Genomic DNA, 72,089 nt, shown 5'->3' with positions numbered 1-72,089 from the left:
GCGCCAATGTTGTGCCTTTGGCACAAACCAACTCGCACGTACGCGCACATGACGCGTACGCGCCACTCTCGAAATAAGCCATCGACGCGGACGCGCCATGTACGCGTATGCGTCGCGTCCATTGCACCACCCTCCGCGCGCGCACCATGTACGCATACGCGCGGATGTCCTTCTTTCAACACATCTCTTTTCTTCTCCTCTTTCCATTTCTTTCCCTCTCCTTTCTTCTTTCCTTCTTCTACCACTCATCCAACACTCCCAAACACCATTGATAACCATTTATTTTAGTTAGTTAATTTGTTAGTTAGTTAGTTTATTAATTAGTTAGTTAGTTAGTTAATTAGTTAATTAGTTTAATTTTCATTTATTTTTCTCTTTTTCATTGTAAGTGTTGGATTATTAATCTTGTTTACCATTAATTGCTGCTAAGTATTAAAAAGGGATGTTATCTTAACATCATTATGTTTATAATCTTTGTTGGATTCTATTGTTGAGGTTATATTTTGCTACTTGGTTTTAAGTTCTTCATGCCTACCTTTTAAGAATACCAAATGATGAGAATTGCCTTCGAGCTTGTAACTCTTCTTGAATTGCATGATTTGTCCACCATGTGATTTGAACCCTATTCTTTGATTAGGCAATCTCTTGATATTGGATGTTGAGCATTTACTTCAATGCCTTGTGTTTCATGATTATATGCATCCACATGTTTTTAGCTTGAATGCTCTCATACTTCTTTAATGCTTGTTTCACTTTACGAGCTCACTTAAGGCATCTCAAGCATACTAGAATGAGTAAAGTGCATGCTTCTTTAGTGACATCACTTTCTATACTAATGTGTGTTCTAAACCGCACAATTTAGAATTCACACACCTACCCTCCTTAATGTCACACTAACTCACTCACTCAATTCTAGTGATTACCACCTCATTCCAACAATGTATGCTTCCTTGCTTATGTATTTTCTCATCCTATGATGTTATTTTCTATTTTTCATGATTGATGCACCACAAGCAAAAACGGAAGCGGAACAAAGAACACGCAGCACCTGGTTGACCTACCAGCTGAAGGTAGCAATCCGGAGAGTCACCGTACCGCTTTGCTCATCTTTGGATGCACCGAGGACGGTGCAAACTTTTAAGTGTGGGGAGGTCGTCTGACCAATCGGCGATTTTGGGTGACATGTTTCTAATCCCAACACTTTTGCATTTCATTTTAGGCTTTTAGGATTTTTTTTGTTGCATTTTCTTAATTTTGCATATATATATATATATATATATATATATATATATATATATATATATATATATATATATATATATATATATATATATATATATACATAATAAGCTCAGTCAAAATGATGAAATTTTTTGAGAAATTATCTATAGGGCACCAATTGATTTGAGTGAAAACTTTTCATTGAACTTGCTTGAATCATATATATATTGTGGAACATGATTTTTGAGCTAAGAACACACAAGCTTGTGAGATTTGAGCCTAATGGTGTGGTTACATCTTATAACCACTTATTTTCCTTCTTGTGTGCATTATTCTCTTCCTATGATTGTGATCTTTGATTTGTTTAATTCTCTATGTCCATTATTTTGTGTATTTATACATTTATATGATTGAGGTCATCCTTTCATTAGCTCACTTACCTAAATAGCCTTACCTTTTATCTTCCATTGTTAGCCAATTTGAGCCTACGATTAACCCACTTGTTCTTAATTTAGAACATTACAAGCCTTAAAGCGAAAAACAATAAATGTCCTTCATTTGGATCTTTGATTGGCTTAGGCTAGTGAGTGTGAGTAACATTCAAGTGTGGGAACCTTGGGACATTAGGTGAATAAAAGGGTAGTTTTGTATTTTTATTGAAATTATTGGGAATAGGGTACATGCTCATGTATTGATAAAATGTATAGATCTTATGCATTGACGTTCTTGTATATAGTTTGAAAGAAAAAAAATGAGAAAAACAAAAGAAAAAGAAAGAAAAAGAAAAAAAAACAATATAGAAAAGAAAAAAATAGAAAAAGAAAGAAAAAGAAGAAAAACAATAAAAAGGGGACAAAAAAAGTAAAGTTCAATAAAAGAATCAATGCATAAGGGTTGTAATAAAGAAGAATGCGTGAGTATGTGAAAAAGTGGGAAAAATGGGTAGTTAGGTTTGTTTAGAATTGTATAGGATGTCATAGGTTAGGTGGAAAGTTTAAGCTTATCAAAGATTCAAACTTCAAGCTCACTTGACCAAATATGCATCCTACCTTGACCCTAACCCCATTACAACCTATGAGAAAGACCCCATGATACTTGTATGCATGCATTGAATAAATGTTGATTGTTAGAAGAAAAATAAATCTTGGAAAGCATGATTAGAGGAGAATTGAGAGAATCAACCCAAACACTTGAGCAAATAGAGTGCAAACACATATCCGGTGAGGGTTCGATTACTCAATTACATGATTTCACCTATAATCATCTCTTTTCATGCAAGTTTGTAAAAATATTTAATGGCTCAATTCAATTGTGGTTTGACATGGGTGTTAATACCCTTAGCCCTTATGCATATATGATATTATTGGGAATTGATTTATTTTGACCAAGCATTTGCATTCATGTAGATAGTTGCATATAAGTAGATTGTATTTAGTTAGTTTTCATTGAATAAATACCACACCCTTACTTCATTCTTGGTTTAAGCATGAGGACATGCTTGGTTTAAGTGTGGGGAGGTTGATAAATCCCATATTTAGGGTTTATCTTGTATTGATTTTAGGGGATTTTATCACCTTTTAACCCACATTTATTCAATGAAATAGCATGGTTTCATGATTGTTTCCCAATTTGTGCTTAGATATGAAAACATGCTTTCTAAGCCCTAAATTAGATCAATATAATTCACCTTTGATTCCACTAGATGCCTTGATTTATTTGTTAAGTGATTTCAAGTTGAAAAGGCTAGGAATGGATCAAAGGAGTGAAGAGGGAAGCATGCAAAGTGGAGAAATCATGAAAAAGCCAAAGATTTGAGAAACAACATCTACGCGTACGCGCACGGTACGCGCACGCGTGGATCGTGAAATCTTCAGGGACGCACACGCGCATTGTACGCGTACGCATCGGTGGCCGTATATGATTTTTTAATAGAAAACGTGCCCAACGATTTCTGAGAGCTGTAGGGCCCAATTTCAACCAACTTTGGCGCCAAAATGCATATAAGGACCAAGGATTGAAGGGGGAAAGCATCATTCACTCAACTTAGCATCATTCACACACATTAGGATTAGTTTAGAGTTAGTTTCTAGAGAGAGAAGCTCTCACTTCTCTCTAGAATTAGGATTAGGATTAGGTTTTAGATCTAGATTAGAATCTCTTAGATCTAGGTTAATTTCATGCTTTGATTTACTTTTCCTTTTGTAATTCTTCTTCTTCTACATCTCCTCTCTCTAGTTTAGCATTTAATTCTTGTAATTCTCTACTTTTATGTTGATGCACTTTTGTTTCTTCCATTTTACTTTTAATGCAATTTATGATTCATGTTCCTTTATTGTTCATTTGATTTGTTGTTGTTTAATTCCTTGCAATTAAGTAGTGTAGATTTACTTTCCTTGCAATTTCACTATGTTTTCCTTTTATGCCTTCCAAGTGTTTGATGAAATACTTGAAAGGATTTTAGAGTAGAATTTTAGTGCTCTTGGCTTGGGAAGATAACTTATGAACTCTTGAGTTACTAATGTCCAAGTAATTGACGGTTGGGAGCCATTAACTCTAGATCTCACTAATTGATTTGGTGGAGAACTAGGACTTATGGACTTGGATTGACATAGCTCACTTGACTTTCCTCTACTATTAGTTAGGGGTTAACTTAGTGGGGTTGGTTCTTGCCAATTCTCATGTTGTGGTTAGTGATTAGGATAGAGATCCTTGACCACCAAACCTTGCCAAGACCTTTTTAGTTGTTAGTTTATTTTCACTTCCATTTACTTTTCATGTTTCTTATCCAAAAACCCCAAAACACCTCATAACCAATAACAAGACACTTCATTGTAATTCCTAGGGAGACGACCCGAGGTTTAAATACTTCGGTTTATAGATTCTAGGGGTTTGTACTTGTGACAAACAAATTTTTGTATGAAAGGATTATTGTTGGTTTAGAAACTATACTTTACAACGAGATTTCATTTGAAAAATTCTAAACCGTCAAAAGTTCAATCATCATGTAGCCTTATAGACTTTTTCTGTGTCCTTACTCTGTCCCTGCCTCCAAAGGATGCCCTTGGACCTTGGTGTGTATCTTGGGGTTTTTCTTTTACTGTTTGTATTGCTCTTGAGTCATGTTTGTCTAAGCTATTTTGGTTAGTAATCCATTCTCTTTTTCTTTTTTTAGGACTAGTTGGCCATGTCTTCTCGCAAAAATATTGTTGAGACGTCTTCTAAGATTCCTGAGGGGATGTCCGATTGGTTGGACTCCCTTGTGTTGATGTGTGTTTCCGTAGTAAATGCTGAGTTTTGTGCGGAGCTTAGAAAACATCACCGACTCTGTAAGAATAGGGATCAGGAAAAGAACTATGAATTGGTAGCGCCTGATTCTGATGAGAGGGTTTGCTTTCCTGCTCTGAGCCGGGGGGAACGCCCCTTCTTTTATGCTTATGACGATTTTTTTAGTCAGCTGAATATTACTTTTCCTTTTACTTCCTTTGAGACCGACCTGTTGTGGTCATGTAATGTGGCTCCATCCCAGCTTCATCCGAATTTCTGGGGTTTTATTAAGATTTTTCAGTTGTTCTGCCAAGAGTTGGGCGTCACGCCTTCTCAGACTCTCTTTCTTTATCTTTTTGTTTTGGCTAAGCCCGGGATTTCTTCAAAAAAGAAAGCCTCTTGGATTTCTTTTCGTTCTGCCAGGGACACAAAGTGTTTGCTATGTATGATGAGTCTTTTAGGGACTTTAAGAATTATTTTTTTAAGGTCCGAGCTGTTGAGGGAGCTCGACCATTTTTCTTAGAAGTGAATAATGAACCTGCCTTCCCTTTGTGTTGGCAAAAGAACATTGTGGTGTCTCGATACACGTGAGAGATGCTTGGCGAGGTTGAGCAGGCTTTTGTAAATATTTTAGAAGACATCTGAGGGGAACCTCCCCATCTTGACACCAAGAGGTTTTTGGGAGACCCCTCCTTGGTCCGAATTGTGTTGGGTATTGGCCGACTTATTTTGCTTCTGTTTTTACTTTGCTTCCTTCTCTTTCCAGTTTGTAACCTGCTTCTTTATGGTTGTTTTTTGTTTTTCAGAGATGGCCAAGAATAATGACTCCATGAAAGCCTTTAAAAAGGCGAGGAAGGCTACCGCGCCCCAAAACATCTCGGCCAGGGTGATCGGGGAAGGGTCTTCTCAAGTTTCTCAAAAACTACCTGTGTTGAACTCTCCTGGACCGAGGAGGATGATCCCTATCCCTCGGGTTCATGTGCTTGATCCTCCCCAAGCTTCTGCTGTTACCTCTTCTCCTTCAGCCGTTCCTCCTTCAAAAAGACCTCGGGCTGTTGAGCCCTTCAATCTAGATGCTCCTGATTTTGACACTGTTGGGTTTGTCAACCAGCAGATTGCCCCTTATGGTATTATGCCTACTGACGATGTCTCTCTTCTTCGTCATTTGGATTTTATTACTCGGAGCAGTGTCAAGATGGCTCATATGGGAGCAGCATTATATCGGACCACCCAGGATCTTCCTATTCATGCAACAAAGGCTTTTATAGAGGAGGCCAAGTCAGAGTTTGACCAGATCAAGGGTTTGAAGGAGGAGCTCGAGGTGAAAGTGGCCAAGCTGGAAAAGGAGCTGGAGGGTGAAAAAACTAGAGCTATTGCTTTGGCGGCCTCTGTAAAGTTGGCTGAGGATACGACGTTGAAGCATAAGGAGAGCTATATCACCACTTATAGAGAGATGATGGGTCTCAGGGAGAGTTTGGAGTCTGTCCGAGCTGATTATACTGAACTTCAAGGTTATCTTGTAGGCAATGTCAATGCTGCTTATGAGAATTTGAAGGAGCAGGTTTGGGTTCTTGCGCCCGAGCTTGACCTCACTCTTTTCAGCTTGGACAACATTGTAAAAGATGGTAAAATTATCCCTGATGACCCTGATGATGATGACGATGTCGAGCCTCCTCCCGTGCCTGCTGCCAAAGTCTCTGTTACCCCTGCTTCCTCAGCTCCGACAGCTGAAGTTGGTCAGCCTGAGTCTGATCCTGACGTCCAGATCCTGAACCGGGATGATGGGACGGTAGATGATGTACCTCTTCAAACTCGTCCTCTTTCACCCCATGATGCAGCTACTGGGAAGTCTTTGGATCATCTATGATTATTTTTGGTACATTTGTGTATAGCCCGACCTGTGGGATTTAAACTCTTTTCTTTGTAATTTGTAGTCTTGGTTTCTGAATACTTTGGTTGCTTTTCTGTTAGCAACTTTATTTAAAAACAAAGTAATTTCTCAGGCTCTTGGGGTTGATTTCAGGTGGCCTCTTGGGTCTTTGTTTATTATAGCCGTTTTGGTTCCTGCCTGTTGATTGCTTGCTTAGTATTTAGGTTGAGGTGTTGAAACACTGTTTTCTGACCTCTTTTGATTGCCTTTACACTTTCATACTTGTAGCTTTACTTCTTTTGGGTCATAGCCTTCTGGGTCTGACCTGAAGTCCCTTATAGCGCATGCCTTCTGTTTGGCTGACTTCTTCTGAAGTTATTTTAGTAATCCATTTTGTTTGGATCTTTGTCAGATCTCTCCTATGGATTACCTTGTATAACTTTTTGTAGGTTTGTTGGGGCCGACTTCATCGTGTCGGTTTCTTCTAAGTTATTTCCAGTAATCATTCTTGGATCTTTGTCAGATCTCTTTTATGGATTACTTTTATAACTTTGGTTTGTGGGAGGCCGACTTCATCATTTTGGTCCCTTCGAAGTTATTTCTAGTAATCCTTCTTGGATCTTTGTCAGATCTCTTTTATGGATTACTTTTATAACTTTGGTTTGTGGGAGGACGACTTCATCATGTCGGTCCCTTCGAAGTTATTTCTAGTAATCCTTCTTGGATCTTTATCAGATCTCTTTTATGGATTACTTTTATAACTTTAGTTTGTGGGAGGCCGACTTCATCATGTCGGTCCCTTCGAAGTTATTTCTAGTAATCCTTCTTGGATCTTTGTCAGATCTCTTTTATGAATTACTTTTATAACTTTGGTTTGTGGGAGGCCGACTTCATCATGTCGGTCCCTTCGAAGTTATTTCTAGTAATCCTCTTTTTTAGGGCTAGCCAGGCCTCTTTCCAGGGATTTACTTTTTATAACTTTTGTTGTTGTGGTCGACTGGTCCGACTTCTTCATGTCGGTCCGTCTTTTTAAGTTATTTTTTAGCAACCCATTTTTATTAAGACCTTGTCAGGTCCTTTCCTATGGGTCACTTTCGATAACTTCTTGCATTTAATCTGTTTTGTCGCTTTTCATCTTTGCCGATTTTGTAGAAATTGGGTATGATCCTCGCTTGGCCGACCTTTGGTGAATTCAGTTTTCATCCTTGTTGGTCTTTATCGTGATCGGACAGTGAATTTTAGTTTTCACTTTTGCCGATCTGTAGCTTTATAATCGGGCGATGAAATTTTGCATTTCAGATTAATGCGTCTTGATAAAGGATTTGTGGAAAATCTGAAAAAGCTTTATTGAAAAAGAAAATATGCAAATATATACATGTGGGAGTTTTACCCCTCTAAGTTAGGTATTTTATGGATCTTGGTTTGGTGCCTCGTTAAAAAACCTTTTTAAGGAAAAAGAGTGCACCTCGTCCTAAGATCCTTTACCACCTACTAACTGTAGTACCTTCTTAAGTTGCAGGCGTGCCATGACCTTGGGAGTTCTCGCCCCTCGAGTTCGGATAGCTTGTAGTAGCCTCTTCCGAGTACTTCTATGACTTGGTAGGGTCCCTTCCAGTTTGCTGCCAGCTTTCCTTCTCCAGGTCGAGTTGTTCCGATGTCATTTCGGATTAGGACGAGGTCATTCTTGGCAAAACCTCGCGGCACTATCTTTTGATTGTATCTTGAAGCCATTCGACGTTTTAATGCCTCTTCCTTGATCCAAGCTCTTTCTCAGATTTCTGGAAGTAGGTCGAGTTCTTCCCTGTGAAGTTGGGAGTTGGCCTCTTCATTGTAATGGATCACTCTGGGTGATCCTTCTTCGACCTCCACTGGGATCATTGCCTCCGTTTCGTAAGCTAATCGAAAAGGTGATTCCTTTGTGGTGGAGTGTGGAGTCGTCCGATATGGCCATAGGACTTGCGGGAGCTCTTCATCCCAAACACCCTTTGCTTCCTGTAATCTTCGTTTTAACCCGGCTAATATGACTTTGTTAGCAGCTTCTGCTTGTCCGTTGGCCTGGTGGTGTTCTACGGATGTGAATTGGTGTTTTATATTCAGATCGGCCACCAATTTTCTGAAGCCTGCATCTGTAAATTGAGTGCCATTGTCTGTGGTGATGGAATATGGGACCCCAAACCTTGTGACAAAATTTCTATATAGGAATTTTCGACTTCTTTGAGCAGTAGCATTAGCTAGGGGTTCCGCCTCAATCCACTTTGTGAAATAGTCTACCCCCACGATGAGGAATTTGACTTGTCCGGATCCTTGAGGGAAAGGACCGAGAAGGTCGAGTCCCCATTTTGCGAATGGCCAAGGTGAGGTTACACTGATAAGCTCCTCTGGTGGGTTGATGTGAAAGTTGGCATGTTTCTGACATGGTGGACATGTCTTTACGAATTCTGTTGCTTCTTTCTGTAGAGTTGGCCAATAGAATCCTGCCCGGAGTACTTTTTTGGTAAGAGCCTGTGCTCCGAGATGGTTGCCACAGATGCCACTGTGTACTTCTTCTAAAAATTTCTTTGTGTTGGAAGTCAGCACACATTTTAACAGTGGTGTTGAAATCCCTTTTTTGTATAGAGTATTATTTATGATGGTGTAGTATTATGCCTCCCGTATTAACCTCTTTGCCTCCTTCTTATCTGTAAGGAGTATTTCTGTTTTGAGGTAGTTAATTATGGGAGTCATCCATCCTTGATCCAGATCTGTTATGGTTAGGACCTTTTCCTCTTCCGAGATTGACGGATTCTACAACATTTTCTGGATGAGGCTTCTATTGTTGCCCCCTGGTTTGGTGCTGGCTAGTTTTGAGAGTGCATCAGCTCGAGCATTCTGTTCCTGAGGTATATGGCGGACCTCATATTCCCCGAGTTGTCCGAGCTGTTCCCTGATTTTGTCCAGGTACTTTTTCAAGGTGGGATCCTTGGCTTGATAGTTTCCTGTTATTTGTGAGGTGACTACTTGTGAGTCACTGAAGATGGTAAGCTTTTGAGCTCCAACCTCCTTAGCCAGCTTCAAACCAGCTAGTAGCGTCTCATATTCAGCCTGGTTGTTTGAAGCAGGGAACCTGAATTTGAGGGAAAGTTCAATTTGAGTTCCTTGATCGCTCTCTATTATCACGCCTGCGCCACTTCCGGTTTTATTTGACGAACAGTCTACGTAGAGATTCCATTTTGTAGGGATTTCTGGGGTGTCCGTAAACTCTGCAATGAAGTCGGCCAGATACTGTGATTTGATGGCTGTCCGAGCTTCATACTGAAGGTCGAATTCGGACAACTCGACTGCCCATTGCAAGATTTTTTCTGCTAAGTCTGTTTTCTGTAAAATGCTTTTTATGGGCTGGTTGGTCCGAACCTTGATGATGTGAGCTTGGAAATATGGATAGAGTCATCGAGATGTTAGTATGAGAGTAAAGGCGAATTTTTCTATTTTTTGATAGTTCAGTTCGGACCCTTGTAGTGCTTTGCTGATGAAGTATATAGGTTGTTGTCCACTGTCGTCTTCTCGGACCAGTGCTGAGGCTACTGCCCGATTTCCTACTGCGAGGTACAATATAAGTGGTTCTCCTTTTCGTGGCCAGGTTAGAATAGGTGGTTGTCCTAGGAATCTTTTGAAATCTTGGAAGGCCTGCTCGCACTCCATCGTCCATTCAAACCTCTCTCCCTTCCTTAGAGTGGCGTAGAAGGGGAGAGATCTTATTGCCGATCCAGCTAAAAATCTAGACAAGGGTGCCAATCTTCCATTGAGTTGTTGTACCTCTTTGACACAAGTTGGGCTCTTCATGTCGAGTATGGCCCGACATTTATCCGGATTTGCTTCGATTCCTCTTTGTGTGAGCATAAAACCCAAGAATTTTCCAGCTTCTACTGCGAAGGTGCATTTTGCAGGGTTAAGTCGCATGTTGATGAGCGGATAATTTATACGCTTTTTGACATTGTTTTTAGTATGTTTTTAGTAGGATCTAGTTACTTTCAGGGATGTTTTCAATAGATTTTGTGTTAAATTCACATTTCTGGACTTTACTATGAGTTTGTGTGTTTTTCTATGATTTCAGGTATTTTCTGGCTGAAATTGAGGGACTTGAGCAGAAATCAGATTCAGAGGTTGAAAAAGGACTGCTAATGCTGTTGGATTCTGACCTCCCTGCACTCAAAGTGGATTTTCTGGAGCTACAGAACTCGAAATGGCGCGCTTCCAATTGCGTTGAAAAGTAGACATCCAGGGATTTCCCGCAATATATAATAGTTCATACTTTGGCCAAGAATTGACGATGTAAACTGGCGTTCAACGCCAGCCTTCTGCCCAAATCTGGCGTCCAGCGCCAGAAAAGGATCCAAAACCAGAGTTGAACGCCCAAACTGGCACAGGAACTGGCGTTCAACTCCACAAATGGCCTCTGCACGTGTAACACTCAAGCCCAAGCCCAAGCACACACCAAGTGGGCCCCGGAAGTGGATTTGTACATCAATTACTTACTCATGTAAACCCTAGTAGCTAGTTTATTATAAATAGGACCTTTTACTACTGTATTTGACATCTTGGAACGCATTGTTCTTAGACCATAGGGGCTGGCCACACGGCCATGCCTGGACCTTCACTTATGTATTTTCATACGGTAGAGTTTCTACACTCCATAGATTAAGGTGTGGAGCTCTGCTGTTCCTCAAAGATTAATGCAAAGTACTATTGTTTTCTATTCAATTCTTCTTATTTCTCTTCTAAGATATCCATTCGCACCTAAGAACGTGATGAAGGTGATGATTATGAGTGACGCTCATCATCCTTCTCCCTTATGAATGCGTGCCTGACAAACACTTTTGTTCTACATGAATTAAGCTAGAATGAGTATCTCTTAGATCTCCTAACCAGAATCTTCGTGGCGTAAGCTAGAATGATGGCGGCATTCAAGAGAATCCGGAAGGTCTAAACCTTGTCTGTGGTATTCCGAGTAGGATTCAATGATTGAATGACTGTGACGAGCTCTGAACTCGCGATTGCAGGGCGTTAGTGACAGACGCAAAAGGATAGTAAATCCTATTCCCGCATGATCGAGAACCGACAGATGAATAGCCGTGCCGTGACAGGGTGCGTGAGCATATTATTCACTGAGAGGATAAGATGAAGCCATTGACAAGGGTGATGCCTCCAGACGATTAGACGTGCCGTGACAGGGCATTGGATCATTTTCCCGAGAGATGACCGAAAGTAGCCATTGCCAGTGGTGATGTATCACATAAAGCCAGCCATAGAAAGGAGTAAGACGGATTGGATGAAGATAGTAGGAAAGCAGAGGTTCAGAGGAACGAAAAGCATCTCCATTCGCTTATCTGAAATCCCTACCAATGATTTACATAAGTATCTCTATCCCTTTTATTGTTTATTTGAATCTAACAAAATATCATGTTTAAATCTGCCTGACTGAGATTTGCAAGGTGACCATAGCTTGCTTCATACCAACAATCTCCGTGGGATTCGACCCTTACTCACGTAAGGTATTACTTGGACGACCCAGTGCACTTGCTGGTTAGTTGTATCGAAGTACAAAGAACAGGACAACACAATTTCGTGCACCAAGTTTTTGGCGCCGTTGCCGGGGATTGTTTGTGTTTGGACAACTGACGGTTCATCTTGTTGCTCAGATTAGGTACTTTTCTTTTTATTTTCAAAAACTTTTCAAAAATCTTTCAAAAATTTCCTCATCTGTTTTCGAAAAAAAAAAATTTGTTTTCAAAAATATATTTTTCTTCAAAATTTTTCAGAATGAATTCTAGTGTTTCAGATAACATGTTTTAGCTTGGCTGGCTATTAAGCCATGTCTAACTCCCAGGATTTTGATTGAGGACTATGAATTCATTGCTTCCTTTTTCCCAAATATTTTCGAAAAAAAAAGAAAAAAAAAGTTTTCAAAAATAAATTATTCTATGGCTTCAAAATTTTTAAGAATGAATTCTAGTGTTTCATGAAGCATGTTGGAGCCTGGCTGGCTGTAAAGCCATGTCTCAATCCTTATACTCAAGAGAAGAGCTTCTTTGTCTTTCTTAGCCAATTGGCTGTTGAATGCAAGGAATGTCAGGCGTGTCATGTCTGAGTTACATACTAAAGCTTGGCTGGCTATTAAGCCATGCCTGACCCTTTGATTGGAGCTTTAGAGCATAAGATTCCTGGAATTCATATTAAAAATTTTGAATCCTTATTTTTCTTTTTTCTAAATAATTTTCGAAAAATATAAGTTAAAAATCCAAAAAAATCATAAAATCATAAAAATAAAAAATATTTCATGTTTCTTGTTTAAATCTTGAGTCACATTATAAGTTTGGTGTCACTTGCATATGCATCTTGCATATTTCAAAAATTCATGCATTCATAGTGTTCTTCATGATCTTCAAGTTGTTCTTGGTAAGTCTTCTTGTTTGATCTTGATGATTTTTTGTTTTGTGTCTTTTCATGTTTATCATATGCATTCTTGAATTCTTAGTGCGTAAGCATTAAAGAATTCTAAGTTTGGTGTCTTGCATGTTTTCTTTGCATTAAAAATTTTTCAAAAATATGTTTTTGATGTTCATCATGTTCTTCATAGTGTTCTTGGTGTTCATCTTGACATTCATAGCATTCTTGCATGCATTCATTGTTTTGATCTAAAAATTTCATGCATTGCATCCTTTTAGTGTTTTTTTCTCTTGCATCATAAAAATTCAAAAATAAAAAAAAATATCTTTCCCTTTTTCTCTCCTCAAATTCGAAAATTTGGATTGACTTTTTCAAAAATTTTTAAAATCAAATTGTTTCTTATGAGTCAAATCAAATTTTCAATTTGAAAATCTTATCTTTTTCAAAATCTTTTTCAAAATCTTTTTCAAAAATCAAATCTTTTTCAAAATTCTTAGTTATTTTCGAAAATTCCAAAAATATTTTTCAAAAATCTTTTTCTTATTTTTGTATTAAATTTTCAAAAATAACATAAACAATTAATGTTTTGATTCAAAAATTTGAAGTTTGTTACTTGCTTGTTAAGAAAGATTCAAACTTTAAGTTCTAGAATCATATCTTGTGATTTCTTATGAATCAAGTCATTAATTGTGATTTTAAAAATTAAATCTTTTTCAAAAACTAATTTCTATCATATCTTTTTCAAAAAAAAAATATATCTTCTTATCTTATCTTTTTCAAAATTTGATTTCAAAATATCTTCTCTAACTTCCCAACTTCTTATCTTTTCAAAATTTGTTTCAACTAACTAACTAACTTTTTGTTTGTTTCTTAACTTTTTCAAAACCTCCTAACTAACTCTCTCTCTCTCTCATTTTCGAAAATATCTTCCTTCTTTTTCAAAAATATCTTTTCAAAATATCTTTTCTAACTTCCTAACTTCTTATCTTTTCAAAATTTGTTTCAGCTAACTAACTAACTTTTTGTTTGTTTCTTATCTTTTTCAAAACCACCTAACTAACTCTCTCTCTCTCTCAATTTTCGAAAATATCTTCCCTCTTTTTCAAAAATTTCTTTTTAATTAACTAATTATTTTTATTTTTTTTATTTTTGAAAAAAAAAATTTCGAAAAATACTAACAAATTTTCAAAAACCAATTTTCAAAAATCACTAACTCTTTTTTAAAATAATTTTCGAAAATTATTCCTCCCCCATCTCATTCTATTTATTCATTCATATCCTAACATCTCATCTCACATTCCAATCCTCACAGTTGTGTTTCTTCCTTTACATCACATCCTTTATCTCCCCCTCTTCTTCTACTTACAAAGGGATCCCTATACTGTGGTATAAAGGATCTCTATTATTATTATCATTTTTCTGGCCATTCTTCCTTGTCATATGAGCAGGAGCAAGGATAAGAACATTCTTGTGGAAGCAGATCCAAAACCTGAAAGAACTCTAAAGAAAAAATTAAGAGAAGCTAAAATACAACAATCCAGAGATAACCTTTCAGAAATTTTCGAACAGGCAGAGGAGATGGCAGGCGAAAATAATAATAATGAAAGGAGGATGCTTGGTGACTTTACTGCACCTAATTCCAATTTACATGGAAGAAGCATCTCCATTCCTGCCATTGGAGTAAACAACTTTGAGCTGAAACCTCAATTAGTTTCTCTGATGCAGCAGAACTGCAAGTTTCATGGACTTCCATCTGAAGATCCTTTTCAGTTCTTAACTGAATTCTTACAGATATGTGATACTGTTAAGACTAATGGAGTAGATCCTGAAGTCTACAGGCTCATGCTTTTCCCTTTTGCTGTAAGAGACAGAGCTAGATTATGGTTGGATTCTCAACCCAAAGACAGCCTGAACTCTTGGGATAAGCTGGTCACGGCTTTCTTAGCCAAGTACTTTCCTCCTCAAAAGTTGAGCAAGCTTAGAGCGGATGTTCAAACCTTCAGACAAAAAGAAGGTGAATCTCTCTATGAAGCTTGGGAAAGATACAAACAGTTGACCAAAAAGTGTCCTTCTGACATGCTTTCAGAATGGACCATCCTGGATATATTCTATGATGGTTTATCTGAGCTATCAAAGATGTCACTGGACACTTCTGCAGGTGGATCCATTCACCTAAAGAAAACGCCTGCAGAAGCTCAAGAACTCATTGACATGGTTGCTAATAACCAGTTCATGTACACTTCTGAAAGGAATCCTGTGAGTAATGGGACGCCTATGAAGAAGGGAGTTCTTGAGGTTGATACTCTGAATGCCATATTGGCTCAGAATAAAATATTGACTCAGCAAGTCAATATGATCTCTCAGAGTCTGCATGGAATGCAAGCTGCATCCAACAGTACTCAAGAGGCATCTTCTGAAGAAGAAGCCTATGATCCTGAGAACCCTGCAATAGCAGAGGTAAATTACTTAGGTGAACCTTATGGAAACACCTATAACTCAACATGGAGAAATCATCCAAATTTCTCATGGAAGGATCAAAAGCCCCAACAAGGCTTTAATAATGGTGGAAGAAACAGGTTTAGCAATAGCAAGCCTTTTCCATCATCAACTCAGCAACAGACAGAGAACTCTGAACAAAATGCTTCTAATTTAGCAAATCTAGTCTCTGATCTATCTAAGGCCACTGTAAGTTTCATGAATGAAACAAGGTCTTCCATTAGAAATCTGGAAGCACAAGTGGGCCAGCTGAGTAAAAGGATCACTGAAATCCCTCCTAGTACTCTCCCAAGCAATACAGAAGAGAATCCAAAAGGAGAGTGCAAGGCCATTGACATAAGTGCCCTGGCCGAACCTGTGAGGAGAGGAGAGGACGTGAATCCCAAGGAGGAAGACCTCCTGGGACGTTTAGTGACCAATAAGGAGCTTCCCTCTGAGGAACCAAAGGACTCTGAGGCTCATCTAGAGACCATAGAGATTCCATTGAACCTCCTTATGCCCTTCATGAGCTTTGATGAGTATTCCTCTTCTGAAGAGAATGAAGATGTCACTGAAGAGCAAACTGCCAAGTTTCTTGGTGCAATCATGAAGCTGAATGCCAAATTGTTTGGCATTGATGCTTGGGAAGTTGAACCTCCCTTGTTCATCAATGAACTAAGTGATCTGGATCAACTGACATTGCCTCAGAAGAGACAGGATCCTGGAAAGTTCATATTACCTTGTACCATAGGCACCATGATCTTTAAAGCTCTGTGTGACCTTGGTTCAGGTATAAACCTCATGCCCCTCTCTGTAATAGAGAAACTGGGAATCTATGGGGTGCAAGCTGCTAAAATCTCATTAGAGATGGCAGACAGCTCAAGAAAACAGGCTTATGGACAAGTAGAAGATGTATTAGTAAAGGTTGAGGGCCTTTACATACCTACTGATTTCATAGTCCTGGATACTGGAAAGGAAGAGGATGAATCTATCATCCTAGGAAGACCTTTCCTGGCCACAGCAAGAGCTGTGATCGATGTTGATAGAGGTGAAATATTCCTTCAATGGAATGAGAACTCCCTTGTATTCAAAACTCAAGGATCTCCCTCTGCAACCATGGAGAGGAAGCAGCAAAAGCTTCTCTCCAAGCAGAGTCAACCAGAGCCCCCACAGTCAAACTCTAAGTTTGGTGTTGGGAGGCCACAACCAAACTCTAAGTTTGGTGTTGAACTCCCATATCCAAACTCTAAGTTTGGTGTTGGAGAGTCTCAACAAAGCTCTGCACATCTGTGAGGCTCCATGAGAGCCCACTGTCAAGCTATTGACATTAAAGAAGCGCTTGTTGGGAGGCAACCCAATGTTTATCTAATTCTTATTATTATTGTTTTTCATATTTTCTTAGGTTCATGATCATGTGGAGTCACAAAATAAACAAAAAAAAATCAAAAACGGAATAAAAAACAGCAGAAGAAAAATCACACCCTGGAGGAGCATCTGTCTGGCGTTCAAACGCCAGAACAGAGCATAGTTCTGGCGCTGAACGCCCAGAATGGGAGCATCCTGGCACTGAACGCCCAGAACAAGCATGGTTCTGGCGTTCAACGCCAGAAATGGCAGCAAAGGGGCGTTGAACGCCCAAAATGGGCACCAACCTGGCGCTGAACGCCCAGAGTTGTGTGCAAGGGCATTTTGCATGCCTAAATTGGTGCAGGGATGTAAATGCCTTGACACCTCAAGATCTGTGGACCCCATAGGATCCCCACCTACCTTCACTCACTTTCTTCTCTCTTCTCAATCATCCTCTATTCCCAATAAACACCCATCCCTTCTGTCTTCCATTTACCACTCACACCCATACACCCACTTACCTTCAAAAATTCAACATCTCTTCCCCACCCAATCCCACCCATATGGCCGAATACACACAGCCATCCATCTCCTCCATATCCTCTTCTTCTTCTATTCTTTCTTCTTTTGCTCGAGGGCGAGCAACATTCTAAGTTTAGTGTGGTAAAAGCATAGCTTTTTTTGTTTTTTCCATAACCATTGATGGCACCTAAGGCCAGAGAAACCTCTAGAAAGAGGAAAGGGAAGACAAAAGCTTTCATCAAGGGTCTATAGCTCAGTGGTAGAACATTTGACTGCAAATCAAGAGATCCCTGAGATACCTCAGGGGATACATTTTCTTCCACACAATTATTGGAAGCAACTAAGGGTGGAACCTCAAGAGCACTCCATCATCCTTCATGAAATCAGAGAAGATATAAAAGCAATGAAGGAGGAGCAGCAAAGGCAAGAAAGAGACATAGAAGAGCTCAAGGACATCACTAAGGTGGACTCATTCCTTGTTCTTACTTTCTCTGTTTTTCGTTTTCTATGTTATGTGCTTATCTATGTTTGTGTCTTCATTACATGATCATTAGTAGTTAGTAACGTTGTCTTAAAGTTATAAATGTCCTATGAATCCATCACCTCTCTTAAATGAAAAATGTTTTAATTCAAAAGAACAAGAAGTACATGAGTTTCGAATTTATCCTTGAACTTAGTTTAATTATATTGATGTGGTGACAATGCTTCTTGTTTTCTGAATGTATGCTTGAATAGTGCATATGTCTTTTGAAGTTGTTGTTTAAGAATGTTAAATATGTTGGCTCTTGAAAGAATGATGACTAGGAGACATGTTATTTGATAATCTGAAAAATCATAAAAATGATTCTTGAAGCAAGAAAAAGCAGCAAAGAACAAAGCTTGCAGAAAAAAAAAATAGGCGAAAAAAAAATAGAAAGAAAAAGAAAAAGCAAGCAGAAAAAGTCAATAACCCTTAAAACCAAAAGGCAAGGGCAAATAAAAAGGATCCCAAGGCTTTGAGCATCAGTGGATAGGAGGGCCTAAAGGAATAAAATCCTGGTCTAAGCGGCTAAACCAAGCTGTCCCTAACCATGTGCTTGTGGCGTGTAGGTGTCAAGTGAAAACTTGAGACTGAGCGGTTAAAGTCAAGGTCCAAAGCAAAAACAAAGAGTGTGCTTAAGAACCCTGGACACCTCTAATTGGGGACTTTAGCAAAGCTGAGTCACAATCTGAAAAGGTTCACCCAATTATGTGTCTGTGGCATTTATGTATCCGGTGGTAATACTGGAAAACAAAGTGCTTAGGGCCACGGCCAAGACTCATAAAATAGCTGTGTTCAAGAATCATCATACTGAACTAGGAGAATCAATAACACTATATGAACTCTGAGTTCCTATAGATGCCAATCATTCTGAACCCCAATGGATAAAGTGAGATGCCATAACTATTCAAGAGGCAAAAAGCTATAAGTCCCGCTCATATGATTGAAGCTCTGTTTCATTGATAGTTTGGAATTTATAGTATATTCTATTCTTTTTATCCTATTTTGATTTTCAGTTGCTTGGGGACAAGCAACAATTTAAGTGTGGTGTTGTGATGAGCGGATAATTTATACGCTTTTTGACATTGTTTTTAGTATGTTTTTAGTAGGATCTAGTTACTTTTAGGGATGTTTTCAATAGATTTTGTGTTAAATTCACATTTCTGGACTTTACTATGAGTTTGTGTATTTTTCTGTGATTTCAGGTATTTTCTGGCTGAAATTGAGGGACTTGAGCAGAAATCAGATTCAGAGGTTGAAAAAAGACTGCTAATGCTGTTGGATTCTGACCTCCCTGCACTCAAAGTGGATTTTCTGGAGCTACAGAACTCGAAATGGCGCGCTTCCAATTGCGTTGGAAAGTAGACATCCAGGGCTTTCCAGCAATATATAATAGTCCATACTTTGGCCAAGAATTGATGACGTAAACTGGCGTTCAACGCTAGCCTTCTGCCCAAATCTGGCGTCCAGCGCCAGAAAAGGATCCAAAACCAGAGTTGAACGCCCAAACTAGCAAAGAAACTGGCGTTCAACTCCACAAATGGCCTCTGCACGTGTAACACTCAAGCCCAAGCCCAAGCACACACCAAGTGGGCCCCGAAAGTGGATTTGTACATCAATTACTTACTCATGTAAACCCTAGTAGCTAGTTTATTATAAATAGGACCTTTTACTACTGTATTTGACATCTTGGAACGCATTGTTCTTAGACCATAGGGGCTGGCCACACGGCCATGCCTGGACCTTCACTTATGTATTTTCATACGGTAGAGTTTCTACACTCCATAGATTAAGGTGTGGAGCTCTGCTGTTCCTCAAAGATTAATGCAAAGTACTATTGTTTTCTATTCAATTCTTCTTATTTCTCTTCTAAGATATCCATTCGCACCTAAGAACGTGATGAAGGTGATGATTATGTGTGACGCTCATCATCCTTCTCCCTTATGAACGCGTGCCTGACAAACACTTCTGTTCTACATGAATTAAGCTAGAATGAGTATCTCTTAGATCTCCTAACCAGAATCTTCGTGGCGTAAGCTAGAATGATGGCGGCATTCAAGAGAATCCGGAAGGTCTAAACCTTGTCTGTGGTATTCCGAGTAGGATTCAATGATTGAATGACTGTGACGAGCTCCGAACTCGCGATTGCAGGGCGTTAATGACAGACGCAAAAGGATAGTAAATCCTATTCCCGCATGATCGAGAACCGACAGATGAATAGCCGTGCCGTGACAGGGTGCGTGAGCATATTATTCACTGAGAGGATAAGATGAAGCCATTGACAAGGGTGATGCCTCCAGACGATTAGCCGTGCCGTGACAGGGCATTGGATCATTTTCCCGAGAGATGACCGAAAGTAGCCATTGACAGTGGTGATGTATCACATAAAGCCAGCCATAGAAAGGAGTAAGACAGATTGGATGAAGATAGTAGGAAAGCAGAGGTTCAGAGGAACGAAAAGCATCTCCATTCGCTTATCTGAAATCCCTACCAATGATTTACATAAGTATCTCTATCCCTTTTATTGTTTATTTGAATCTAACAAAATATCATGTTTAAATCTGCCTGACTGAGATTTGCAAGGTGACCATAGCTTGCTTCATACCAACAATCTCCGTGGGATTCGACCCTTACTCACGTAAGGTATTACTTGGACGACCCAGTGCACTTGCTGGTTAGTTGTACGGAGTTGTGTCCACACATAGAGCCACAATGATGATTCAATACAATTATATATTGTTAATCTCACACAAGTACAAAGAACAGGACAACACAATTTTGTGCACCACATGTCATGCCTTCTTATAGTGTCGAATACTTGGGTGAGGTCGGACAATAACGACTGTTCACTTTGTGTCTTTATTAACATGTCGTCCACGTAGACTTCCATGACTTTCCCGATGTGGTCTGCGAAGACCTTATTCATTAATCTTTGATAAGTGGCTCCTACGTTTTTGAGTCCGAATGGCATGACAATGTAGCAGTAGTTTGCTTTCGGGGTTAAGAATGAGGTTTTCTCTTAATCAGGTGGGTACATCGGGATTTGATTGTATCCCGAATAGGCGTCCATAAACGAGAGGTATTTGTATCCGGAGGAGGCGTCCACCAGAGCGTCGATACTTGGGAGTGGATAAGGATCTTTTGGGCAGGCTTTGTTGAGATCAGTGTAGTCGGTGCACATGCGCCACTTCCCATTTGATTTTTTCACCAAGACAACGTTAGCTAGCCATTAGTGGGTACTTGATTTCTCTTATGAATCCTGCCTCCAGTAGAGCTTGCACCTACTCTTTCACAGCTTGGAATCATTCTGGTCCGAGCTTTCTACGTCTCTGCTGTACTGGTCGAGATCCTGGGTAGATTGCCAGCTTGTGGCACATTAACTTAGGGTCTATGCGCGGCATGTCTGCGGCCTTCCAAGCAAAGAGGTCGACTTTGCTTCGTAAGAACTGTATGAGGGACTCCTTTTCGTCCCTTTTTAGAATTGTGCCAATATTGGTCGTTTTATTTGGAGTATCTCCGATTTGAACTTTTTCTGTTTCGCCTTCAGGGTGTGGACGAAGTTCTTCCCGTCCTCGAACTCTCCTGAGCTCAATGGTGTGAATTTTTTCTCCTTTGCCTCTGAGGTTCAGACATTCGTTGTAGCAGCGGCACGCTGTCTTCTGGTCTGCTCTTATTGTTGCGATTCCTTCTGTAGTCAGGAACTTCATGGATAGATGTGGAGTTGAGACGACTGCACCAAGCTGATTTAGCGTTGTCCGACCTATCAGGGCATTGTAGGCTGAACCAACGTCGACCACAATGTAGTCTATGTTGAGTGTCCTTGACCGACTTCCTTTTCCAAAGGTGGTGTGCAAGGAGATATATCCAAGTGGTTGGATTAGAGTGTCTCCCAGCCCGAATAGGCTGTTTGGATATGCTTTGAGCTCTTTCTCCTCTAGGCGGAGTTTGTCAAAGGCCATTTTGAACAGAATGTCCGCCGAGCTTCCCTGGTCTACCAACGTGCGGTGGAGATTAGCGTTGGCTAATATGATAGTGATGACCATGGGATCGTCATGTCCTAAGATGACACCAGCTGCGTCTTCTTTAGTGAAGGTGATAGTGGGGAGTTCGGGTGCTCCTTCTCCTTCTTTGACATGATATATCTCCTTCAGATGTCTTTTGCGAGATGATTTGGAGACTTCTCCTCCTGCAAATCCTCTATCTATCATGTAGACGTGTCTCTCCGGAGTGCGAGGTGGTCGTTCAGTTCGTCCAACCTCTTCTTCTCTTATTCTTTTTCTTGGCTCATCTGATTTGTTGGCTAAGTACCGATCTAGTCTTCCCTTTCTTACCAATTTTTCTATGATGTTCTTTAGATCGAAGAATTCGTTGGTGGGATATCCGTAGATTCGATGGTATTCACAGTACTCTGTCTGATCTCCCCCTCCCTTCTTGCTTTTGAGTGGGCGAGGTGGAGGTATCTTTTCTGTGTGGCATACTTCTCGATAGACATCTACGAGAGACACCCGAAGAGGGGTGTAATTGCGATATTTCTTGATCTGTTCGCCATGCTGGTATTCTTTTTTCTTGGACTCTTTATCCTTATCATGGGAAGAAGAGAAGAGTCCGGATTTGGAGGCCTCTCCTAATCGGGAGTTTTCCTCCATGTTGATGTACTTTTCCGCTCGTTCTTGTACCTCATTTAGAGATGTGGGATGTTTTTTTTATATAGAGTGACTGAAAGGTTCCTCTCGTAGGCCATTGATGAGGCCCATAATGGCTGCTTCTGTTGGTAGGTTTTGTATGTCCAAACATGCCTTATTGAATCTTTTCATGTAGCTACGAAGACTTTCCCAATCTCCTTGTTTAATCCCCAGTAGACTTGGAGCGTGTTTAGTTTTGTCCTTCTAGATGGAGAATCTGGCCAGAAACATTTTGGCTAAGTCGTCAAAGCTTGAGATGGACCTGGGGGGCAGATTGTCAAACCATTTGATTGCTGTTTTAGTCAAAGTGGTTGGGAAGGCTTTGCACCGAGTTGCATCTGAGGCGTCGGTGAGATACATTCTACTTCGGAAGTTGCCGAGATTATGGCTGGGATCTGTCGTGCCATCGTACAGGGTCATGTCGAGAGGTTTGAAGTCTTTTGGGATTTTGGCCTTCATGATCTCGTTGGTGAATGGGTCTTGTTCTTTGCGGGAGTTATCCTCGTGGATGGATCGGGTAGTTTTAGCTTCGAGATCGGCTTCGATCTTCAGGAGCTTGTCCTCTAATTCGCGGCGTCGCCTAGCTTCTCTTCGTAAGTCTCTCTCGGCTTCCCGCTGGTACTCAACCTCTTTTTCAAGTTGTTTTAGACGATCTTGAAGTGCCTCCATGGCTCCCGTGCTTAGGGAGTTCTTGTCTTTGTTAGGTTGAGAAGTGTCATTTAGTGTAACCTCCGCGTTCTTGTGTGGCGTTCGGTTCTCTAAATCAGAGTTGTGGTCGTTGTCAAGGTTGTCCGCCATGATGATGGGATGACTTCCAGGTTCTCCGGCAACGGCGCCAATGTTCCGAGGGTTACCTGAAACTGTAGGTCGATCTCGGATGAGATCTTTTGTATTGGTCAGAGCTGTTGTGTCCGACTTGGTGGTGGTGTTGATCCTTCGTCACCGGAGGGTGGTGGTACCTGCAAGGGACTCCGATGCTTAAGTTAGCAAGGATATTAAGTAGGTTTTTAGTAGAATCAGAGTATGAGTTATACCTGGGTGCTCCAGCGTATTTATAATGGCGTAGAGTGACCTTTTCTGGAGATAAGATAGTTATCTTATCTTATCTTTGAGTGGAGTTATCTTATCTTTAAGGGGGACCGCCTTATCTTTCTAGGCCTTTGCTGCCTTTAGATTTGGGCTGTGTCCTTTCGTTTGGGCCTGCTTGGGCCTCTTATGGCGATTTGACCGAGCTCTTTGAGAAGAGGTCGGGTAGTCCTGATCTGAAGAGGTCGGTCGACTTGTCATTTAAACATCCCGGGTCGGTCAGTTCGACCCAGGGTATGAACAGGAACATATGGCGACAAGTACTATGATAAGAGCACAAAAAAAGTCCACAGTTTTAATATTCAGCAGTATGACCACTACTAGCAGTTTATTGACAAAAGGAAACTTGCATCCCATCCATTTGTAAGTTGTAATATTTAAAGTTCTTTGATAATTATCTTGTTTGCTATTGTTTCCACTGAAATATTCTATAATTTTTCGAAACTTAAGCTATTTGTCCCAATTTGCAATGGACGGCATTGGTGGTTGTGGATTGCTGATGTAAACAATAAGAAATTCTATGTCCTTGACCCTATCAACAAGAAGCCAGAAGAAATACCTGATTCGAGAAAGGAAATAAACAAATTTGTTGTAAGTTATTTTCTTGTAAATTATTGAAATTATTCTGTACATGAGAGGAGTTTGGTTCACTGTTGTTGGTTTTGTTTATTTACTTTTTTTGTCTCTTTCAGAGTTTAATAATTTTCCAGATGAGGGTGTGCGCTGGGGCGGAACCCTTAATAGTGGATGCACTGGGAGAGGAAGCAGAGTATATCCCATTGAATGGTCAACGTACAAAGTAAGAATCTTTCTCTTCTATAGTGCTATTTTTAATATGTTTTATTTTATATACTAATGATCGTATTATACTCAATTCTTGCTTAGCTATAATTGTGGAATATTCGTAATGAAATGGCTGGAAACAATAGATCCACAAAAAATAAAGAGCGGCAAGAGATATAAATATAAAGCTTGGACACAAGTAAGTACTTTCTAAATTAATAAACTTCTTTCTTTTCTTATTTCATTCAGTTAAGTTGATATTGTAACTAGAGCTTTGAAGTTGGTTGTTACTCTGTTCAATAGTTATTTTCCATGCAGAAAATACTATTCTTATTGATTGAAAATTGATCACCATTTATTGACCACATATAAAATTTTCGGTTCGGTAGCTCATATAATTTTGATTCACCAAATGAATGCTTTTCAGTTCGGTGGCTCTTATAATTTTGATTAACCAAGTGAATATTTTTCGGTTCGGTGGCCTCCTTTTAATTTGTTTAGGTTTAGGGTTACTGTGATTCCATTTTTACAGTATAACTAGGGCTTTGAATTAAAGTTGTTGTTATTTAATGTGGTTTTGATTTACTTGATATTTAGTGTGTTCAGGATGTAGGGTTATTGTGATTGCATTTTTACAGTAGGATTAGGGCTTTGAATAATATTGTTCTTATTTCATTTGGGTTCATTTCTTATGTAACTAATTCATTTCAATTGAAATGAAGAAGGAAATTAATGACTCCAGATACCAATATGATCCACATTTTCTGTTTCATGAAATGAACAAAATGAGAGACCAAGTAATTTCGGAATCTGAAGCAATAAGACTCACCAAGCCGCCTGCTTTCCTCTCCACCCCTTATTGTAAATACACATCTGGGAATTTAGATAGCAAATAGCATATACTAATTGTAATTAACAATATTTTTTTTAACTTGTTTAAAGAGCAAAAAATGCATACTTCAAATGTATATATGTTAATGTATATATCAAACAATGCAAACAATGCTTCTTTCAAAAGTATATATGTCAATGTTAATGTATATATCTATTCTTAATATCAATGTATGTATCAATTATTAATATTCATATATCTGTTGGAACTGTGTGGCTGCTGTTTTATTCTAGGTTCTCAGTGATTGCAATCACTGTATTTACGAATACATTTATAATCCAAAAGAACATAGTGAACCGAAACTAATACACTGGGCGAACCGAAAAGGTAGAAACACACTGAACCCTTAAACCCTGAACCCTAAACCCTAAACCCTAAACACTAAATCCCTAAACCCTAAAACCTGAAACCTAAACCCTAAACCCTAAAACACTGAACAATGAACCCTGAACCCATAAATCCTAAATCCCTAAAACCCTTAAACCTAAACCCTAAACACAAAACCCTGAACCCTAAACCCTGAACCCGAACCTGAACTCTGAACATAAACCCTGAACAATGAACTCTGAACCCTAAATGCTAAACCCTAAACCTTAAACCCTTAGAACCCTGAACCTTAGACCCCTAAACCCTGAACCCTTAATCTTGAATCCTAAACCCTCAACCATGAAAGAGGTGAACTGAAATTAATACACGGGGCGAACCGAAAAGGTAGAAACACACTGAACCCCTAAACCCTAAACACTAAATCTCTAAACCCTAAAACCTAAATCCTAAACCATAAACCCTAAAACACTGAACAATGAACTCTGAACCCATAAACCCTAAATCCCTAAAACCCTAAAACCTAAACCCTAAACCCTGAACCCTAAACCCTGAACTCTGAACTTGAACCCTGAACACTAAACTCTGAACCCTAAATGCTAAACCCTAAACCCTTAGAACCCTGAACCCTGAACCCTAGACCCCTAAACCCTGAACTCTTAATCCTGAACCCTAAACCCTCAACCATGAAAGCTGTGAACCGAAATTAATACACGGGGCGAACTGAAATTTTGAAACACACTGAACCCCTAAACAATGAACCCTAAACCCATAGCCCCTAAATCTCAAATTGACCCACGCCCAAATAAATTTACCCGCCTCCAACATCACTAAAATAAACGTGACTTCCACGCACTTCATTATAAAAAAACAAAATTCTTCTTCAAAACACACAAAACCTATCCTTCTCTTCAAATCTCTCTCAAAATCACTCAAATTTCAGTCACGTTCTCTGCGAAAACCACTACTGTAGAAGAATAGTGAGAAGATTTGGCAACGAACAACCACAAAAGAACGAAAATAGCAACAGAGACTACCAAAGGTGTGAAAAAACTATTGTTCACTTAAAATCTTGCAATGTCGCATTTCTCCTAGTTGCATTTTATGTTTCCTGGATTGATTTGCTTTGTTTAGAAAGTCAAACTATTGTGAATGTATTTTTACAGTTCAGTGGATAGTGTAACTAGGGCTTTGAAATTGGTTGTTACTCTATTCAGTACTTCTTTTGCATGGAGAAATACTATCATTTATCAACAGTGTTTAAGAATATGAGTCAGGAAAAGAAAGCTATAGTTGAAGAAATGAGATTCAGTGCCTGGCACATGTCCCAGAAATGAAGGTATCTCATGCCCTCTTAAGAGAATTGATTGATTGCTATGATGAGTATCATGGTTGCCTAAAAACTCTCCATGGAAAAATATACATAACACCTGCCAAGGTAGCAGCTGCGCTGGGGATAAGCCACGACGGTAATACACTTTCCACTTCTTGCTTATTTTCGGTTCATTGCTCACTTAAATTTCATTTCATTGCTCCCTTTAAATTCGGTTTATTGCTACCTTTAATTTCGGTTCATTGGTATGTAAAAAATTAAACTGAACCTTTTTGGCTCATTTGTTGCTATTAAAATATTGTAGGGGATCGTTTTCCTAAAAAGGTTGACTATAGCAAACTGAATGAGGAAGACAAGGCAATATTTGACAGCCTCAAATGTGTTATGTTGGCGACTTTGACAAAGTCTATCCTAAATATGAGTGTTGAAGGGGAGGAGAATCGGCAAAAATTCTGCAGGACTTTTGTCGTCTTTATACAGAAGTGCTTCTTATTGCGGACGACGGTAAGCATGGCCTCCGCGATCCATAAGCCGCCTATCTTTTGTGTGGACAACATCCGACAGTAGGATTGGGCATGTCATGTGCTCAGCTTCTTGAGAAAGGGAATCGAAAACAAGAAAAAGGGGAAGAAATAGTCCGTTGAGGGCTGTGTTTTTGTTTTGATGCTGATTTACTTCCATGAAACCAAGTTCCCTCACTTGGATGGACTTGATGCTCCCCCGGCACCGTGGGTGGCCTATTGGACAAAGAAGATGATACTCGACCGGATTTCTAAGGAAGCAACAGACACAATGGTAATGTGTTGATTTGAAGCATTGTGTATGCAGAAATATTTTTCTTGATAATTGAATGTTTATCACGTATTATTCATCACATGAATTGAATTTGGTTGAGTGTTTGTGATCATTTTGATTCACCTGATTGTTTTTGTATTTCCTCGTTTCAAATATTCTACTAACTAAATAATTTTGTGTTTTAGGGACTTCTGTATAGAAAGCAAATAAAGGGGAAAGAGAAAAGAAAAAGGGAGAAAGAAGAAAAGAAAGTTGTTGTTGTGGATTCTTCTTCGGAAGAAGAATCTTTTTTTGGAATCCAAATCAGAATCGGAATTTGACAATATAACACTGGCAGAAAGAACAAGACAAAAGAGGCTCATGAAAAAAGAAAAAATTGTTCCAACAGATTCAGAAACATCAAGTGAATCTCAAAACCAGTTCAGTTTGAATGGTTCTAATTAACAATATTTTGTTCAACTTGTTTAAAAAAGCAAACACTGCTTCTTTTGAATGTATATATGTCAACATTAATGTAAATGTTAATATTAATGTATGGATCTAATGTTAATGTATATACTGATTCAAGATGAATTACTCCTTGTCTTGTTATATATCTGTTGGAACTGCCTGGCTGCTGTTTTGTTGTAGGTTCACAGTGAAAGAAATCAGGGTGATTACCAATACATTATGAACTCCAAAAGAACACAGTGAACCAAAATTACTACACTGGGTGAACCAAAAGGTAGAAACATACTGAATCCCTAAACACTGATCCCTAAACCCTAAACCTAAACACTAAAACCAGAACCCTGAACCCATAAACCCTAAATCCCTAAAACCCTAAAACCTAAACCCTAAACCCTAAACCCGAAAAACATAATGAACCAAAATTAATGCAACTGGTGAACCGAAAAAGTGCATATTGCAACATAACATAGATCAAATTTTAAAAGAATGCTACTATCAAAACTCTGAACTCTGAACCATGAACCAAAAAACAAATTCTTATTATTCAACTTAGAAATTAATACACTAGACGAATCGAAAAACTGCATATATCAATATAGAATTTCATAAAAAAAGTGACTATTCATTAAAGACTATCAACATTCAGAAATTAAACCTGCTATAACTATGGTGAACTGAAATTTGCTCATGGGTGAACAAAAATTTACATTAATAAAAACTAAAACTTGTAAAATCCTGTCTTGGATAATTCATATCTGGTGTATTGTAAAGAGTGGAGCTTGACTGAATCGATGATTCGGAGTCTAAAAGGTTCAACTACAAAAGACATAATTAATTGTATATTAGGAAAATGAACAATTGAATTTTTAACTAATCAAAAGCAAGTCAATTTTACCTCGCTTGGAGCTGTCTTTTTTTTTCTTCATGGCATTTGAGATCTTTTTTTTCAGGTTTGATCCAAGTCTGTTCTTGGGCCGACCTCTTGTTTTGATACGTGGTGGGTTTTGAAGATCATTCACATTGCTTAATGTCGCTTCTTCGTGGGTTAACAAACTTTTTCCTTTCCTTCTCTCTTGATATTCTTCCATCTCCGTCATGATCTTGTCAAATGCTTGGTGCAAAATTCTGGTAAACTCTTCAGACTCGGATGCAAATTCACATATATTGTGTGACCGAAACACCAATTCATCAAATCTCTTACTTCTTGGCTCCAGTACAGGTTCATCTTGGTTGCTCTTGATATGTGTATACCTCCTCTTTATGTTCTTGCTCCAACGTTCCAATATGTATTTAGGTGCCACATTATCCACTCGCTCAAAGCTTAGAACACTTAGGGAATGGCGGCACGATATGCCCCTAGATTCAAACAGCAAGCAATGGCACTTTACATCTCGTGATACTGCGTCGTAGGTGACGACAAACTTGTTGAATGTGGAGTTGAAAACCTGCTCTATGACTTCATATGTTGTGAAACCCAGGGTGGAATGCATTGATCTTGTGATACAATTCACTTTACCTCTAAATTGAGCTTGAACTTCCCTGAACTTCTCATGGGTATATACACACTGAAACTATGCCTCTATTGCTGATTTTTGGCACACGGTATCACAGTGTAAAAATCTGCAGTATTGAATTCTCTCTCTGTTTGTTCTCTGCTTGCGAGGCAATTGTCGTATTGCTTCACAAATTGTCTCAAGGAGCTATTATATGTGATGAACTTGTTGAAAAATGAATGCATGCTCTCACTCCTTTGTGTGCTTCTCATCTCGGCCCAAAAGTGGTGATCCAAGTAAACCAGAATCCATATATGCCGATCCTCGTACAGCTCTGCAAACCGAACCAAATTTATAAGTTGTGGTGAACCGAAAACATGCATTCTTTTGGGAAAAAAATATATAAGCATAAAAATTATTCGAATTGAAATCTCAATTACCTAAAAGCCACTTGTTGCCTTCAAGACCATACTTTCTGAGGAAATCGTTCCAGTTTCTGTCAAAATTGTATTTGTGTACGAGTTCCAAACAACATGGCTCATCTCTTGTTCAATATCAATGTGTCCCTTGTAGCCATTTAGTTTGCTTGGGATCTTCTTCATTATGTGCCAGATACACCAGCGATGAATTGTTGTTGGCATGCATAGCTCAATTGCCCTTTGAATCGATGCACATTGATCGATAAGAATACCTTTTGGTGCCTTCCCTCCCATGCAATGTAGCCAACACTCAAATAGCCATTTGAATGATTGAATGTCCTCATTTTTTACCAGCGCGCATCCAAGAAGTGTGGACTGCCCGTGGTGATTCACACCAATAAAAAAACCTAAAACCAAATTGTACCTGCATAAATAACAAGCACACTATGGTGAACCGAAATATGTACAACCACTGAACATCAAAAGTATCTTTGAGGGAACCGAATACCTATTTGTGTTATATGTGGTATCAAATGAAACCACATCTCCGAAATAATTGAATGCATCCCTGCTTCTTGCATCAGCCCAGAATGCATGTTTAATGCAGTGATCGCCTTCAAGGTTGAGTTCAAAGAAGAAATTTTGGTTCTTTTCTTTCATTCTTACTAGGTACTTTCCAAATTCTTTGGCATCGTCTTTTTCTGAAATATTCCGTACTTCCCTTGTGATGTATTTTCTTACGTCTTTTTCTATAAAACCTAGTTCACGGTGGCTACCAGCTGCTGCCACAAATGATTGGTAGGGTTTGCTCGGTCTGATTCCAGCTTCCTCATGGGTTTCAATGGTGCGACGCACGAACATGCTAAGCTCCCTGTGTTGTTTGAGCATCTCAGCCTGGTTTGGACAACAAGGATGTGAGTGATTCAAAACAATTTTGGAAATTGTCCAAAGATCAACATCCTTCATTATGTGTACATAAATTCTGGCCGGACAATTTAACCCACATGAAGCATTTGTCTTCAAAGTTGGAGATATCTTTGATTTCCACCTCCCCTCTCTAGAGCATACAATTAGTTGATTCTTAATCTTGTCTCCATCCCGAGTCGTGTTGCTTATTTTGGTGGAAAAACCAACAAGTTTGGAATAATATTTGTAAAACTTTCTAGCTCCTTCTAGGGTCTTGAAAATCATTCCCACCTTTGGGACAAATTTTTCGTCCACAACACAGCTAGTCTGCATGATGAACCGAAATCTTAATTATGGTGAACCAAAATCTTAATTATGGTGAAACAATTATATAGTGCTTAGGGAAGAAAACAAAACATGTTGGTCTAATTTTTGTTAGACTGCTTTCTACGTACCGAACCGAAAATATGAAAGTGATGAACCACCTCTTTAGTACTTACCGAACTGAAAAGTTACTCAAATTTACTCAGAGTTACTCACAGTTAATGACACTCACAATTACTCACAGTTACATATTATCAATTGATTTGAATTCAATTCAGATGTGGATCACCTCAGTCCATTCAATTCACTTCAAATAAAATTAGCAATTTCATTCCATTAAATTTGATTCAGAATTCAATAATCCAAACCTCATCAAATTGATGCGTTTCAGAAGAATCATCCAAATCGCAGTCATTCAACTGATTTGAAGATGATTCATTCATTGTTTCAACTCAAAAGTGCAGATCGAAGAAGAAAATGAAGAAAAAGATGAACGACGAAGCTAATTACGTTGAATCAATCCAGATCCATAATGCAGAGAAGAAAAATGCGAAAGAGGAGAACAACGAATTTAATTAGGATAAATAAGAAGAAGAAGAAGAAGAAGAAGAAGAAGAAGAAGAAGAAGAAGAAGAAGAAGAAGAAGAAGAAGAAGAAGAAGAAGAAGAAGAACGTGAAGAAGAATGCGAAAGAGGTTTACGTTATATCAGAAGGTTTACGTTGAGAAATGTTGAAAAAGCAAAATAAAGATTCGTTATATAGGTTATAAGTGGTGCGTGTAAAACAAACAGGGATGTGGGGCATGGAGTGAAAGTTATATGAATACCATCCATGTAATTTTTACATGGATGTAGAGCCTTTCTCTAATTTTAAATATTTAGAATTAAATATTATATTTAATTTAACCGGTGTAATTATGGTTTAATTTTGATCAATGTTCTGAAAATCGGTTCGAACCGGCCGGTTGAACCGGTCGAACCGTGAACCGATAAGAAAAACGGTTCAGACAAATAGCATAATCGCTCATTTAAAAAACCGGAATTGGACCGTTGGACCGGCCGGGAACCGGTCGATCGGACCGAACTGGGACTCGACTGGTTTTCACATTTTAACTCACCGTTTTGAATTTTAAATAAAAAAAGAAAATTGAAAAAAATAAACAGAAAAAACCCTCTCACCAACACCGAGTCACCGTCTACCTCTCTGTCTCCCACTCATCTTCCCTCTGCATCCCTCTCTCAAAAGAAAAAACCCTAGCCTCCATCGCTACTCTCTTCTTCAAGCTATCACTGCCGCCGTCCTACCGCCGCCGTCGAATCTGGTCTAGCTGTCGCCCCACTGCTTTAGCGTGTCTTTGCTTGTCTCAGCCGTCGCGTCGCATCGCATCGCATATGCTCGAAGCCGCCGTCCCACTGCAACTCATCTCGTGTCGTTTCTCCATGGAGCAGCCGCTGTTCCGCCGCATCGGTTTTGGTCCACCGCGCTCCAGCCCTCCTCTGCTCCAGATCTGCCACGCTCCACCCTCCTCTGCTCCAGTTCTGCCGCGCTCCACCTTCCTCTGTTCCAGTTCCGCCGCGTTCCACCCTCCACGGCTCCAGTTACGCGACGGTCCAGCCACCCCTTCTCCAATTTCGCGACGGTCCAACCACTCCTTCTCCAGTTCCTCAACGGTCCAGCCACCTCTTCTCCAGGAACCCTATGTCTATACCTTCATCATATAACTGTTTCAATTTAGAAGATTCATATGCTTCACCCTTTTACTTCTGTTATGTTGTCTGTTTACTTTAATATTTTTGGTTTTATTGTGATTTTTTGTTATTGAACTTGTTAAGTGGATAATTTGCTAAATTATTGGGCTGCTGTTGTCTTAATTTGTTAAATTGTTGGGTTGCTGTGGCTGAATTTGTTGGATTTTTCTATTCAAGTTTTGTTGTTGTTTGTTTCATATACCTATTATTGTTCTTCAGATTATTGGGTTGTTGTGTTTTTTTTAATTGTTAATTTGTTGATTTTTTAATTTGTTATTATGATTCTTGGGATATAGATTGCTTTTGTTTTTTGTTATTAGGTTGTTGGTTTTTCTATTCCAATCTTGCTCTTGTTAATTCATTAAATTATTGTTATTGTGATTCTTGCTGTTGAGATTGTTCTTCCTAGTGAGTATATTAATTTGGATTTGTTGAAATTTGTTAGACTATAACTATATTTGGTGTGTTTATAATAGAGGAATAGAGAAATGGGCAGCTAGCATTGTTTGATTTGTTTCATTGATTGTTGTTTCAATTCTCCCTCTTTTCTGTTGTAAGAAGCTCACCCTCTCACTAATTCGATGTTCCTTCTTAATGGTTGTGAATTTGCTTATTTTATTGATGGTTGAATTATTCACACTATACCTTATACTTTTCCTAATTCAGTATAATTGTTGAGTTTGCCTGCATGGTTATATGATATCAGTTTATTTATATTTATTATTTTATTATAAAACGGTTTTTTCGGTTCAACAACGGTTGAATCGGTTGAACTTATAAACCAGTGAACCAGTAGTTAGAACCAAGGTTTTGAAAACCAGATCGGACCGGCCGGTTTGACCGAATTAACCGGAAACCGGTCATTTGACCGGTCCGGTTAGCCTCTAAAACCGTTCTGCAAAAAATCGGTTTAAAAACCGGCTGAACGGGCGGTTAACCGACAAACCGAGCGAACCGGCCGGGTTTTTTAAAGTCCTGGTTCGCTGATCCAACAATCAAAACGGCGCCGTTTTGATTCCAGATAAAACACAAAAAACCAATGCTGAGTTATCCCCTTTCTTTCGCTAACAAACACACCCTCACCAACCCTAGATTCTCCTAAACGGCGAAACCCTATTAGAGCCACCATCACCATCCCCCCTTTCATTCTGCTCTTCTCCTCGCGTCGCCAGAAGCTAAGGTCGGTTCGGGGCTGTTGTTGGCATCGCCGTTTTTCTGTCCGAGCTCTCTTTGTCGCTACTTCTTTGCTCTTCACCGCTGGTCGTTGTCGCTTCTCCACTCCTCGCCGTAGGTCGTCACTGCTTCTCCCCTCCTTGCCATGTCGTTTCTTCTTCTCACCTCGTCGTTTTTGGCTGTGGCCCCTTCTCGTCTCCCCGCCAGTCTTGTCGTCACTGCCTCTCTGCTCCGCACCGTGTCTCACTGTCGTCGCTTCTCTGTTTCACGTTACCAAAATTCCCAATTTGAATTTCTCTATCTCGCTGGCTCTATGCTGTCTTTTCCTCTCCTTCGCTGGCAATCCAGATAACGTAAAACCTCCCCTTTATCCTCTTCAATAATGTTCAATTTGTTGTAATTGTATTACATTGTTTTCTTCTTTATTTGTTCTGAATATACATATGATAAATTATTGATGATTCTGCTGAGTTTTGAGATATTCATTTTCTGAAGTTTTATTTGAATTTAGTCAGTTGATGTTGAATTAATTCTGCTAAGATTGAGTTATAAATTTACTTTTTTTAAGTTTAATATATTAATTATGCTGAGGTTATATTTGCTGAGATTGATATTGAATTAATTCTACTGAGATTGGGTTATAAATCCAATCTGTTTTTCTTGTTATTTTGGTAAATTGTTATTTTGCTGTCATTGATTCAGAAGAGAAACATTGCTACAATTCTGCATTGGATTTAATATATGGCTTTAAAATAAGGGTTGGATGAAGTTCAGACAAGGTGATAGTTTATTCATGGGAAAAGAGAATGAAGTTAAGAAGTAAAGAACAAAAAGATTACCTAATTTATGAAAATGGAAAATTCAGGAATGGAAACCTAATTTATAAAGGTTATTCATGCTTTTATATTGTGTTTTTTTTGTTTAGTTAATTTAATTGTTCAGTTTTTGTGTATTCTGAGCTTCTTACTGTGCTGTGGAATTGCTTCTTCTTCTTCAAATTGAAGACTATACTGATTTCTTTTTCTCCCTGCACCATGCTAAAATTTGTGGCCTCAAATTTAGGTAGCCTATAATGGATCATTATCTTCTGCTATATCTGGAACTGATATTGTTTGACCAAGCTTAGAAGTTGCTAATGTGTTATATATACATGAAGATTGACAAACTTAAATGAAGGAACCAAGCTTCGACCAATTTTAATTCATACAATGCTTTAATTGCTCTGCACCTTATCTCACAATACATGCCACTTTGAATTTTTAATAATTTTATGTTATATTTAACTAAACCGGTTCAATCATGGTTTGACCTCGGTTGAACCATTGAACCAATGAACCAGTTACTTGACCGGTTCATTGACCGGTCCGGTTCTCGCAACCTTGGCTAGAACGGTTCGATGACCGGTTCGATTTTCAGAACCTTGATTTTGATTGGACCATTTACTTAACCGGTTTGGTTTTTGCAACCTTGATTGATTCAGGCATTCAGCAACTTTCGTAGCTTCGACCCAGAAGATAAAAAAGAAAGAAGAAAATCAACTATAGAAGCGGACAGGGCGCCGGAACCTCTCTCTCTCTCTCCGTAAGTCGTAACCATGGCTATGGCTATGCAAAGCGGGATCGGCTTCTCCAAGATTCTCATCATAGCTGGAGCTGGTATCTCTCTCTCTTCTAAATCGGATATGCACCCAACGCAACCAGTTTGTTCTCTATATACACCTACCTCACGTTATCTGATTCCACTATGTTCTCACTTTCAGGCTACACCAGTACCGTCCTCATCAAGAACGGTAAACTTTCCGATTTAATTGGCGAGCTCCAGGTATTGCTTACATAATCTCACATCCTTCACTTCATTGTCTGTATCAAGTTTTCTATTATTATTATTATTATTATTATTATTATTTTTATTTTTTTTCTCTTTTTCTTTGATTTTGAAATTCAATTGCAAATATGCTTTGATTGCAATCTATTTTTTTCTGGTGATGTATTTAGTGCACTGGTATTGAAATTGAGGAGGTTGTGTTGGAATAGGGAAATTAGGGTTTCGAATGATCGCTCTTTTTTTTTTTTCTAGGTTAGTGGTAGTTGTAACAGAGTATGGCTCCGGTTCCTGCAAATTTGAACTTTGGAGAGTTCTTGTCATACTAGAGCTATATAGTTGTGTACCAGAAAAGGGAAAAAAAAGCTAGTATATATAGTTGTTTTGGTAGTCTCTGTTTTTTGATAAATTAGTTATAGGATTTGCACTTTGTCGTGCATACTGGTATTTGTTTCTGATTCTATAATAATTTTTTTCCTTTCTTTTTCTCCCCACTTCTAAGTTTTTTTTTCTTCTTTTATTGTTTTTATAGTTGTTGGTGAAGGGATGGGAAAAATCTGGCGATCGCAGTGAAGGTGAAGGTGAATATGCTGATGCCATTGCTGCGCAGGTAACAGGCTGGTTGATCATGATATAAATGCCTTTGTTTCCGGAATACACTTGAAAAAATTATTTAACTTATTGCTGGATTTCTACACTAGGTGCGTCGATTGGCAAATGAAGTTCGGCAGTTAACATCAAGCAGGCCAATTACAGTACTCAATGGGGGTTCTGGAGAAAGTAATATATATAGTGGCATCTTTTTTCTTTTTATTTATTTTTTATTTTGCCATGTGGTATTTTTTCAGAGTCTCTTATTTTTTCTGCCCCATTCCTTGTTTTTTAAGGGTTTATCCTTTTCTGCAGGTAACTTATCTTCACTTGTGGTTCCAGCAGCTGCATTGGGTGTTGTGGGTTATGGTTACATGTGGTGGAAGGTATGGAATTGGTTTTGGTTTGTTTTTTTCTTAGTTCCATTGGTATGTTGCTGACTTATGAGCATTTATTGTTTCAAAATCTTTTTTCATTTAAGGTTGCAAATTGTAGCTATTTTAATCACCCAGAATTCTTTTGAATAGATTTTTCCATTTTATCATTGTGGCCTCAATGATTATTTGTGATACTGATTCTTTTTCTTTTCCTTTCCAATTTCAGGGAATCTCATTCTCAGATCTTATGTATGTCACTAAACGTAGTATGGAAAAAGCTGTTTCAAATTTGACAAAAAAGCTGCAGCATGCCTCAGATGTCATTGCTGTAGGTTTCTATTAGCTGCATGTGATTTTATTGTATTTTCATACCATTTAGCACAGCTGAATTGAATACTATGTGTCTTCACTTATGTTTGACTTGATTTCTATTGAAAAATATCATTAATGATTATTATGGTCACAGATAAGATGTAGTATATGTCTATAGGCACAGTGTAGAGTTGGATAGAATATTTAGTCTATGCAAGCTTCAAACTTAGTATAAAATCAAGAGAAAATGTCATCAAGAATTTAATAAGTTTCCATGAGTGTTAGGGTGAAAGTTCCTTAAAAACTTGGATGATTTGAAGTTTATGTTATGTAGGATTCCCAATTCCATGAAAGCTTTTAAATCTTTTATGGCCTGATTTCTGGGCAATGAGCTACCTGGAGGTAGCTATTTTCAAACAATGGTCTAAACCATGTTTAGTCCAAGATCTGTTTGATTCATGAAATACTGGAAAGATAAAAAGGGAGCAGAATAGCTAATTGACCTTAAGGAACAATAGACCATTAAGAAGAAACTGTGTTTCCAGGATAAAGTGTTTTTCCAAATGGCTAGAAATATTTTTGTCACATGTGGCGCCATGACCCAGACATGTTGACATATGTATCAAAGCACCTTTGTTTTAACATGGAAACTAATCTGTGTAAATGTTTTAGAACTCATCTTCTCAATTCTTCTGCTGGCAGGATGCTAAGAAGCATTTGACACAGAGGATCCAACATTTGGATGACAAAATGCTCAAGCAGAATGAATTGGCACGGTCAATTAAGGATGAAGTATGTCTTTCGTTACATGCATATTCTTATATTTTCACATGTTCACAATGCAATCAGTTTTAGATCATAAGTCATAAACATGCTGATTACAATACATGCAGTACATCTTTAATTACATATTTAAATAGGCGCAGGTACTCATAACACTGCAAAACAACAGGATCAGGTTTCCTGTGGAAGGCATTTTGAGAATTCAGTCTATCTGATTTTGAGATGTTACTAGTCTATGTGTGATACATTTTGTCTTTGATTATGAAATATTTTCTCCAAATGATTCACAAGCTCTTTAGGAGCATCGGTTTTGGTTTCTCTTGACGGCCCAAGGATTTCAAATGTAATTGTTAAGATCAAACTATTGTCTTTATCTTAACATCTCCTAACCAAGTCACCATTTGCTCTTTCTACCTTATTCCTTAAGCTCCATTTATATATCGAATCTCTGCAACAAATTCAGTTTGACAATATTTAACCATGCAATTATTATTTTTACGTACTATTTGACCTTTGAATCATAAAAGTTCAAACCAAGTAAACATTCTTTTTTAATTCTTTTTGAACTTTCAAACCTGACAGCATTTGACTTGGTTACTTTAATCAAATCACTGAAAAATTTTCCTGCATTACTCTGAGCATCTAGATATGGTTTAAAATACTTAAAAACAGAATATATTTGTAGATGCATATCATTTCATTTATAACCTACCCTACGATTCTAATGAGCTCATTTAAGTGAGCTGTGTTCCTGTCCCAGACAATGTAGTTTACCAATGCCATACTCATTTGTGTTGTGTATGCTATAGTTTGTAGATTTCACTAGAGAAAGGAAGATAATAGTAAGTTAATAACAATGGTTAACATCGTGATATGCAGGTGGCTGGGGTTCGAAGTACAATTACTAATTTCCATGATGACTTGGGAATCTTGCATTACACAGTGGGATCATTGGTATGTTTGATTTCGTGCATTGGCTTGTTAGTAGTTGTCATTGTCGCCTTGCTAATGTAGAATTTTGAAGTAGATTTTGGAGTTGAGTGCATTTTAATTTTCATTCAAATTAAAATGATGTATTTAGTGTTAAATATTACATTTTATGCGTCTTTATTATATATGTGCTGCCTCTTATCTTATTCATTGTCTGTATTTCAGGATGAAAGATTGGCTACACTAAGTGGCATGCAGGTAAAACATTTTATATGTCCTTGTTAAGTTTTGAAAGCCATTTCTGACCTTTTGTCATAAGCTTTTCCTACGCTTATTTGTATTTAAATGATATGTACATAATTTTTATTCTAAGTTCACCATGTCACCATGACATGGAAAGAAATTTTAGGTTTTCTCTACTAGAAACACTACCATGCGGGCTTAGTATAAGATTTTCACCTAAACAAATACTGATCCAGTATTCTGGTTGCTTCAGGATGATGCAAATCAAGGTTTGGCGTACCTCATCGACTTCGTACATGGGAAAACCCGCAAACCACCTGAATTCTTGCAGGTTGGATTCATTTTTGATAATCATGTTCACCTTTGCTGTTTCTTCCTCTCTAATTATGTTTGGATTTCTGAATATGCAAATTGTATAGAATGTGGACTATCATTGATCATCTGAGTATTAAAGTGACAGTGAGAGACATGGAAAAATTGAAGTACTCATAGTTGACATTTAAAATTACTATTTCTGACACAATTTATCGTTCTGTTGGTGGCTTAATCATTGATTAATCTCTCCATTGTCCTGTTTGGATAATCTGATGATGTAAATTAATGAATAATCTGCAGGAGCGGCTGAGGATTTCTGCAAAATCCCGTAGTGTTCTCACATATCAGGGAGCTCCAAGTCTGATGGTATTTTTTAACTCAGTTTTTTTTACTCTTATTTTCTTCCCAGTGGAACATTGACTTTGTATTACTCTGTTAATATGGTTGTGAATCTGAAATTTAATTGGTTCAATTTATTTATTAATTCCTATTCTCATTGTTAATGGTGAAAATCCTTCACATATTTATTTGCTGAAGTCTCTTCCTGTATGAATTAGATCTTCACAGAAAATTTTTTACTTTTAACTGTTACATTTGTCCAATGAAACAAATAAGCGGTCTGGAGTTATTTCTATTGTGGAAAGTTCTCCAGTTTTTACTTTAGCTGATGCGCCATCATCCATACTTGTCTCCTAATAATCTTCTATGATTAAGACACTAGTTTTTACAGAAGGTTATGGTATTTGTCTACTTGATAAAAACTAAATTTGAAAGCTGCTGCTTAAAGTATGCTCAGTGATCCTGATTTACTTGCAGGGACTCAAAGACATTGCGGAAACAATGCGTAGTGATTTAGACAGGTCAGCCTCTGACGGTATCTTATCAGATGGCATGGATAAGCTAGAGCATCTGCGAAGGCCATTGCTGAGGTTTGTTAATATTGTTCTTTGAATCTTCTTGCCCTTTCTGGGAACCATGTATTGAATGCTTTGAGATTCTAAATCACAATGGTATTTAAGTTTTTTATGGCACCATTCTCCCCGGTTTACCCTAGGTAGGTTAGTAGGTATGAAGAGCACCACCAATTTAAGTTGGCGTTGATATGTTAAAGAACTAGTATTTTTACCCGTAATAATATTACGGGAATATAAATATTTTAAAACTATGTCGGTTTTGTTCTGACATTATAGATTATGGCATATATTTATAGAATTAAACTACTTTTACAAAAATATCGTAGGGGACAAAAGTCTATGTCGGCTAAGAAGACCAGGATCTCCGTAGATAAAAAAAAGTCAAATAATAAGATTTTTAGTTATTATTTTCATGTGAAAGAGTTAAATTTTTTTACTAATAATTAATTTTAACATTCTTTATCTAAAATTTGAAAGAATTTAATGTGTATACTTTTACATTTGATTAGGTGTTAAGTCTATTGCATAAATAAAATAATTAATTTTTATACTTGTTATTTAAAAATAATATTTTTTCTCCCTATGTATATAAAAATATAATTAGATATTAGCATAAAAAAAATTATATTGATAGTTATAAGATTAACTCAAAATTAATTATTTTTAAATAACTTAATGTTGATTCTAAATTCTAATCACATTAGTATTATCTCTAAATTATATATAATAAATATTTGAAGGAAGAGAAGTGAAAGTATAAATTAGAAAGATAAGTAGTAAAAGTTTAAAACTAAATAAAAAAATTTAAAAATATGCATATAATAATAATATTTTTTATTTGAATTATATTATTTTATTAATTTTATTTTTTGTAGAACAGAAAGGTAGAGAAAAATGGAAAATGAAAGAAAAGAGAGAAAAAGATAAAGAAGAATGAGAGAGGAAGTTTGTTAATTTTAAAAGGAAAAATTTTATTTTAATTGTAACGAAAAGATATCTGGTGACATATTTTGATTTATCAAATTATTAGTATAAATTATAAATTATATATAGAGTAAAAAGGATAGCGAGAAATAGAAAAAAGAGAGGTAGATAAGAGAATGTAGGAAGGGAGTTTATTAATTTTGAAGAGAAATATTCTCTCAATTTTAATAAAAAAGTATCTGACACATTTTGGTTATTAAATTAGTTACTAATATATAATATATAATATAGTTATATTTCAATTTCAATATTTTAATTTTAATTTAATTTGAATGCAATTAGAAAATGTCATGTTGCACATTTTAATTGTCAAATTTGTAATTGGTTAAATGAGTTATAGCTCAAATGGCATAGTCTCCCCATACTTAATTAAGAGGTTGCGGGTTTGAGTCTCCTATCTTTGGTAAAAAAAAATTGAGAAAAGGACAAATCCGTCCCTGACCTTTGTTTTAGAAGACATTTTCGTCCTTGATGATTGCAAAATACAATGATGTCCCTGACCCTTCAAATTTTTGGACAAATCTATCCCTCCGTGAATCTCAGCCCGTTAGCCCCGCCGAAAAGTGCTGAGTTGGCTGCCGTGGCTCTGACGTGGATGTAGTGGGGGGACACGTTGGCATGACTTTCTGAAAATGAGACAGATTAGTCCCCAGCCCCCTTAAACGACGCCGTTTCTCCCCCACCCCCAATCCTTCAAAATCTTGAACCCTATTTCCTCGTCTGCACAGAAAGGGCGAAGGTGGTGAACGAAGAAAGGGAGCATGGCATCGGATGGGGTATCATCTTGCTCCCGAAGGAGTGGAGGTGTAGGAAGAGAAGAGCAATTCGCGGAAGGTTCTGGTCCTAAGAGGAAGGATGGCAAAGATAGGGTGTCACCGAAGTGCTTCTGTGGAGAACATGCCATCATGTTCATGTCGAAGACGAGCAGCAACCCTAACAGATTATTTCTCGGATGTCCGTTTTATAAGGTATGTATAACTGTGGGAATCTGTTAGTGTTAGGGGTTTGGGTAACCCAGGTTTTCATGGTGATATGTGTGGAATGAATATGTGCAGGTGAGACAACCCCATTGCAAGTTTTTTTTGTGGTTAGATGAGCACATTGGAAGGCTTGGGTTGAGTGATTCAAGGTTCCAGGCAGAGAAGGAATTAGGTGACGTTGAAGAGGATGAATGGAAGCCTGACATGGAGAAAAAGATCATTTGTTTAGAGAAGAGGATTGTAGCTTTAGAATCCAAAAAAAATCCAGTTAGATGGTGTATGTATGTGATTGTAATTGTCCTTATTGCTGGTATTTTACGTTGTAAGAACTGAGTGATGGTTGAATATGATAAATTTTGTAACGTGTTGCCTGGAAAAATTTGAACATATTCTTTCTAGAAATATATGAATCTTGTACCCTGTATATTGCAATGTAATGCAGAAAATGAAAGATGGCAATATCACAGGTAATTAAACACTGAGTAACTGGCATTAAATATTTGAACCCAAACATTGTTCATTGTAACTGACAATCCAAAAAAAAAAAGAGGAGGACTACTTGGCTAGTAATGTCTTCACAAGTTTTTACTTAACCAGAAACATGTAACCAAAAAAACCGACTAATACCCAACAAAAAGATAGTTATATCTGGGTAAAACAAAAAACGTTTACAGCAGGACATATTTGCCACAAAATAACATAAGACATGAGTTGCTTCATTCGTTGGACTCCTTCGACGCTGAGACAGTTAGTTTATCTGCTTGTGGGGGTGGGGCCTGCTGAGGTTGTGCAGCTGCCTGCGTGTTAGATGGGGCTTGGTGAGTTGCGTGTTGGTGCTGTGTGCTAGAAGGTGGTGGCCCTTGAGCAAGTGGAGCAGGTGGCCTGAATATCTTCTGTTTTGGTCTGAACTTTGGCTGTTTAGGGCGAGCTGTGCTGGTGATCATGGATGGAGCATTTCCTGGGGGCATGAAGGGCTGGTTTAAACTTGGGGTGGATGGCCTAGCAATGGAACCCGTTGGGGCAGGTGGTCCTAATACAATTGTTGATCTTGTAACTCTTGCTGGAGCAGGGGCAACAGTCGTCGCAGTTGGACCAGCTCCGCTCGGAACCTGCCATATAAGATGCCGACATAATCAATCAGTATGTACTCAGGACAATTTAATGTTAGGACATATAGTGCAAAAAGTTAAACAGTTACAGTAGGTTGTTGCTGCTGTGGTGTTGAGCTGGGTGGTTGGCTGTGTGAAAGATCCTGGATATGAAGGGTAAATTAGTTGACAAGTTAATGTTAGGACATATAAGTCCCTCAGGATTCATATACTAATACAAATCAATCCTTCAAGATTCAGCTACTAAGACATAAAAATCCCTGAGGTTTAAAGTACTAAGACAATTTAAAGTCTGAACTACAATCACTAGGGACACAGTATTTGCTGGATCTTATAAGCAAATATAGCATTGTAACCAAATGATTTTACCTCTGGTGGTGGAGCAGACTGTGACAAAGGGAGACATACATGTGCTTGGGATGTGCTCTCTTTCTTCTTCTTAGGCTTTTTGGTCTTCGGTTTCCAATTCGGGTTCGATGGTGCTCCTTTGCAAGTTTTGTAATTATGGCCCTTCTCACCACACTTGCTGCAAGACACAGAGAAGGACTTCTTCAGCTTACCCCCTTGCATCATTGGCTCTGCAGGGTCTTTCTGCCGATTATGCACCTTTGGGCGCCCAATCCCTCTTTTGATGATTGGTGGGTCTGGCTGTGTGAATTCAGTTCTGGCCCAGAACTTTGAACTTGGCACTGGTTTAATGCAATGTGCGTAAGTCCTCCTGATTGACTCCATACACAGCCAAGGGTGCACGTAGTCTTGTGGCTGGTCCCGTCTCTTCCTAATGGCAGCAAGTGCATGTATGCAAGGCATGCCTGAGTTGACAAGGGAAACAGTTTAGAAAATGTGCAAAATAACAAAAGAATCTAACAATCATTCATACTGCACAGAGACATAGGTTACCAGTAAGTTGCCATTTGTTGCACGAGCAAGTGTATTTAATTAGATCCACATCTACCTTGCTTGCCTTCCAGCTCACCTCAAACCTTTTCCTCTCGTTGTCACCAACCCATTCGGCCATCCACTTAGTACTCAGACTGAGTAACCTCTCCATCCTCTTCTGTTGTACTGGTGCTAGCTTTCCAGTGTGGTTAACAAGGACCCGTTTGTGATTCACCATCCTCCTCATCAGATAACATCTGATTTCTTCACACATGGTGAGGATGAGCTTCGTACGGTAAGTAACTATTTTTGCATTGAAAACCTCACACATATTATTTGTGAGGTTATCAACCTTTGAAGCATGAGAGAAATATGCCTTAACCCAACTTTCTGGTGGAAACCTGCTGAGATATTCCCAAGCTCCATGGTTAACTTGCTTCAGCTTATCCATACATTCCTTGAATTCTGCAATGGTTGTGCATCTAGCACACTCCCAGACAACTTCCCTAATGTACAAGTCTTTGAAGCGGTTGATAAAATTCTTCCACATGTGCATCACACAATTGCAGAGTTTTGCATGTGGCATAACCTCCTTAAGCGCAGGCAGTAAACCCTGCACCATAAAAAAGGAGATTAAGGAATGTTAGTTGACTTTAAACCCTAGATATCTGAAACTAAACTAATTGACTAATCATGATTAAAACTTACTTTTTGTTGGTCTGATATGAAGGTCCACCCATGGCTGGCACTGTCACCAATGTCTTCCTGGAGATTAGTCAGGAACCATTTCCAAGCATCTTTGGTCTCACCCCTAACAACTCCATATGCAACAACGTAGAACTGATTGTTGGCATCTTGGACAACTGCTGCTAAAAGCCAGCCCATATAGTAGGTCTTCAAGAAACACCCATCAAGGTGCAACAAAGGTCTGCACCCATCCCTGAAGCCTTTCTTACAGGCATCCAAGCAGATGTATAACTTATCAAATATGGGAGGTGATTCTGGAACTGGCATAAGCTCCAACCTGGCCGTCGAACCTGGATTACTTAACAGAATCTGCTCACAATAGTCTCTGCTCCGTTTGTATTGGTCCCTCTCATTGCCCATGATCTTCTCCCTGGCCTCAACTACTGCTCTGTACACCATCTTAGGGTGGGGACATAATGAAAAATCCTCTCTTAGAAAGTCATTTGCCTCCTTCGTGTTCATGTGGGGTTGGGTTGCCATCCTCTTTTCAATCTTCTTGCTCAGCCAATGCTGGTCAGCTGCATTGCTCCCTAAATCCCTTGCACAAGTATGTTCTTGCACATATGTCTTTACTTGATAGCACTGCAGTGTTTTGTTATAAGACAAATGAACCAGGAATGGACACTCATCATCCTTGCAACCCACCCTTACCCTCTCCTTGTCATTCTTTATCCACTTCAGCTCCCTCCCTTCAGCTATGAAGGAATCCTTCACCACCTCCTTAAACCTTTCAACAGTAGCAAATCTGGTTCCCAACTCAAACCTCCCCTCACCGTGAGCATAGTCATTATCGAATTCAGGAAATTTCCTGCTGCTACCTTCATCATCAGATGAAATGGGTGTATGCAACTCCTCAGATTCATACTCAAATACGATTTCTTCCATTTCTGATGGCAACTCACTAATGTAGAAACCCCCAACCCCTGCATTGTTTGGCTCAACACCAGGATTACCACTGCCTCCTCCTTCATCATTCGGCCGAGCAGCCCCCTGACCACCTTTCTTAACCCCTGAACTATTTTCTCCCCTAACATTCACCTTAGCCCTTTTATGAACCTTCCTTTGTTCAACCTTAGCCTTTCCCTTTGACCCTTGACCCCTTGCAGCTGGCTTCTTGGGGGTGACAATCTTTTTTCTACCCTGTGTTGGTCTTTTTCTCTTGCAACTGGCTTCTTTTTCACTCTCAGAACTAGAGGTTTCCACTCCAGCTGGTGGAGGTTTGTACAGCACATCTTCCGTGCTTTCATACCCTTCATCTGATGAAGAGGATGTCTTCAGTTCCTCTAATATCTCATCCACATCCACCTCCACATCGGCTGCCCCATCAGCATCCCTTCCAGCATCCTCAACAACCTTAGGAACATCTACTCCATGATCAAAGTATATATGAAATTCAGCAGAGTTTTGGTTCTTCGAAATGTTTTCTCGCATTGCATTTATCCCAGCATCCCCAGTTAGCTTGTTCAATCCCGACTCAATGTCGCTACTTGTGGGATCATACCAGTATACTTCCCTGTATGACTGGTATCCCAAGCCCTTGAACAACGTAACAAGGTCTCCAAAGTTCACAAAGTCTAGGTCCATCTCAGGGAACCTCTCTTCCTTCCCATTTTCATAGACCAGGACTCCATCAATCCCTCTGACAAACTTTCCTCCATGATGAAAAACCGGCACCACAAAAACGTCTACCATCTGAAATTAACCAATGATCAACAACGTCTCAGTCCAAAAACAGTTACTAAAATTTTGATAGAAACCCCTTTGCCCGAACAACTTCCCCCCTACTGATCATACACACAACTTTTTCAAAAGAAACAAACCACTACATTATACCCCTGTTTCCCACACTCTCAACATGCACACACACTGCATTCACCCTTTCTTCCCACACAATAACTAAAACTTAAACGAAGAGGGTCACGATCTTACCTTCTGAGAAAGACAACAACTACGCCCTCAACGAAACCCTCCTTGTTGGCCTCCCACAGCAACTCCACGACGGACCGATTGCTCTTCCACGTAGTGCAATTTTTGGAAGGAGAAACAGGGGTGGGGGGAGCTTTGATCGTTGCTCTTCTAGGGTTTTCAGTAATTCAGAGTAGAAAGCATGGGTGTTATGGGTATTGCATATGTGAATTAAAATGTGTTTGGAGGGGTGGGGGAGAAACGGCGTCGTTTAAGGGGGCTGGGGACTAATCTGTCTCATTTTCAGAAAGTCATGCCAACGTGTCCCCCCACTACATCCACGTCAGAGCCACGGCAGCCAACTCAGCACTTTCCGGCGGGGCTAACGGGCTGAGATTCACGGAGGGATAGATTTGTCCAAAAATTTGAAGGGTCAGGGACATCATTGTATTTTACAATCATCAAGGACGAAAATGTCTTCTAAAAAAAAGGTCAGGGACGAATTTGTCCTTTTCTCAAAAAAATTTGTAATTGGTCATTGATATATGTAAGAGAGATAAAATGGGTGAAGGAATGAGATAGATAGAGAAAGGAAGAGGGAAGAGAGGAGAATTTTTAAATTTTGAAGGTAAAGATTTGATTTCAATTGCAATTTTGAGGTGACATGTGGCACATTTTGGTTGTAAAATTAGTAATAGATAATAGAAATGGATATCTTCCCTTTGCTATGTGCTTAATTGTTGCTTGTTTTAGTGCACCTCTGCATGTGACACAACAAATTGCAGTGTAAAACCCAAAGACTAGATAGCCTGAGACATTGGGGGAGAAACAAAATGGTTGAGATCTTGCCCATATTTAGCAGCCGTATATAGGCTATGGATCAAACAATCATGGTGGCTTATCATAGTTCATATCTGTTTGTAGCTCATATACATTAATGTTTTTCCCCCCTGAACGTGCTTATTTGATTTTACAGGGCTGCTTCAACCAGGTGATGATGACAAAGTCTAGGTCACCTAACTTCTAAGCGGGCTTTCTTTCACTGCTTGGGTGTAATCGAGCAGCAACTTAAGCTCACTCGCTGATATATACTCCCTCTGAATCTACATAATATTGATACTAGATTAAGTTTTATATTCAAACTAGCAGATGAAGTAATATATTGTAAATAAAGTTTTCTCTTGAAGCTCATGTATTGGTGCAGCCAAGAGCCTATCGTATTCCAGATGTATGTAATTCGTGTCTTAACATAGTATGTTTTATGTAGGTTGTCATTATGGGTCGCTTTCTTCTAATGTATGAGCTGGATGATCACCATCTTACTATGATATCTGGAAATGAATTCTTGCAATTCAATAGGCAATTTTTGCAAACGCTTTAAAAGAAAACGTAACATAAAACATTTTACAAAATTAATTTTTGTAAACATCGTTGTTTTGTCATGCAAAAAGGGGAAAAAAAAAAAGAAAAGATTTGACTGTCTTTCTATTTTCATTCTTATATTTAGTATTTTATGTTTTTAAGATTGTGACTAAACGAGAGTAAATAGAAAAAAAAAATTATCTTTCTATATATTTTTTCATTAAATTCTGGAAATAAAAATTTTAAAATAAAAACAATACATAAAATTGAAAATTAAACATATTTTAAAATAAAATTAGTTAGGTGAAATCTTATATAAGTGTTGATAAAATTAAAATTATATGTTTTTTTTTATATATTTTTGGTAATATTTTTTTATTTTTTAAATTAAAAAATGTTGCTAAATAGTAAGAGACATTACTTTAATTTTAACAATATTTTTTAAGACATTATAGTTAGAGATGGACAGATGGTAATACTATTCGAATTTGTGGGTATCTCCTACCTGTTTGGGGCGGGTTTTTAGTGGGGCGGAATCTTGGACGGGTGGGACGAAGTCGGGTTTAGGATTTTAGGTTATACCTACTCTGGTATATATATAATTTTAATGTATAATATATGTGATATATGTAAAATAATTAGTAAAAATAATTAATATTATATTATATTATAGTTTTTACTTTAATTTATGGTATGTATGTGATGATGATTATATAAAATTTGAAAATTAATTTTAGGAAAAAGGACAAATAGGTCCTTAAACTTTTAATTTGTGGACATTTTACTCCCTCGGAACTGTAAAATACAAAACGATCCCTGACCACTCAAAACGCCGTACAAATGGGTCCCTCCGTTCAATCTGCTTCGTCACATGTTACGGATTCATATTACGTGGCGCTTATGTGGCGTAGGAGTGGGTACGTGTCTTCAAGATGCTGTGAACGGGGCTGACGTGGTCCGTTGTAGAAAGTTATGGGACATATTGGTCCTTGTGCACTAAGACGACGTCGTTTCGAAAAACGTTATGCAACGGTTCTTATGAGATATGCCAATGAGCCCATATCAGTCACAGACAATTATAGGAAGCCCTAACACTTACGTTTTCCCTCCAAAAAATACAACGCTTCGTCTCCATGTTGTCATCATTACTGTTCCATGAAGCAGTTCCATTGAAGCTTCATTGTTCTACCTGCGTCCGCCATGGAGAGTAGTAAGTACATTGTTGTTGAAACTTGTTTTGCTTATGCCCTTTATTTGTGATACATGTTGTAGGATGAGATTTATGGGGACTGTAAGTGAGGGTAGTAGCTAATTAGTTGTGGGGTTAGTCATTTTTCGGGTATTGTTTAGTGAGGTTTCGGAGATTTTGTTAATAATGTTTGGTTTTGTGTTGTGTTGTGTATTGAAAAATGTTACAGATGTATGATGTATTCTGTGTTCTTGTGTTCCATCATGGGGCTACTTTTCAAAGGCACCTACTGGTGAGTTAGTCTATCTACATGGTCAAGTTAAGAGGTTTTTACCGATGGACTTGGATTCTGTCAATTTCGGAGATCTGGTCACGCTGTTCAAAGGATTGGGGTATCAATTGTATAAGGAGGCTTACTGGTATGATCCAAAAAACAAAGATATAGAGTCAGAGTTGCATGTACTGAAGGGGGATGCAGGGATCAACCAAATGCGACAGGCTAAGTTGAGGAACAAAAATACGGATGAGTTTTATATTTTTTTTATCATCCTGTTGATCAACCTCAGATGGCAGATGGTGCTTGTGAGAAAAATGATGAGATTGAGGAAGAAGTCGATCCAAATGAGTTGGAGAAATTGGATGACTCATTTGCTAATGATGATAGCGATGACAGTGAGAAAGATGAGCTGTATAAACCACCACCTCCTGGTTATGAAAGTGGGAGTGAGAGTGGTGAAGATGATGTTGAGGGCAGAAGGGTTAGAGCTGCCAAAGGGAAGAGGAAACAAGTGTCTCCATCAACCCAAGGAAAAGCAAAAAAAAAAAAAAAAGCCACAAATGTGTCTAAAACGCAGAGATTTAAAGCAAGAAGGGTGGCTCAGTTGGAGAAGGTTCTTCAAAGTTCACTGGGCCTGCTAAATAGCCCAACACAAGTGGGCCAACAAGACAACCCAATAGAGTTAGGCCTGCTAAGGAGCCCAATATGAGGCCAGCCATTACAGAGTATGTCACTGATATAGACACAGAGGATGAGGACATTGTGTATGAGTATGAATCTGAGGAGCTGCATACCTCTATCTCATCGGAGGATGAAGGGAACAAACCACATTGGCTTGAGTTTGATGAACAGTATGGCTTCGGAGAAAGCAGATTTGAGCTTGGCACAAGATGAAGAAAGTTAATCAGGATACCTGGTCATACCTGATAAAATTTGATCCTATAACATGGGTAAGAGCCTACTTCATCCATGGTCCGAAAGTTGACAACCTGACTAACAACATATGCGAGTCTTTCAATTCTAAGATTGTCAAGTACAGGTGCAAGCCTATACTCACAATGTGCGAGGAATTGCGATGCTATCTCATGAGGCGTATAGTTCAACACAAGAGACTAATAGAGTGCCATCACGGAAAGCTTGTACCAGTTAAAGAGAAAAGGTTGAAGCGGCTTGTCAAGCCAAGTAACAAAAGGACTGCGGAGTGGATTGGTGATAACGAGCGCAAGCATTTTGAGGTCACCTACAAGGGATCTAAATTAGATGTGGATCTGATCAAGCATACATGCACATATAATAGGTGGCAACTAACCGGTCAGTGTGGATTTCTATTTTCTTTAGTGGAAATTGTATTTCTATCCTTGTTTTTGCTGTCTTTGCCTTACTGCTGGTATTATTATTACTTGAATTTGTTTTTGCTGTCTTTGCCTTGCTGCTCATATTATCATTGCTTGAGTTTGTATTTTTCTGTTATTGTTACTTGCATTGCTGTTACCTTGTTGTTGGGTTTTCTGGAAAAGGAATGCCATGCACTCATGTCGTAGCTGCAACTAGGAAAAGATATGATAACATGGAAGATTATGTGCATCCATGGTTATACATGGAATCTCTAAAGAAGACTTACGAACACTTCATCCAGCCTGTAACTAGTGAAGAGTTCTGGATACGGACGGATCAAACTAGGCCTGATGCACCTATCGTTAAAAGGCTAATCGGTCGTCCAAAGGTCCATAATAGGCAGAAAGACCCAGCAGAAACTGTAATTGAAGGTGAAAAATTGAAGAGGAGTTTCTATGTGACATGTAGCAAGTTTGGTCAGACAGGGCACAACTATAAGACCTGCAAGAGTGTGCCATCAAACCCAAATTGAAAACCTAAGACTAAGAAATCAAAGAAGGCCACTAACAACCTTTCACTTGTGGTTCTACCACTGTCACAATCAACCCCCAGGCAGAGGTACTTAACAAGGTGAAGGATCTTTATGTCCCCCTAATAAAAAATTGAAGGATTTAGTTGTCCATTTTAAAAGTTCTAAGGGACCTACTTGTATCTTTTAAATTTGCTTGATGACTTTAGTGTCTCTCTTCATTTATGATATGAACATAACATGGTGTTTCAGGGTGAAAAGGAAAATTCAGCTGAGGCAACCAACCAGAACTATTCTGATCCGAACCCCACTGTCCAATCTTCTATTGGGATAAGTCGTGAAAACTGCCTATCGATTTGAAGAAATTGTCTTGAACTTATCTAGAACTTATCCTGAAGTTACAGCCTAGCACAACTCCAAATATGATTCAACAATAAGCTGCTCTAAAAGCTCCATCTGTGCCTGTTTCTGTAGTCCCTGCAAGGCAAGGCCAAGTACCATTCAAACCTCCAACCAAAGTTTCAGCAAGGCCATCCAATAGAACTTTGAGACCAAAATAACCAATTAGAAGAAAGGCTGTTGGCAAACAGCATGTTCAACCACCACAGCAACCAACTACAGAAGTAAGTAGAGGACCATCTGATGAGACTTTGGCTGCAGCAAGCACTGGAACTAAAAGAATGTTTAGGTTCATCCCTACCCCAGGAGTCAACAATTCCAAGAAATGATGTTATTTTAGGAAGTTAGTTGTAGTTGATGTGAAACTTGACATTAAGCTTTTTTTTGGCGTGTTATGCATTCTAGTATCATTTTGGCAAACTTATGGTGCTGGTAACCTGTTATGAGACTGCTTATGATATTTTGTTAGGATTTTAATCCTTCAAACTTATCTTATAGTTCAATGTTTAATGAACCAAATTATTTAATGAATTTTACATACTTAGACCATCAACAGGATATTATATATAGCCATTTAAACACATGATATTACAGCAACAAAATATTATCACTCATCAAAGGATAAACATAACTACATTCTATCAACTCTAGCCATTGTTCCTCAAAACAGCAATGCACAACATCTAATAACATCTAATAACAACAGCAGCAGCACAAATTACTACCAAACATACAACAATAACTAACAAATTAGATTTTTTTCTTCCTCTCTAGATAAGCAAGCTTTTTCTCCAAGTTAACCAGTCTTTGTTCTACTTTATTCTTGCACATGTACTACTCCAGGTTGTCAACCTCGTCACAAATTGACTTATCTATACCCTCAATTTTTGCAACATGATCATCAAGCCAGACAAAGAACTTGTAGTGGGATGGATTTTTCATCTACAACATCAAAAATAAAATCAAAATTCAATTAAACACATGAACGTGCTTCAAGCTTCATAGAACCATGTTACCTTGAAGAAGGAGCACCCAAGAAACAACCAGTTGGAGTTAGTTGGCGTCTTGGACTTGTACAGTATAGCATACACGCCACACTTGCACATCGGAGCAATGTTGTCCTTCTCGCCTCTAACCTCCACGCAACGAATGTGAGACGGCAATCGGACTCGTTGGGTGCTCGAGGAACCTCCTTCACTGGCCATAGAATGGAGCCCTAGACACAACAATCCCCTAACTATACAACTGCGATGGTGTCTGGAATCAATTTGGAGAGTTAGGGCACCTCCTAAAACATCATCATTTTGGGCACAGAAGGACCTTCTTGTCCTCCAAATGAATGTCAACATCTCATTCTAAACCGTAGCAGACACATCACTCTGTTATCGCCACATGGATGCCACATCAGCCTTGTCCGTTTGACATTAGAGAGCAAATTGAATGGAAGGACCCATTCGTATGGTGTTTTGAGTGGTCAGGGATCGTTTTGTATTTTTCAGTCCTGAGGGAGTAAATTGTCCACGAATTAAAAGTTTAGGGACCTATTGGTCTTTTTCTCTTAATTTTATTTGTTGGATTTTAATAATTATATGAGCAAGTAGGGGCAGAGTGGGGTACCTGTAGGAGCAGGTTAGGGTTCAACATTTAACTACATGCAAATCGGAGTGAGATGGGTTTTAAGCGGGTTATTATAGAGCGAAACGGAATTGGGTAACACAAAAATCTGTCCCTACCCACCCTATTACCACCCCCTAATTATAGTTACTATAACCACCATAACATAAACATCATAGCATGCTTCACTTAGTTATTATGAAGTTGTGATTTCAAAAGCTTTTGTAACATGGAACTTTGATTAAAAATATCTAAAATTATAGTATTTATTGAAGTTGAGATAAAATGGTGAATGCTAATGTGCTCCTTGTACTGTAAAGTATAAATCTTAAATTCTAAACCTTAAATCTTAAACTCTAAAATCTAAGCTTTAAAATTATGAACTTTAAATACTAAAACCTAAACTCTAAAATTAGTTAGGTGAAGTCTTATACAAGTATTGATAAAATTAAAATTATATGGTTTTTTTTATATTTTTGGTAATATTTTTTATTTTGTAAATTAAAAAATGTTGCTAAATAGTAAGAGACATTACTTTAATTTCAACAACACTTTTTAAGATATATAGTTAGAGATGGCAACACTATCCGAACTCGCGGGTATCCATCTCGCCCTTATCTGCTCGGAGCGGATTTTTAGCAGGACGTGAGCAGCCGCCCAGGGGGGGTTGGTGGGGGACGACCTAGGTAATACTTGCCTGAGTATATATATGATATATATAAATATATAATATACGTAAAATAATTAGTAAAATAATTAATGATATTATATTATATTTAAGTTTCTACTTTATACTATGTATATGATGATGGTTGTATAAAATTTGAAATTTGATTTTATTTGTTAGATTTTAACAACTATAAGAACGGATAGGGGCAGGGCGGGATACCTGTAGGAGCGGATTATGGTTCAATCATTAACTATCTACAAATAAAAATATGGCGATTTAGGGTTATTGTAAAACGAAGCGAAATCGAATAAGACAAAAATCTTTTCCTATTTGCCCATTGCCATCCCTAATTATAGTTACTATAACTACCATAATATAGACATCATAGCATAGCATGCATCACTTAGTTATTTTGAAGTTCTGTTTTCAAAAGCTTTTGTAACATGGAATTTTGATTAAAAATGTCTAAAATTATAGTATTTATTAAAGTTGAGATAAAGTGGTGAATGCTAATGTGCTCCTTATACAGTAAGGTATAAATTTTAAATTCTAAACCTTAAATTTTGAATCTTAAATCTAAAACTCTAAAATTCTAAGCTTTAAAATTATGAACCTTAAACCTTAAACTCTAGGTAAACTATACTCGTCCGCGATCTATTTGTTATACAATTTTTCTTTTTTAAATAATATTTTTAGCATATATAATATATTAAAAATATATATACATCATTACATTTTAAAAGTTAAACCTAAAATTCTTTAAAAATATAAAATATTTATTACTATTTTAATTAATATTATATTTATTATTACTACATGATTTTAATTGTATAATTTTTTATTTATATATTTAAAAAAGAAATAACTATCAATTTGGTACTCCCAAAATTCAAATACTGACAAAACGGAATGTAAAAGATGTTATGACAAAAAAAATCCCTAAAAAATAATTAATTTTGACAAAAATAACCAACCGTTAATTGAGTTAATAGAAATTAATGTTAAACGGTAATATGAGTACGTGACAGTTAACATTATTATAATTACAAAAATTACTCATACTTTTAACTTTTATAATTTTAAAAACTCCCCATTTTTCAATTTTCTAAAAACCTTGATCCTTTTTTTGAAACTTTTTTGTTTTCAATCTCTTCACACCCATTTCTTTTTCTTTTTCAATCTCCTCACACTCCCTATCTCTTGAGTCATCTGCCTCCTCTTCCTTTACTTATAACCGTCAAATCAAATATGTCCACTCTCTTCATTTTCTTTGTTGCCATTGTCCCCGCTTTCCTCCTTTTCTTCTGATAAACTTCCATCTCCGCCTCGCTTTAATAGCGTCGTCTAACTCCTTAACTGTCACCCTTTCATCCACAGTTACGTTTATCCCTTGAGTCATTTGCCTACTCCTCCTTCACTTACAACCATCAAATCAAATATGTTCACCCTCTTTATCCCCTTTGTTGTCGTTGCACCCACTTTCCTCCTTTTTTTCTAATAAACTTCCTTCTCCACCACGCTTTAACAGCATTGTCCAACTCCTTAACTGTCACCTTTTCTTCTGCGGTTTCATCAACATCGCCTTTTTTTATGCTCATGCTAACTGTTGTTGAATCCTCTATTCTTCAACCGATTAAACTAGAAGCTTTGAGCTCTGTAACCATTTTAGTAGTAACAGCAGTGGTGTCATCCTCCTTTGTCGTTTCCCTCCTTCTTCCTCCTTATTCTCTCTTCTTTTTTTTCTCTTTTCTTTTTCTTTTTCTTTTATTTTTTTAATGTGCATTGTAATTTTGATGCTGGGATTTGAATTTAAATTTTTTTTGTGATTTGAGATTTAAATTTATTGTTGTGATTTAAAATTTGATTTTGTTTTTGTAAACAAAGAAAGATGAGATGGATGGTTGAGGGAGTTGGAAGTGTGAGAAGATCGAGGAAGAAGAAAAAAAGATTGGATGATGATGATGATGAAAAGGAAGATATGAGAATTTAAAAAAAATTGAAATTAGATATTTCTAAAATTATAAAATTAAAAAATATTAGTAATTTTTATAATGATTATAATTATTGTTAATTATCACATCAGCGTTTAATGTTAACTTCTGTTAACTTAATTGATGGTAGATCACTTTTTTGAAATTATTCATCTTTTAGGATTTTTTTTGTCAATAATATTTTTTAAGGACCTTTTTTTCATCTTTTAAATTTTTTGAGTTCCAAATTAGTAGTTATCTTTTTAAAAAATTGTGCCAAGAACCATTCACTTATTTTCATAATGAATATTATTTTTAAAATTGAATAATTTATTAATTAGGTTATACTTATTATAGCGAGGGTTGTGCAAAAAAAAAAAATCCAAACTAGATTATTTTAAAAAAATTAATATTAAATAAAAAATTCAAACCAAATTATATCTATATTTTGTATAATTTATACCGTATATTTAAATTTTTTTATAAAATATTAATATAATAAATAGCATATATAATAATAATAATGAAAAAGATAAAGTGATTTTTCTTAAAAAATTATTGTATGAGAAATTTTTTTGGATAAACAAGTCTCTAAGATATCAAAACGATATCGTTTTATCTAAATGAAGATGGACAAGTGAATTCCTGGTAGCATGAATCCTCACACTTTCGTACTGTTGTACCAGCAAGTGCACTGGGTCGTCCAAGTAATACCTGAGCAAGTCAGGGTCGATCCCACGAGGATTGTGGTTTGACGCAATCTATGGTTATCTTGCAGGTATTAGTCAGGCAGATCAAAAGGTTGTTGGATAGATGCAAGGGCAATTCATGAAAGGAATATATTGTATATATATTAAAATCAGTGATAGAAATAAGGTAAAGGATTGGAGTTGCTTCGCCTTTCTGAGTTAACTCTGGTACTACTGTCTTCTCTGCTTGTGAATGATCTTCTTCTATGGCAGGCTGTATGTGATCAACGCCATGGGCTGTGGTCATTGATCTCCTATGCTACAGATTGAATGCCATTGGCCGTGGTCATCCAATCTGACGAAGGGTGAAGTGCTTAGCAAGTCATTCCCCTAGCGATCCTACTCAAAGCGCCACAGACAAGGTCAAATCTTCTGGATCAGAGAACGCTGCTTCTATGGATTCTAGCCTATACCACAGAGACCGTAATCTCCCCGAAAATTGGCTGAACTGGTGTCTCGAGAAGTCCCCAGCGAAGTCGTTGATTAACCGTCTGAGAGATGTATAAACATAGATGTTGGCTCGTGCTTTTCAGTCACGTATTCACACGAACCTAAGTAGACGCAGGTGTTTATCAGGCACGTTCGTCTTAATGTGATGAACAGAACTAATTTGTAGATCATCCTATTCACCATGATGAAGATCGGATATACATCTTAGAGATAGATCAAACACGGATCGGAGAAGAAACAATAGTACTTTTATTAATTCATAGGACTCAGTAGGGCTCCTCCCCTCAACCTAGGAGGTTTAGAAACTCATACTGAAGTAAAAATACAATGGAAAACGTGAATGGTGTGTAAAAAGTCTGTGTTGTCCTAATGATTATGTAAAAATTAACTTTAAATACTAAACAGATGACTAGTAAGGGTAAAATAGTCTATCTAGTGCTAAAATCTACTTCTGGGGCCCACTTGGTGAGTGTTTGGGATGAGCTTTGATGAGATCCACGTGCTATAGGTCTCTTGGGTGTGGAACACCAGATAGGGGGTCCTCTTTGGGCGTTTGTACATTGGTCTCTGCTCTTTGGGCGCTGGACGCCTGGAAGGGGGCAGGTAGCTGGCGTTGGACGCCAGTTTTGGGCCTTCTCATCCAAAGCAAAGTATGAACTATTATATATTTCTGGAAAGCTATGGAAGTCAGCTTTTCAAACATGTTGAGAAAGCTCCATTTAAACTTCTGTAGCTCCAAAAAAGCTCTTCTCAGTGCAGGTAGGTCAAATCTGGACAGCATCTGCAGTGCTTTCTCTGTCTCTAAATAAGACTTTTGCTCCAACTCCTCAATTTTAGCCAGAAAATACCTGAAATTGTACAAAAACACAAAAATTCATAGTAGAATCCATAAATGTGAATTTAACACTAAAACCTATAAAAACTTAATAAAACTAAATAAAAACTACTAAAAACTATATGAAAGTGATGCCAAAAAGCGTATAAAATATCCACTCATCACAACACTAAACTTAAACCGTTCCTTGTCTCCAAGCAACTAAAAACACAGTAGGATAAAAAAGAAAATTAAGGTACAATAAATTTCTAAGTTTCCGATGAAACTTAGTTACAATAAGATGAGCGGGACTTAGTAGCTTTTTGCTTCTGGATAGTTTTGGCATCTCACTATCCATTAAAACTCAGAGATGTTGGCATCCTTAGAAAGTTAGAATTCAGATGATATTATTGACTCTCCTAGTTAAGCTTATTTTGATTCTTGAACACAGATTTCAGAGTCTTGGCCGTGACACTAAGGACCTTATTTTCCAGTATTACCACCGGATACAATAATACCACAGACACTTTAACTGGGTGAACCTTTTCAAATTGTGACTCAACTTTGCTAGAGTCTCTAGATAGAGGTGTCCAGAGTTCTTAAGCACACTCTTTTGCTTTGGGCCACGATTTTAACCGCTTAGTCTCAAGCTTTTCACTTGACACCTTCACGCCACAAGCACATTGTTAGGGACAGCTTGTTTGAGCCGCTTAGGCCAGGATTTTATTCCTTTAGGCCCTCCTAACCACTGATGCTCAAAGCCTTGGGCCCTTTCACCCTTGCCTTTTGGTTTAAAGGGTTATTGGCTTTTTCAGTCTGCCCTCCTTTTCCTGCATTTTTGGGCAGTAATGGATTTTTCTACTTTTTCTTTTTTTTCTTTTTCTTTTTGCCATTTTTTTATTTCTTCTTTTTTTCGCATGCGTATAATTTTTTTTCCTTTTGCAACATGCTTTTTCTTTTGCTTTTTGCTGCTTTTTCTTATTTCAAGAACCAATTTTTAGATTTTTCATATTATCAATAATATTTTTCCTTTTTCCTTATTCTTTCAAGAGCCAACATTCTAAAATTTCAACTTCAAATATGCACTGTTTAATCATACATTCAGAAAACAAAAGCAAATGACACCACATCAAAATAATTGAGCTAATCTTATTTTAAACTTGAAATTTATGCATCTCTTAATTCTTTTCAACAAAAATTTTCATTTAAGTAAGGTGAGAGATATATGGAACATTTTACAACTTAACAACATCAATGCAAATAATCATGCAACTAGAACAAGAGAACAGATAAATAAATAGACAGAAAATAGAAAAATAACAGGAAATGGGTGTAAAGAGAACGAATCCACCTTTAAGGGTGGCATCTAGTGCTCCTCCTTGAGGATCCAATGTGATGCTTGATCTCTTCTATGTCATCCCTTTGCCTTTTTTGCTCTTCCCTCATAGCCCTTTGGTCTTTCCTTATGGCTTTTTGGTCTTCTCTTATTTCATTGAGGGTGGTGGCATGCCCTTGATGCTCCATCCTCAATTGCTCCATGTTAGTGCTCAATTCTCTAAGAGAAATTTGCCATTGATCCCAAGAGTTTTGGAGAGGAAAATACATCCCTTGAGGCATCTCAGGGATCTCATGATGAGGCGGATGCACAGGCTCTTGTGCATGCTCTCTGCTTTGCTCCATCCGCTTCTTAGTAATGGACTTATCCTCCCCAATGGAGACATCTCCATTTATGACAATTCTAGCTGAATTGTATAGGTGACAGATGAGGTGTGGGAATGCCAACCTGGCATTGGTGTGAGGCTTCTCAGCTACCTTGTACAATTCTTGAGGAATCACCTCATGTACTTCCACCTCAATTCCAATCATGATGGCTCTATCAACAGTCACTTCTGACCGATTGCTAGTAGGGATGATGGATCTTTGAATGAATTCCAACCATCCTCTAGCTATAGGCTTAAGGTCAACCCTTCTTAGCTGAATGGGCTTGCCTTGGGAATCCCTTTTTTACTGTGCTCCTTCCACACAGATATCTGAGAGCACTTGATCCAATCTCTGATCAAAATTGACTCTCCTAGTGTAAGGATGAGGATCTCCTTCCATTAGAGGCAAGTTGAACGCCAACCTCGCACTTTCCGAGCTAAAATCTAAGATTCTTCTTTAGACCATGGTGATCCAATTCCTTGGATTTGGGTTCACACTAGTGTCATAGTTTTTAGTAACCCATGCATTAGCATAGAACTCTTGCACCATGAGAATCCCAACATCTTGAATGGGATTGGTTAGGACTTACCAACCTCTTCTTCAGATTTCTCTTCAGATTTTCGGATACTCATTCTTCTTGAGCTTGAAAGGGACCTCAGGAATCACTTTCTTCTATGCCACTACTTCAAAGAAGTGGTCTTAGTGAGCTTTGGTGATGAATCTCTCCAGCTCCCAAGATTCAGAGGGATTGGCTACTGCCTTTCCTTTCCTCTTTCTAGAGGAGTCTCCAACCTCAGGTGCCATAAATGGTAATAGAAAGAAAAAAGCTATGCTTTTTCCACACCAAACTTAAAACTTTGCTCGTCCTTGAGCAAAATTAAAGAAAGGAGAGGAATGGAGTAAAAGAAGAAGAAGATAGAAGGATAGAGAGGGAGAGAGAGGGCTCGGCCTTATGGGTGTATGAGTGTATGAGAGGTGTGTGTATGAAGGGTTAGAAAAGGGGTATTTATAGGAGTGAGGAAGTGTTAGGGTTCGGCCATAAGGTGAAAGGCCTTCAGTTGGGAGTTTCTTGTCCCTTCAGCCTTTAGGTACTTTCTTTTTAGTACCTTTGTGCTTAGAGCTTGTTGAGGGATACCCAACACCAAACTTAGAATTGATGTCTGGGGACTCTGTAAAGCTTTACACAAAAAGAGAGGGTTGAAACACTAGGTGTTGCACAGTTATCTCTCTTTTAGAGGGAGAATTAGGGTGAGGCATCTTGAACAGGATGTGATCCTCCCCTAATTGTAGGATCAGTTCTCCCTTAGCCACATCAATGATAGCATTGGCAGTGGCTAGAAAAGGTCTTCCAAGGATGACAGAGTCATCCTCATCCTCTCTAATGTCCAAGACAATGAAGTTTGCAGGGATGTAGTAGTTTTCAACCTTCACCAGGACATCATCTACTAAGCCATATGTCTTCTTCATGGTCTTGTCTGCCATCTCTAATGAGATGTGTGTAGCTTGTACCTCAAGGATTCCTAACTTCTCCATTACAGAGAGTGGCATGAGGTTAATGCTTGACCCTAGGTCACACAAAGCCTTTTCAAAGGTCATAGTGCCTATGGTGCAAGGAATCAGAAAGCGTCCAGGATCTGGAAGCTTCTGAGGTAGCTCTTGCTGAACCAAAGCATGGAGTTCCTTAGTAAGCAGTGGAGGTTATTCCTCTAGAGGCTTTGTACGAAATAACTTGGCATTCAGCTTCATAAGAGCTCCTAGGTACCGAACAACTTGCTCTTTCCTAGTGTCTTCATCCTCATCAGAGGATGAGTAGTCATCAGAACTCATGCACTACAATAGTGCATTCAAAGAAACCTCTATGGTCTTTAGGGTTTCATTTGGTTCTAGGATAGAGGGTTCTTGAGTGGCCTTAAAGCACTCAAAGGGTGTGTGATGAGCGGTGATGATCGGATAATTTATACGCTTTTTGGAATTGTTTTTACATAGTTTTTAGTATAATTTAGTTAGTTTTTAGTATATTTTTATTAGTTTTTAAGCAAAATTCATATTTCTAGACTTTACTATGAGTTTGTGTATTTTTCTGTGATTTCAGGTATTTTCTGGCTGAAATTGAGGGACCTGAGCAAAAATCTGATTCAGAGGCTGACAAAGGACCACTGATGCTGTTGGATTCTGACCTCCCTGCACTCGAAATGAAATTTTTGGAGCTACAGAAGTCCAAATGGCACGCTCTCAACTGCATTGGAAAGTATACATCCAGGAATTTCCATAAATATTTAATAGTCTATACTTTGTTTGAGTTTAGACGACGCAAACTGGCCTTTAACGTCAGATTTTTGCCCTATTCTGGCGTTAAACGCCAGAAACAAGTTGCAAAAGCAGAGTTAAACGCCAGAAACAAGTTACAAACTGGCGTTTAACTCCAAGGAAGACCTCTACACGTGAAAGCTTCAATGCTCAACCCAAGCACACACCAAGTGGGCCCAGAAGTGGATTTCTGCATCGTTTACTTATTTCTGTAACCCTAGTAACTAGTTTAGTATAAATAGAACTTTTTACTATTGTACTAGGGGTCTTTTTCCCTATTTTTGAATTCACATGCTATTTGGGGAGGCTGGCCATTCGGCCATGCCTAGACCTTATACTTATGTATTTTCAACGGTGGAGTTTCTACACACCATAGATTAAGGTGTGGAGCTCTGCTGTTCCTCGAGTATTAATGCAAAGTACTATTATTCTTCTATTCAATTCAAGCTTATTCTTATTCTAAGATATTCATTCACACTTCAACCTGATGAATGTGATGATTCATGACACTCATCACCATTCTCACTTATGAACGCGTGCCTGACAAACACTTCCGTTTTACCTGCGAAAGCTAGAGTGTGTATTTCTTGGATTCCTGGTCCACGATGCATGGTTGCCTTTCCTGACAATAGAGCCTTCCATTCCGTGAGATCAGAGTCTTCGTGGTATAAGCTAGAATCAATTGGCAGCATTCTTGAGATCCGGAAAGTCTAAACCTTGTCTGTGGTATTCCGAGTAGGATCTGGGATGGGATGACTATGACGAGCTTCAAACTCACGACTGTAGGGCGTGGTGACAGACGCAAAAGGATAGTAAATCCTATTCCTACACCATCGAGAACCAACAGCTGATTAGCCATTCGGGAAACCGTAGAGGACCATTTTCACTGAAAGGACGGGAAGTAGCCCTTGACAATGGTGACGCCCAACATACAGCTTGCCATAGAAAGGAGTCAGAAGGATTGGATGAAGGCAGTAGGAAAGCAGAGATTCAGAAGGAACAACGCATCTCCATACGCTTATCTGAAATTTCCACCAATGATTTACATAAGTATCTCTATCTTTACTTTACGTTTTATTTATATTTTAATTATCAAACTCCATAACCATTTTAATCCGCCTGACTGAGATTTACAAGATGACCATAGCTTGCTTCAAGCCGACAATCTCCGTGGGATCGACCCTTACTCACGTAAGGTTTATTACTTGGATGACCCGGTGCACTTGCTGGTTAGTTGTGCGAAGTTGTGAAAAAGAGTGATATTACAATTGTGCGTACCAAGTTGTTGGCGCCATTGAGATCACAATTTCGTGCACCAAGTTTTTGGCGCCGTTGCCGGGAATTGTTCGAATTTGGACAACTGACGATTCATCTTGTTGCTCAGATTAGGTAATTTTCTTTTCAAAAAGTTTTCAAAAACCTTTCAAAAATTTTTTATTTGTTTGCGTTTTTCCAAAAATAATTTTCAAAAAAATCCAAAAAAATTAATAAAATCATAAAAATAAAAAAATAATTTTGTGTTTCTTGTTTGAGTCTAGTGTCAATTTTTGAGTTTGGTGTCAATTGCATCTTTTCAATTTTCTGAAAATTTTCGAAAAAAAAATCCATGCATTGCATTCTTCATGATTTTCAAGTTGTTCTTGACAAGTCTTCTTGTTTGATCTTCATATTTTCTTGTTTTGTGTCTTTTGTTGTTTTTCATATGCATTTTTGAATTCTTAGTGTCTAAATATGAGAAATTTCTAAGTTTAGTGTCTTGCATGTTTTTCTTTTCTTGAAAATTTTTCAAAAATAAGTCTTGATGTTCATCTTGATCTTTAAAGTGTTCTTGGTGTTCATCTTGACATTCATAGTGTTCTTGCATGCATCAGTGGTTTTGATCCAAAATTTTTATGTGTTGAGTCATTTTTTGTGTTTTTCTCTTTCCTCATTAAATTAAAAAAAAAACTTTTCCTTATTTTACTCACAAATTTCGAAATCTTTGGGTTGACTTAGTCAAAAATTTTTAAAATAAGTTGTTTCTTGTTAGTCAAGTCAAGATTTCAATTTCAAAAATCTTATCTTTTCAAAATCTTTTTTCAAAAATCAAATCTTTTTCATTTTTTTATTATTTTTGAAAATTTTAAAAATTGATTTTCAAAATCTTTTTCTTAATTTTATTTCATAACTTTCGAAAACTTTACTAACAATTAATGTGATTGATTCAAAAATTTGAAGTTTGTTACTTTCTTGTTAAGAAAGGTTCAATCTTTAAATTCTAGAATCATATCTTTTAGTTTCTTGTTAGTCAAGTAATCAATTTTAATTTCAAAAATCAATTTTTTTTAAATTTTCTTTTCAAATCTTTCTAAATTTCTTTTTCAAATCTTTTTCAAAATAAATTTCAAATATCTTTTTAATCATATCCTTTCCAAATCGTATCTTTTCAAACATATCTTTTTCAAATCATATCTTTTTCAAAATCAATTTCAAAATCTTTTCTAACTTCTTATCTTTTCAAAATTAATTTTCAAATCTTTTTCAACTAACCAATTGACTTCTTTGTGTGTTTTACAATTTCTTATCTTTTTCAAAACCACCTAACTACTTTACTCTCTCTAATTTTCGAAAATCACCTTCCTCTTTTTCAAAATTCTTTCTAATTAACTAATTGTTTCAAATTTTAATTTTAATTTTATTTCTTCTCTTAATTTTTGAAAATCACTAACCATTTTTCAAAAACAATTTTTGAAATTCTCTCCCTCTCATCTTCTTCTATTTATTTATTTAATCACTAACACTCTTCTCTTCTTCTTATAATTCGAACCATCTCTTCCTCTCTGTGTTCGAATTCTTCTCTTCTCCTTCTCCTATTCTTATCTTCTTCTACTCACATAAAGGAATCTCTATACTGTGACATAGAGGATTCCTCTTCTTTTATGTTCTCTTCTTTTTCACATGAGCAGGAGCAAGGATAAGAACATTCTTGTTGAAGCTGATCCGGAACCTGAAAGGACTCTGAAGAGGAAGCTAAGAGAAGCTAAAACACAACATTCTGAAGAGGACTTTACTGAAATTCTCGAAAAAGAAGTAGAGATGGCCAAAACCAATAACAATGGTGGAGGTGCAAGGAAGATGCTTGGTGACTTTACTGCACCAAATTCCAACTTCCATGGAAGAAGCATCTCAATCCCTGCCATTGGAGCAAACAATTTTGAGCTAAAGCCTCAATTATTTTCTCTGATGCAACAGAATTGTAAGTTTCATGGACTTCCATCAGAAGATCCTTTTCAGTTCTTAACTGAATTCTTGCAGATCTGTGATACTGTTAAGACCAATGGAGTTGATCCTGAGGTCTATAAGCTTATGCTTTTCCTTTTTGCTGTAAGAGACAGAGCTAGAACATGGTTGGACTCTCAACCTAGAGATAGCCTGAACTCTTGGGATAAGCTGGTCACAGCTTTCTTAGCCAAGTTCTTTCCTCTTCAAAAGCTGAGTAAGCTTAGAGTGGATGTTCAAACCTTCAGATAGAAAGAAGGTGAATCCCTATATGAAGCTTGGGAGAGATACAAGCAACTGACCAAAAAGTGTCCCTCTGACATGCTTTCAGAATGGACCATCCTGGATATATTCTATGATGGTCTGTCTGAATTGTCTAAGATGTCATTGGACCATTCTGCAGGTGGATCTATTCACCTGAAGAAAATGCCTGCAGAAGCTCAGGAACTCATTGACATGGTTGCAAATAACCAATTCATGTACACTTCTGAAAGAAATCCTGTGAATAATGGGACGCCTCAAAGGAAGGGAGTTCTTGAAACTGATGCTCTGAATGCCATATTGGCTCAGAACAAAATGTTGACTCAACAAGTCAATTTTATTTTTCAGAGTCTGAATGGATTTCAAAATGCATCCAACAGTACTAAAGAAGCAACTTCTGAAGAAGAAGCTTATGATCCTGAGAACCCTGCTATGGCAGAGGTGAATTACATGGGTGAAGCCTATGGAAACACCTATAATCCCTCATGGAGAAATCATCTAAATTTCTCATGGAAGGATCAACAAAAGCCTCAACAAGGCTTTAATAATGGTGGAAGAAACAGGTTTAGCAATAGCAAGCCTTTTCCATCATCTGCTCAGCAACAGACAGAGAATTTTGAGCAGAACTTCTCTAGCTTAGTGAACATAGTCTCTGATCTATCTAAGGCCACTCTAAGTTTCATGAATGAAACAAGGTCCTTCATTAGAAATTTGGAGGTACAAGTGGGCCAGCTGAGTAAAAGAGTCACTGAAACTCCTCCTAGTACTCTCCCAAGCAATACAGAAGAGAATCCAAAAAGAGAGTGCAAGGCCATAACCTTACTTAGTGTGGCCGAAACTAGAGAGGAGGAGGAGGACGTGAATCCCAGTGAGGAAGACCTCCTGGGACGTCCTCTGGACAAAAAAGAGTTCCCGTTTGAGGAACCTAAGGAATCTGAGGCTCATCTAGAGACCATAGAGATTCCATTGAACCTACTTCTGCCATTCATGAGCTCTGATGAATATTCTTCCTCTGAAGAGGATGAAGATATCACTGAAGAGCAAGTTGCTAAATACCTTGGAGCAATCATGAAGCTAAATGCCAAGTTATTTGGTAATGAGACTTGGGAGGATGAACCCCCTTGCTCACCAATGACTGAATGACTTGGTTAGGCAGACATTACCTCAAAAGAAACAGGATCTTGGTAAATTCCTAATTCCCTGTAACATAGACACCATGACCTTTGAGAAGGCTCTGTGTGACCTGGGGTCAGGCATAAACCTAATGCCACTCTCTGTAATGGAGAAACTGGGAATCTTTGAGGTACAGGCTACCAAATTCTCATTAGAGATGGCAGACAAATCCATGAAAAAGGCTTATGGACAGGTAGAGGATGTGCTAGTAAAGGTCAAAGGCCTTTACATCCCTGCTGATTTCATAATCCTAGACACTGGGAAGGATGAAGATGAATCCATCATCCTTGGAAGACCCTTCCCAGCCACAGCAAAAGTTGTGATTGATGTGGACAGAGGAGAGTTGGTCTTTCAATTGAATGAGGACTACATTGTGTTTAAAACTCAAGGATCTCCCTCTGCAACCATGGAGAGGAAGCAGGAAAAGCTTCTCTCAATGTAGAGTCAAACAAAGCCCCCACAGTCAAACTCTAAATTTGGTGTTGGGAGGCCACAACCAAACTCTAAGTTTGGTGTTGAACCCCCACATTCAAACTCTAAGTTTGGTGTTGGGAGGTCCCAACAATGCTCTGAACATCTGTGAGGCTCCATGAGAGCTCACTGTCAAGCTATTGACATTAAAGAAGCGCTTATTGGGAGGCAACCCAATTTTATTTATCTATGTTATTTCCTTTTTTTAGGTTGATGATCATGTGGAGTCACAAAAACAAATGCAAAAATTAAAGAAAAATAAAAAATAGCATTAAAAACAGCACACCCTGGAGAAGGAACTTACTGGCATTTAAACGCTAGTAAGGGTAGCAGAATGGGCGTTTAACGCCCAGTCTGGCACATTTCTGGGCATTAAACGCCAGAAACAAGCACCAGACTAGCGTTAAATGCCAGAAAGAAGTAACAATATGGCGTTAAACGCCAGAAACAAGTTGTAGCCTGGCGTTTAACGCCAGGAAAGGAATAAAAGCTGGCGTTTAACGCCAGAAACAAGCAGCAGTCTGGCGTTAAACACCAGGATTGCACAGTAAGGGCGTTTTGCACGCCTAAAGGAGTAGGGATGAAATCCTTGACCCCTCAGGATCTGTGGACCCCACAGGATCCCCACCTACCCCACCTCTCTCTTTATCTCCCTCCATCTCCTCCATTTTCTTCTTCTTCCCCTTCTTTCTTTCTTCTTTTGCTCGAGGACGAGCAAACCTTTTAAGTTTGGTGTGGTAAAAGTATTGCTTTTTGTTTTTCTATAACCATTTATGGCACCTAAGGCCAGAGAAACCTCTAGAAAGAGGAAAGGGAAGGCAAAACTTCCACCTCCGAGTCATGGGAGATGGAAAGATTCATCTCAAAGGTCCATCAATACCACTTCTATGAAGTTGTGGCCAAGAAAAAGGTGATCCCTATGCAATTCAGTTGGAATTGTCATAGAGGAAGACATCCTCATTGAAGAGGACAAGCCCATCACTAAGAAAAGGATGGAGCAAACAAGAGAGCCCACTCATGGACCTCAATAAGTCAAGAAATTCCTGAGATGCCTCAAGGGATACATTTTCCTCCACACAACTATTGGGAGCAACTAAGGATAGGAGCACCAAAATCACTAGGGATGGAGCAACAAAAGGCAAGGAAGAGACATAGAGGAGCTCAGGCATTCCATTGGATCTTCAAGAGGAAGACGCCACCCTCACTAAGGTGGACTCATTCCTTAATCTCCTTGTCTATTTATTTTTCTGTTTTCGGTTTTGAGCTCTATGTTTGGCTATGTTTTGTGTCTTCATTACATGATCATTAGTGTCTAATGTCTATGTCTTAAAGCTATGAATAATTCCATGAATCCTTCACCTCTCTTAAACGAAAAATGTGCTTAATTACAAAAGAACAAGAAGTACTTGGATTTCAAATTTTATCTTGAAATTAGTTTAATTATTTTGATGTGGTGGCAATACTTTTTGTTTTCTGAATGAATGCTTGAACAGTGCATATTTCTGATCTTGTTGTTTATGAATGTTAAAATTGTTGGCTCTTGAAAGAATGATGAACAAAGAGAAATGTTATTGATAATCTGAAAAATCATGAAATTGATTCTTGAAGCAAGAAAAAGCAGTGAATAAGAAAGCTTGCAAAAAAAAAAAGTGGCAAAAATTAAAAAAAAGAAAAAGAAAAAGTAAGCAGAAAAAGCCAATAGCCCTTAAAACCAAAAGGCAAGGGTAAAAAGGATCCAAGGCTTTGAGCATTAATGGATAGGAGGGCCCAAGGAAATAAAATCCAGGCCAAAGCGGCTAAATCAAGCTGTCCCTAACCATGTGCTTGTGTCATGAAGGTCCAAGTGAAAAGCTTGAGACTGAGTGGTTAAAGTCGTGATCCAAAGCAAAAAGAGTGTGCTTAAGAACTCTGGACACCTCTAATTGGGGACTTTAGAAAAGCTGAGTCACAATCTGAAAAGGTTCACCCAGTTATGTGTCTGTGGCATTTATGTATCCGGTGGTAATATTGGAAAACAAAGTGCTTAGGGCCACAACCAAGACTCATAAAGTAGCTGTGTTCAAGAATCAATATACTGAACTAGGAGAATCAATAACACTATTTGAAATTCTGATTTCCTATAGATGCCAATCATTCTGAATTTCAAAGGATAAAGTGAGATGCCAAAACTATTCAGAGGCAAAAAGCTACTAGCCCCGCTCATCTAATTGGGACTAAGTTTCATTGATATTGTGAGATTCATTGTATATTCTCATCTTTTTATCTTATTTTGTTTTTAGTTGCTTGGGGACAAGCAACAATTTAAGTTTGGTGTTGTGATGAGCGGATAATTTATACGCTTTTTGGCATTATTTTTACATAGTTTTTAGTATGATTTAGTTAGTTTTTTGTATATTTTTATTAGTTTTTAAGCAAAATTCACATTTCTAGACTTTACTATGAGTTTGTGTGTTTTTCTGTGATTTCAGGTATTTTCTGGCTGAAATTGAGGGACCTGAGCAAAAATCTGATTCAGAGGCTGACAAAGGACCGCTGATACTGTTAGATTTTGACCTCCCTGCACTCGAAATGGAATTTTTGGAGCTACAGAAGTTAAAATGATGCGCTCTCAACTGTGTTGGAAAGTAGACATCCAGGGCTTTCCAGCAATATATAATAGTCCATACTTTGCTTGAGTTTAGACGACACAAACTGGCGTTTAACGCCAGCTTTCTGCCCTATTCTGGCGTTAAACGCCAGAAACAAGTTGCAAAGCAGAGTTAAACGCCAGAAACAAGTTACAAACTGGCGTTTAACTGCAAGGAAGACCTCTACACGTGAAAGCTTCAATGCTCAGCCCAAGCACACACCAAGTGGGCCCAGAAGTGGATTTCTGCATCGTTTACTTATTTCTGTAACCCTAGTAACTAGTTTAGTATAAGTAGAACTTTTTACAATTGTACTAGGGGTCTTTTTCCCTATTTTTGAATTCACATGCTATTTGGGGAGGCTGGCCATTCGGCCATGCCTAGACCTTATACTTATGTATTTTCAACGGTGGAGTTTCTACACACCATAGATTAAGGTGTGGAGCTCTGCTGTTCCTCGAGTATTAATGCAAAGTACTATTGTTCTTCTATTCAATTCAAGCTTATTCTTATTCTAAGATATTCATTTGCACTTCAACCTGATGAATGTGATGATCTGTGACACTCATCACCATTCTCACTTATGAACGCGTGCCTGATAAACACTTCCGTTCTACCTGCGAAAGCTAGAGTGTGTATCTCTTGGATTCCTGGTCCACGACGCATGGTTGCCTCTCCTGACAACAGAGCCTTCCATTCCATGAGATCAGAGTCTTCGTGGTATAAGCTAGAATCAATTGGTAGCATTCTTGAGATTAGGAAAGTCTTAACCTTGTTTGTGGTATTCCGAGTAGGATCTGGGATGGGATGACTGTGACGAGCTTCAAACTCACGACTGTAGGGCGTGGTGACAGATGAAAAAGGATAGTAAATCCTATTCCTACACGATCGAGAACCAACAGCTGATTATCCATGCGGGAAACCGTAGAGGACCATTTTCACCAAGAGGACGGGAAGTAGCCATTGACAACGGTGACGCCCAACATACAGCTTTCCATAGAAAGGACTCAGAAGGATTGGATGAAGGCAGTAGGAAAGCAGAGATTCAGAAGGAACAACGCATCTCCATACGCTTATCTGAAATTCCCACCAATGATTTACATAAGTATCTCTATCTTTACTTTACGTTTTATTTATATTTTAATTATCAAACTCCATAACCATTTTAATCTGCCTGACTGAGATTTACAAGGTAACCATAACTTGCTTCAAGCCGACAATCTTCGTAGGATCGACCCTTACTCACGTAAGGTTTATTACTTGGACGACCCAGTGCACTTGCTGGTTAGTTGTGCGAAGTTGTGAAAAAGAGTGATATTACAATTGTGCGTACCAAGTTGTTGGCCCCATTGAGATCACAATTTCGTGCACCAAGCGGATAATTTATACGCTTTTTTACATTGTTTTTAGGTAGTTTTTAGTATGTTTTAGTCACTTTTTAGTATATTTTTATTAGTTTTTATGCAAAAATTCACATTTCTGGACTTTACAATGAGTTTGTGTGTTTTTCTGTGATTTCAGGTATTTTCTGGCTGAAATTGAGGGACCTGAGCAAAAATCTGATTCAGAGGCTGAGAAAGGACTGCAGATGCTATTGGATTCTGACCTCCCTGCACTTGAAGTGGATTTTTTGGAGCTACAGAAGCCCAATTGGTGCGATCTCAATTGCGTTGCATAGTAGACATCTTGGGATTTCCAACAATGTATAATAGTCCATACTTTGCCCGAGATTTGATGGCCCAAACTGGCGTCCAAACGCCCATTAGAGACCCTTTTCTGGCGTAAAACGCCAGAACTGGCACCAAAGCTGGAATTAAACGCCCAAACTGGAACCCAAGCTGGTGTTTAACTCCAAGGATGGCCTATGCATGTGAAAGCTTCAAGGCTCAGCCCAAACACACACCAAGTGGGCCCTGGAAGTGGATTTCTGCACTATCTACTCATCTTCTGTAAACATAGTTTACTAGTTTAGTATAAATAGCACTTTTTACTA

General features: G+C 38.1%; 3 protein-coding genes and 1 pseudogene across 6 annotated transcripts; 2 read left to right on the top strand and 2 right to left on the bottom strand.

Annotated features, from left to right (window-relative positions):
• Positions 1-29,920: 29,920 nt before the first annotated feature.
• LOC148544208 (protein FAR1-RELATED SEQUENCE 5-like) lies at positions 29,921-30,865 on the bottom strand. The gene is made up of 2 exons (XM_088498892.1): positions 30,408-30,865; positions 29,921-30,323 (listed from the first exon to the last, which is right to left on the bottom strand). The coding sequence occupies exons 1-2, from the start codon at positions 30,863-30,865 to the stop codon at positions 29,921-29,923; spliced, it is 861 nt and encodes a 286-aa protein (XP_088355018.1).
• A 3,061-nt stretch (positions 30,866-33,926) lies between these two features.
• Positions 33,927-48,313, top strand: LOC107617969 (uncharacterized). Of its 4 annotated transcripts, none has more exons than XR_002354769.2 (15): positions 33,927-34,403; positions 35,531-35,705; positions 35,810-35,871; positions 36,404-36,481; positions 36,573-36,651; positions 36,778-36,848; positions 37,066-37,167; positions 37,854-37,943; positions 38,814-38,888; positions 39,090-39,122; positions 39,361-39,438; positions 39,723-39,788; positions 40,239-40,351; positions 42,049-42,288; positions 42,376-42,679. XR_002354769.2 is itself a non-coding variant. In XM_016319869.3 (14 exons), exons 2-14 carry the CDS (start codon positions 35,645-35,647, stop codon positions 47,933-47,935), a joined length of 927 nt encoding a protein of 308 aa, XP_016175355.1. In that variant the 5' UTR covers positions 33,927-34,403; positions 35,531-35,644; the 3' UTR covers positions 47,936-48,313. The 4 variants fall into 4 exon arrangements, 2 of the variants coding, with proteins under 2 accessions (XP_016175355.1, XP_088355618.1); XR_015899775.1 differs by having other exon boundaries at positions 33,978-34,403; positions 41,864-42,288; XM_016319869.3 differs by lacking the exons at positions 42,049-42,288; positions 42,376-42,679 and adding an exon at positions 47,917-48,313.
• On the bottom strand, positions 43,017-46,859 carry LOC148544207 (uncharacterized). The gene is made up of 5 exons (XM_088497941.1): positions 44,997-46,859; positions 44,310-44,901; positions 43,779-44,221; positions 43,499-43,552; positions 43,017-43,409 (listed from the first exon to the last, which is right to left on the bottom strand). Exons 1-5 carry the CDS (start codon positions 46,725-46,727, stop codon positions 43,017-43,019), a joined length of 3,213 nt encoding a protein of 1,070 aa, XP_088354067.1. The 5' UTR covers positions 46,728-46,859.
• A 1,292-nt stretch (positions 48,314-49,605) lies between the features above and the next one.
• LOC148544206 (uncharacterized) lies at positions 49,606-50,662 on the top strand (annotated as a pseudogene).
• Positions 50,663-72,089: the final 21,427 nt, after the last annotated feature.

Source organism: Arachis ipaensis, chromosome B9, assembly GCF_059453495.1.
Source record: "Arachis ipaensis isolate K30076 ecotype BB chromosome B9, ASM5945349v1, whole genome shotgun sequence".
NCBI lineage: Eukaryota > Viridiplantae > Streptophyta > Magnoliopsida > Fabales > Fabaceae > Arachis > Arachis ipaensis.
Note: the sequence above shows the minus strand (reverse complement) of the source record. Positions and strands in the feature narration are given on the sequence as shown.

Bases quoted from the DNA above. Each gene is read 5' to 3' on its own strand.
- LOC148544207 (XM_088497941.1), bottom strand. From the start codon at position 46,727: ATGGTAGACGTTTTTGTGGTGCCGGTTTTTCATCATGGAGGAAAGTTT. The intron at 44,902-44,996 runs GTAAGTTTTAAT...TTTATGGTGCAG, and splicing joins TCATATCAGACCAACAAAAA to GGTTTACTGCCTGCGCTTAA. The intron at 43,410-43,498 runs GTAACTGTTTAA...CTTATATGGCAG, and splicing joins CACAGCAGCAACAACCTACT to GTTCCGAGCGGAGCTGGTCC.
- LOC148544208 (XM_088498892.1), bottom strand. From the start codon at position 30,865: ATGAAGGATGTTGATCTTTGGACAATTTCCAAAATTGTTTTGAATCAC. The intron at 30,324-30,407 runs GTATTCGGTTCC...TTATTTATGCAG, and splicing joins ACCACATATAACACAAATAG to GTACAATTTGGTTTTAGGTT.
- LOC107617969 (XM_016319869.3), top strand. From the start codon at position 35,645: ATGGCTATGGCTATGCAAAGCGGGATCGGCTTCTCCAAGATTCTCATC. The intron at 36,652-36,777 runs GTAATATATATA...CCTTTTCTGCAG, and splicing joins CAATGGGGGTTCTGGAGAAA to GTAACTTATCTTCACTTGTG. The intron at 36,849-37,065 runs GTATGGAATTGG...TTCCAATTTCAG, and splicing joins ATGGTTACATGTGGTGGAAG to GGAATCTCATTCTCAGATCT.